This window comes from Cupressus sempervirens, chromosome 2, assembly GCF_028749045.1.
Source record: "Cupressus sempervirens isolate cs-2001-9-10 chromosome 2, ASM2874904v1, whole genome shotgun sequence".
Classification (NCBI taxonomy): domain Eukaryota; kingdom Viridiplantae; phylum Streptophyta; class Pinopsida; order Cupressales; family Cupressaceae; genus Cupressus; species Cupressus sempervirens.
This window is the reverse complement of record NC_143119.1, coordinates 708327837-708399925: the sequence shown is the minus strand read 5'-3', so window position 1 is coordinate 708399925 and position 72089 is coordinate 708327837. Positions and strand designations below refer to the sequence as shown.

The following is a 72089-nucleotide window of genomic DNA, read 5'->3' as shown; positions in this document are numbered from 1 at the left end:
AGGTAATGCTAGGAGTAGGAGATGTGGATGGGATTTGGAGAGATTCGATGGATGGGAGGTAGGAGATGGAAGGGGTTTGATAAGTGGGGTCGATGAAATAGGGATGATAGCAATAGGATGATGTAAGAGGAATGATGGGTGTGGGAGATGGATTTTCTTTGGGTTTTTTTGTAAAACTCCTTGGAGATGTGTGCATCAAACTGGGAAGAGTAAGTGGATTAGGGTGATGCATTGTATAACTAGGATTGGTTGGAGGATTTAGAAAGGGGTTTGGAGGATATTGAGATGGTGGGTTTGGACTAGGGATGTAGCAACTAGAATTGTTCTGGAAGGGTGGAGATTGGGATATAAAGGTGGGGGAAGATGGATACATGGTTGATGTATAAGAGGAATATGCATTCACAACATAGGAAGGAGGCATGGATGAGTTTAATAATGAATTTCCCTTGTAAAGGCATGGTAAGGAGTACTAGTGGGTATGCATGGAGGAATGATGGAGTGGTTTGGAGGAATGTTTGGATTTTGGAGGATGTTTGGAGGAATATCTCTAAGGCTTTCAATATACCCATCATAGTCGACTAGATCTTCATCATCATTGGAATAGGATGGAGTGGGAGAAAATGTGGGATGACCAAACTCATCATAATAGGATTGCAACATTATGTTTTGGGGATGAAGGATGAATATAGATGAATATGAAAATGTAGATTAGGATAAGTTGGTAAGCTTAGATTTGGATTTGGATTAAGCTCATGATAGGAGAAAAGACTAACTCCAAAGGATATGGAAATGGGGTGGGGAATGACTAAGAAGACTTAGCTAGCATAGGATAAGGAAGACTTGATGGAAGGCATAGAATGAGATAGGAGAGGATGTGATTAGGATGAAAATTTTGTGGAAGTTTGGATGAATTTCTAATGAGGCAATGACTATGCCAAGTATGCCCTAGTTTGACTTTGAGACAATTTCTTTGGATCAAGTGGACAAACAATCCTTCAAAGGACAAAACAATTTTGAGGTAGACAAGTAATGGATCTCTTTTTGGTAAAAGAATATTGATAATCGACTTTGAAATATATGTATGTTCAACAAATGTTTTCTTGCATGGCTAGCAACAATAAAGACACTTCAATCACGTCAAACACACCAACAATCTTATAAGGTTTTTACTAGGATGTACAAAGTTAGCTAGGGATGTCCTCAATATACACAAGGTATGTGAGGCCCAAATCCGTAGATGAAAGAGAATAATGTCACACAACTGGGAGGAGACATTAACCCAAATCTCCACCTTCACTTCCCAAAGGTATAAAGTTCTTTGGGGCTTAGCCAAGAGTGAAAGATTCTACTTCCAAGAGAGGTGTCTTTAGATTCACCACCCGCTATTTATACTCTGTCATAACATGAGAGTTGAGGTCATCCCCTGAGGTGATGAAATCCCCAAGCAAGCCTCCTAATAAGATAAAAGACAAGACCACTTATTTCTTATGCACTCAAGATCACCCAAAGGCACGAGAGGAGAGAATACATAAGTGACCTTGGGTTTAAAAGAGATTTTGTTCTTTCCCAATGGAGCTTTAAGTTTTGTAGTCTACTCTTGAAGACACTCATGTTTAGCATGCAAAGTTATTTTCCAATTTACAATGATGGTCAACACAATAAAATTGGGTCAACATAAGAAATCAATCGAGTGAAAAGCTTTGGAAAGGATAGGAATAAGAGCAATTTTACTTTAAGACACTCAGGATTGTATGAAGTTTATTTTAAGTTCCAAAACTTGAAGTGTTTGTCCACAATGTTCATTGATTTTTAAGCATTCAAGAATGATTAAAAGCATTTTATCCCCAAATTGAAATGTTAATCATAGCAATGGTTCATTGATCTTAGTCATTCAAGAGTTTGTTTGATTGATCAAATTAAGTGGAACATGCATTCAAAGACAAGTGCTTAATCATTCAAGTTCATTCAAGGAAAACTTGCAAGACACATGGTTAGTTTTTCTAGAATGTTCCAATCTACAACGTTGCAAACAAACTTGATTAGCATCACCAAAATCTCCAAAAAAATGAATGCTTGACTATGGAAAAAAGTATTTTAACTTTAAATTTAGTTGTTTTTTTATATACATAAATCAACTCAGAATAGCCCATATCTTATGGAACCACTAAAAGTCAAATTTTATTTATTTTTTTCTTCATTTTTTGACTTATACCACTGAAAGAAAACCTGCAAAAATAGTTAAAGGTTAGAATTTCAAAAATACACCTACAAGATACCACCCTATAAAAATTAGAAACATCAACTGGTTAATAAAAACTAGCAAACCCACGGGAGTTAACTTGTGATCTCGCAGCGCAGGAATGTAGTCAAAAAGCATGGGATCATGGTGCAAAGGCTGGTGAAAAATAAAGAGAAACTAGGTCGTGGAAAAAATACTTACATAGTGATCTTGCAATAGAGCGATCCCACAAGTTCATGGAAGGCATTCTTGATGACAGGTTTATCTGTAGTTTTGATGGTGAAAATTAAAATTGGATTTCTAGGCTCGGCTATTTTGGTCAAGTGTTCTAATTATTTTTTCCAGCGATCCCGCTAGTAAAAAATTGCATTCCTGTGGGAGGATTGGTCAACAAGAATGATGGGGAGGGTTTTTACTACCACATGATAGTGAGGGTTCATGATTAATGCATTCCCACCCATGCAAATTCACAATCTTGTTGTTTAATGTTCATGAATTTGCAGCAATGTGTTCGTGAATATTGTGTGTTTCAAAGGTGGTTTAACAAGAAATTGATTAGGTGGCCAGGAGTGCATCTCCTGGTTGAAGATTTTGGAACCTACAAAATATGTTACAAAAACATAATACATACAAAAGTGAGCACAATATGTCAATTTGATTAGTTAACAAAGCAAGTGCAAAATATGATTAGAATGACCCAAATGCGGGGTCCTACTAGGCATGGCAAAATGTAATGCTATAAAACCTAGTATGATATGAACATTAATAACTAGCTTAACATCCACAACTAAATAAAACAACAACACTTATGATAAGACAAAAGGTGGACACGATGGAGAAGGAAGATCAAAATAGTAAGCTCCTTGAGTGCAACTTGTGATGACATAGATATTTCCCGATATGGATTGATGTGTGATTGGCTATGATTAGGCTTCAAGTAGTGGGTTTGTTATCAAGCATAGAGATGAGTGGAGGATTCAACAATGGATTTGTAGGTGGATTTTAACAATACAATGGTCTAAATGGATATGTTGTAGTGGTTCATGAGACATTATAGGTTTGCATTGATAGATGATGGATTGTGAGAGGGGAAGGACTCAATTTATAGGCTAGGGGGTAGTGAGATGGAGGGATAGGATGTGAGGATGTAGAGAAGGTGAGAAAGGGATAGGATGCAATGATAGGAGAGCACATGGATTGTGCTTCTTCAAAGCTCTATCCTTGTGGCAAGTGTCACAAGGGGATTAGGTGGTCAAAATGGAAGGTCAAGGGGAGTAATGAGGGAGGAAGAATGTGTAAGAGGGATGCAAGAGGCATTAATGGTATGTAAGAGCCATTAATTCTCTTGGATAGGGATGGAAGAGGACAAGGCAAACCATTGACTTTGGCTTGGGTTAGCAAGTCTTAACCCTTGCTTAAAGTTGTGCACATGTTTAGGAGGGGGATTTAGCTTAGCTTAGAAAGTGGGTTAGGAAATAAGTGGCTTAGCTTTGATGGGATGGGTTAGTTAGGTGGCTAAGTGAGGTTAGTATGGGTGAATGGGTTGGATTAGGGGTAAAGATAGGGTTTAGGGATGTTTTAGGGGTTTAGGATGATTTATTTAATAAATGGGAGATGTGAGATTAAATTAAATAGATTTGGATATTTATTTAATTTAATAGAGGAAAGGGGATTTAATTGATAAATTGATTTTGGGTTATCATTCAATTTTACCAATTGGACTATAGTTAATTAAATTAATTAATTAGCTAGGGGATGACAATTAATTAATTAAATAATAAATATTTAATCAATAGTGTTTAGAAGATGACTAAATAAGATTACCTAATGTTGTAATCAGATTTAGGTGTCTACAGTTACCACTAAAAAAAATCCAATATCCCTTAAGATTTCAACACAACATCAAATCAAATCCTTTTATTTGAAACTCAATCAACACTAAATATGTTATTGTAACTTGGTGAACACTGAATAATCAGATCTTAAGATATTATATGTGATTAACCATAATTAACTTAGTTGTAGAAACATAAAGAAAATAACATGAACACAAGAGACACCAAGATTTAACGAGAAACCCAATTTGGGAAAAACCACCAATTGTAGCTAGTTATTGTTTTTCACTCTTATGAAGTGAGCCCTGTTAGGAGCCAACCCTGTTAAAGGTTGAAACATACACTGTTAGGTGTGACCCTGTTAGGAGTGGCCTTGTTAGAGGTCTTCTAACACTTCAATCTTGAAATGCCACCTTGTTAGAGGATTTATGAAATAGTTGTTAGGCTAACTCTGTTAGGAGATTTGATTCATTGCTACAATTATTAGAGAGTGACAATGACTTGACCTGATTGTTGATGCAACTGAATTTGTTGATTCTGATCTTAGTTCTGGCTTAATTACTTGATCCTTCTTGATCACAATGTTATTTGTAGCTTGGTCAACTCAAATACTTTGCCTTCTTCAGATATCCTTCCAAATTTGCTTCCTTAATTCATCTTGTTCAAATCACACTTCAATCCTCAACTTGACCTTTCATTTATATGATTCACCTTGTCAAGTCAGCTTGAATACATAATTATCAACTCTTAAGTCAACTTGTGTTAATCAATAAATTTACCAGACTTAATATGCTAACAGTTAACTAGAACAAAATTGAGTACTCGATCAACACAAAGGATTCCTTTTTTAATCAACCAACTTAGTTAGACTAGGAGTTCTAGTGTTAATCAAGCCAACTTGGTTAGAATGGACTTCAGGTTGACTTCCCTTTGATAACTGGCTGAACTCGATTAATACATACTTTGCTTCATTGATTGACTGAGCTTAGTCAATGATGACTCTAAACTTGGTTAAAACTAAATGCTCGACATACACAAAAAACTACCTTCGATGCTTGAGTGATCTTGGCTATCACTGATTGCTTATTCAATACTTGACATTTTGTGTGACATCAAAAACAACATACAATTGAATAATTTTTTTCAACACCAATAGCTATTATTTCAATCTCTCTCTTAAAATTCTTTAATTACTACCCTTGGTCATGTAAGCATTCAGTCAAACAAGTCACTGTCCATCTCTATATTTCAACACAATTGATTGGGAAAAATTATGATTCAAATTATCATTGTTGAGATGGGCTCTCAATGTCATGGGGTAGGGATAATAGAAAAATTCAAAGCTTTTACTCTGTAGCGATGACATATATATGGTGTTGCAGATCAAGAATATTTTCTCCCTTGATGCAATGCCACATAATGTACTCATGCATCCATTATTTGCATACATGAATCTTCAATTCCAATGTTGTGTATAGGTTTCATATTAGCTTTGGGCATTGAGGATTCTTGGGTTAATCCCATCACTACAATCTTTCACATGTCAGGTGATCACAAGGAACATTCACTAAGCCCTTGAATCCCCTCATTATCGATGTAAAGCTTTGTACTAACTGTCTGTAAATAAATCTCAAGCAGATGGCTTCAATTGTAACAACTTCTACTTGCTTTTAAAAATATCATTGAGACTAGATTGTCACGACACATCACCTTTGGATACCTCTAGCCAAAAGTGTTTCCTAATTTATGTTCTCTATCTCCTTGCTTTTGAACCTTCCTTCATTGATTTTAATCTTATTCATTGATGCTCTTCATTGTCACATAGATATTATGGACGTCACTATCTACACTCCATCAATATGTATGATTGATGATCATTGTTTGTTCCATATTGATGATCATTGTTTGTTCCATTGACCATATTATTCATCGCAAGTTCATCCTTGTCAATAGAGAATGACATTTTTATGTCTTTGCAACAAAGGTTCCTTCCAACAATCGATTGTCTTTCCATAAACCAAATAATGTAAATTGGGTAATTGATTGAAATCTTCCCTTTGAATTCATTATAAACCCCCTTTCTATCCACCATAAACTATGGCCACAATGAACTATAGTAATGGGTAAGCATGGAGTTGGGGCCTTTTAAGATGAAACCAAATATGGACACCTTCTTCATTGCCATAGTTGAATAGATCATGGCCTCCATATTTTTGTATAAGTTTGATTTTTTTGCACATTTGATAAACAGAAAATTTCTAACCAAATTTTCTTATTGACAAGATGTAACGGATTCCCATAACATAGGTATGATCTTTAATCCTTGGTCAATTTGGGAACCTTCCAATCATTTTCTTCTCATTCAAAAATTCAACAGAATCAATGGCCTTAGTCTAAAAACTTGGGAACTTGAAACTTGGCATTCTAGATTCAAACCTTCATGGACCATGGAACTGCACTTTTGAATTGGTGAGGTCTTGAACTTGAACTTTAAGTTTATGACTTTGAGGGATCTCAAATTAAATATGAACCTTGAAGCTTGACTTATGAGCTTTGAATGTGATCTTTAAACCTAAATATCAAAATCTTGAGCTTAAATCTTGAACCTTTATTCCTAGACTTGCACTTCTGAATCTTGGACTATGAGCCTCTAAAATATATATTTTGAACTTTTGGATCTGACTTTGAACCTAGTTCAAGTTCAACTAGCTCACCTAGTTATTTCTTCTTTGCAAACATATAAGCTTTTAAAAAGCATTGTTAGGCCAAAACCAATGTTATATGTATAAGAAATTTATGAGGTTTCTCTATAGGGGTTGATTTTAAAATTTGAAAAGTTGAGTGCCAAAGGCAAGCCAACAACTAGCTCTAACTAGGGACATAAGTCGTGAAGGACATATAGAATCTATCATATCTCTAGTACACGACCAATGTCTAGCCATTGGAGAAGAGATTCATGATAGAACAAAGAATGAGGAGTTTCACATAGATAGGGGAGCAAGACAACACAAAACACCAAAATTAAAATCAAAACAAACCACAACCTACAACTAAACACACCAAAAATCTATTTACAAAAGATAGCAAAAAGGCCCATACCTCCAAGGATGTATCCAACTTCTCATGTAAAATCATTAGCTAGTTGATAAAACTACCTTACAATATGGAACAATGGCTAATATGAAATTGTGACTATTCTTAATAAATATAGTGTGACCATTTGAGAGAAACACCCAACAACCATTTATTGAAAAAGTTTCTTTGACAACAAATTGGACCCAAAAATCTAGTCACCATTGTAGACCATTGATTACAGCATATCAGCATCTTCTTTTATAGGTTGGTTTTTATCAACACTCCCAATGTTTTCCACAAGATTCTCATAAAATAAAGTTGAGCTTTTGTTATGAAAAACTTTTCCAAGGTTGAAAGAATGGTTTTCTAGAAGGCTCTTTTTAAAATCCAAATCTTCCATTTTTAAACATTCACATTCAAAAAATTTGTTACCCCGTATTAGCTTCAAAAATCAACAAAATTGCATAATCAAACTTAAATATTTCTAACTTGGATTGTTCGCAAGACGTCAATATAGGAGTAAGAGCATCTTCTTTAGCTCTCATTTCAATCTTCTCAAGATCTCATAATGCTTTGGGTTGTAGAAATTCTTTATTAATTTTTATGTAATCAAATTTAAAATATTAATAATCAACCTGTAAGGAATTTTCTATTTTAGCATTAGCACCACTACACATCTCTTGGTCATGCTGGTTTTTCATACTCCCCTTATCAAAACCCATAGCTGAAAATGTATGAGAGATATTAAATATAAAAGATTCCAATTTGGACAAAGAAACCTTTGATAACGGGCTTTCATTTGATTTTTCAAGAACAAATTCATACTCATGGGAAGAGGTGCCTAGGCATGTTAATGGGGATTGTGATGTATGGTCATGCATACCTATTAAATAATGTTCATGTTCCTCCAATGTTCTAGGTTGTAGCCATTCTTCATGACATTCTTTGCAATCAAATAGGAAAGTTTCACATTCCACTTGTTCATGCTTCTCTACCATACTTTCATTCAACTTATTATCACCAAGCTCTTCCTTAATAGGAGAAGCCTCTAGGCAAGTCATTAGATCATCTGATTGAGAGATGTGCTCATCATTATTCTCAGCATGCAATCAATAACCTCCTACCATATCAAAAGAACTATTTTTAGCTAATGTGGGTTCTTGAAAATCTTCATCATCATACTCAACACGTAAATGATAAGCTCTAACTAAATTATGGGGATTTCTTTCAGTCACACGAGGCATTAGAAAATCTTCATTATTGAAAACTTACATATTTTGATAAATAGAGGTAGGGATGTTGGTTTTGTTGCTTTGAGAATAAGCATTTTTTGTGTAGGTTTTACCTTCAGATAATATTGTTGTTTAGAGAATAAACTTTATGTCTATGTAACTTCTTTACATTTCATTCCACTTAGGACTATGTCATCATCCAATCCAATGGCCTCCCTTTGTGCATCTTCAAACATTTTAAATTTCTGGTGCTTCAAAAAAAAAATTCACTTTGTAAAGCAGCAATGAAAATACACAACTAATTACTTTCACTAGGTCAGTTGGTTTGAGGGATTTTAACAACACATCTATTGAACCTATCTACAAAATCTCTCATAGTTTCTCTCTCCTCCATTTCGATTTGAAATAAATTTGATAAAAACTTGGCAACATCAATTGTAGGTGTAAACCTCTTTGAAAAATTTACCTCAAGATTATTCTAGCAAGTGATACAACCATCCTAAAAATTCTGGAACCAATTAACGATAATTTCAATGAAGCTTCTAGAAAAAAATTATGAAAAATATGTTCTCTTCTTGTACACCAAGAATCCCACATGCAACTATAACTACTCTAATGTGATACTCTAGTTCTTGAGTTGTATTACTAGTAAATAGTAGAAAATATTCTCTTGATCCTTTAGGTAGGGCTGAATATAGAGTTAAAGAAAATGGTCCAATTTGAGCCCCCCATGGTTGGGCTAGAACCAAAGTCATAGTACATTGTACTTCTCTTACCAAATCAAATCACAATCACTAACCTCTATCCTCGAGGAGGTTCCTTTGGATACACAAGGAAAGAAAGCATTGGAACTTTGCTTTCTTCCCCAATGGAGTCACCAAAAATATGTTGGTAGGTAGATTTGTCAATTAAAAAAAAAAGCAAAGAATGACTCAAAATGCCCGAGGAGAAGAACAAATGCCACTAACAGTTGGACAAGTTACTATTAGATTGATAACTCTCCTCTGAATTGAGAAGTACAACTCCCTCCAAGATAGATTTGCAATGAATTAAATGGTGGGTTATGTCTTTTACCAGAAGACATAGAGGCTTTTTAACATCCATCCATAACTATGGGATGAATGCGGTTATAAGATTTACAAAATGGACAAAGAGAAAGATGAATAAATAGACACAAGACTGCGTATTTGGTCCTTGACATTACATAGAAAATGAGAGAAACTCTACATTTTGTTCTAAAAGATGTGAATATGTGAACCACAAGTGTTTTGTATATGATTCTCTCTGTACATATATACTCTCTCTCTCTCTCTCTCTCTCTCTCTCTCTCTCTCTCTCTCTCTCTCTCTCTCTCTCACATGCACACACACACACACACACACACACACACACACACACACACACACACACACACACACACACACACACACACACATATATATATATTAGAGGAGTCAGTTATATCTATTATATCAAGTATATAACTGACTCCTCTAATATATATATATATATATATATATATATATATATATATATATATATATATATATATATATATAATGTGTAATGTAATATAATATATCAGATGTTCATTATCTATTAGTCAATACTCTTGCTAATATTTGTTTGGCAAGCTAATTAGTATTGAACCGTACTAATATTGCTCAAGTCTTGTTTACAAACTGTTGATACATGCTCACATAGGGACATGACCCTACATGGCCATTGGCCACATAGAGTCATGCCCACATAGGGGCATGTACTTCTCTCCATACTTATACTATTTCTATCAAGAGAAGAGGATATCAATCACATCGACAATGTCCTCTTTCCTCTTCAACAAATTAGTACTCTGAACAATACACAAGTCAAAGGAAACAATATTATAGTGTTATTAATAACAAATATTATTAGATTGTATTCAGTTTGAATATATACATTAGCAATTGTACAAGATATTCAACCTAAAATATATTTAGACATAATCAATGAGTTTGAAGCAACAAAAGTAAATAGAAGATCTATTTACAAAGATCCTTGAAACAGTTACAATCTCAAGTACCAACTTAACCAATACAACAATGTGCCCTAGAGGACTTGAATTTAGTATCTAAACCAAAGATTCTATAGACATATCGTTGTTTTAAATACCCATGCACCTATGTTTCACAACTATTGTTTGAATGTGATGAAACAAAAACCCTTTTGTTGGAGAAATTGTTAACCATTTTCTTCTTATTAGATTTTGTAGCTTGCGGTGTTATTTTTTACATGTTGGTGTTAATTCTAAAAATGAGCCTAAAAGAATACAAATATTGCTATTGTCTTAGGTAAGCGTATGATACATATATCATTGATGACAATTGTTTTAAGTTCTAATGTTGTAACCAGTTCATGTTTTCTTAGCATTGTAACCTTATTTTTTCAATTTATTTTAATATTTTCATTTTAATGCCATTTGTCTTTTGATCAATTTTGATAATGGTTGGATGACTGTTTATATTTTTATTCAACATTTTTACCATTCTGCTTGTATAGGGTACAGAGATGATCAACCTCATTTGACTTAGACCCAAGTGATATTCATATCATTTTGGGACAAAATGTCCTAGATAAACTTCTATTCCTATTGAATATATTGATCAAAAACTTGGAAGTGTAGAATCTGATCTTCCATGGACAAAATTAGATCGATTATTTTTTCTTTTGCAAGGAGAAAGAAAATAAATGTAGAAATAATAGTGTTTCAAAATGTCTTGTGATCAATTGTGTAAGTCTTTGCATTTTAATTTTTAATTCTTGTAACAAGCACTTGTACAATTTACAATTTACTATTTTTTGCTATTATATTGAAATATTCTAGTATTAGCCAACAAATTTACCTAGTTCTAGCTGGTGAGACCACAAATGGGGTGCCTCATCTCTATTGACATATAGCTTCAATAGAAGTGTATGTATATGATTCTCTCTATACATATATATTGTTAGAGTAATAAAATATTTTATTATTAATTAAATCATATTGATTTAATTATTAAGTCACTTATGATCTCTAGTTTACTTAAGCTAAACTTTGGGCATATAATAATTAGTTCTTTTATTAATTATTATCATGCAACCTAAGTTTTTCCTATTAGGGTTCTGATCCTTTTATAAGGATTGATCTCTTTGTAATTTATTATTCTCACTTTTGATAATAGCAATATGTCTTTTTGCTCATCAAGAATGTCTCAACTATTGATTTGGAAATTCCAGCCTCCATAACTCTTTCTTCTCTCTTTATGTGACAGGTGTTTGCATGCAGATGATTCTTGGGAGTTGCAGGGTTGATCTTTCATCAACTTCAACATATACTCTCTCTCTCTCTCTCTCTCTCTCTCTCTCATATATATATATATATATATATATATATATATATATATATATATATATATATATATATATATATATATATATATATATATAATGTGCAATATAATATTATATAATTAGATGTTCATTATCTATTACCCGATACTCTTGCTAATATGTGTTTGGCAAGTTAATTAGTGTCAGACCATACTAATACTACTCGGGTCTTGTTTACAAATTGTCGATACATGTCCAGATAGGAGCATAAACACATTTGGCAAAGGAGCAAGCTAGAAAGTTGTGTAATTGTAGATGATCATGATAAGTCATATGGATTGCATTGGTTAGAAAGTTGCATTTTGTTGAATGATTTATAGATATAAATAATTGAAGGGATCAAACTAGTACACCATGCTATAGTAGATGGTCAAAACAAAAGTAATATTTCATGAAAGTTGCTAGAAAAGGATTGATAGGCATGTCTCAAGGGGCATTGTATAACATAACACAACCACTTTAGGGGTGCATCAATGAACACAAAAAGAAACAAGGAGGCCTCATTGTCCCACCAAGGATAAAATAGCTTCAATGCCAAGGAAATATCCTTAAAATGTATTCTCCCAAAGCAGAACTAGATTTAGAATTCAACTAGACATGATAATTCTATGAATTTGAATCTTTAGTTCTACTATGTTGGTTTGATATCTAAATAACATGAGATGATGGTCATTGATAAACAAGGATAACTTGATTGGTTCAATGGTCATTAGCTTCACAACATCATTGAAATAGACTTCCTTAATCTATCTAGCCCTAATTGGTAAGTTTGCAATTTCCCTTTATAGTCTTGTCATATAGTAAATTGTATTGCTTTACAATTTCACACTCTATTTGAGCTCTTTTTTTTGTGTGATTTATCCACAATCATTTAAAGCCTATTTCATTCATATCCTAATAAATTATTTTTATACGCCAATCTCAATAAAGTATCATATGTCCTTGGTCTTACTACTCTACAGCCACCTTCTTTGACCCTTTCTTGAGATTATCAAGATGCTCAACCCTTTAGTCTAAGCATGTGACTGTATATGGCATCATCTCTAATTTTTAAATGAATGCAACTTTTCTTTTCTTTTCTAAATGCCTCTTTTTTGTTTGTATTATTTATGGCTTTGTTGCGTAATGAAGTAAACACTAATCTATGTTGGTGAAGGATAGATCACTCTTGATTTATAACACTCTCCATAGAAGTGTTAGCTATATGAATAAATTGAGAGTACTTTAGGATATGCATGTTGTTTACAATTCAATGTTAAAAACTACATAATTTATCTTGATAAGAAATAAAGGATAAATTTCTAGAGAATCATGTTCTCCATGTTTGTACTTTACTACTATGTATGAAACAATAATTTGAATAATCTAACATGATATAAAACTATCTATAGGCACATGCACAAGGTGATTAATCAACTCAATAAAGGTCTTATACAACTAGTTCTCCCAATGATAAATATTAGGGTCAAGTGTATAGTTTGGGACAAGTGTTGATTTGTTACAGCCACACTATATATTGATTGGTTCAAAAACCTATTAAGAACACCTTTGGGAAAGCTTTCTAGGTCGTTATTCAGTCTAAAGTGCAAGAGAGACCACCCACTCTCATTTATTGGCCTTTGACCCTCCATAGTTTATCGATGAACCGTTGTTTTATCTTCTTGGAAGAAATCCTTACCATCAAAGGAGATAAATGTTGTAGATTGTGTACCTTGTAATTTTTGGAACTAACACATCACTTTTTTCAACACCTATTACCACATGACCAAAAGTGACTTGCCAACTTACCTTTATGTGATAACATTTATGATGAGTAATCTCTCATTCTTATACAATTGTGACAAATAATATTTGATTGATCATAATATATGAACATTTCATCCACCCAAAAATGAATTAAAATACTTATCTATTGACTTGTCCTAATATTTGATAATCTTTTTAACTTTTTTTGGGATATATTAGGGGTATATCCTCATGACCAAACCCAATAGACCAACCTACCTTACGTTGAACTTATAATTGCCAAATTAAAGTCTAAGAAAGGATGATCATAAACAAGACTAAAACCCTAAGCAAAAGCACAACCTATAAGCAATGCTCCTCTTACCTAGAGGAGGGAGTTGAACCCTAGACCCAATAGAATATTATTTTCAGTTTTATCTAAAGAGTTATTTAGGATAGAAAATGATTATGAAGCACTTTAAGTGGTGCAGTTTTTTTTTTGTCTCCTAACTAAGAGCAATAAAGAAAAGAAATAAACTAGCAATTGCCCCTTAGTGTGCAATAGGTACACTGCAGAAGTATGGAAGATTATCTAAGTATTTCTCCCTTTGCATGTCTTCTCCTCGCATCTTCTCTATATCTCCTTCTCTCTTTATCAATATACCTTACCATCTATATATCTTTTCCTCTTCATCTCTACCTCTCTATGGTATCCTTTATATCACTTGACCTCTTTCTATCTTTATCTCTTAGTCTATCTCTATCTCTAAATCTTTTTTTCTCCCACCCTCATATTCTATATTCATATTTATATCTAGCTTCTTCTTCCCCTTTCATATCTAGACACATCTCCCTCTCTCTATCCATTCACACTTTTTATTATCTCCTCCCTATATTTTTAAATCTCGACATCTGCATATTACTTCGCCCATCTCCCCTTCTATCTCTATATTTATCTTGTTCTCTCTATCCATCTCCATCCCTATATATCTCCCCCTTTTCTATCTCTCTCATTCTACCTTCATTATATGTTTATATTTTACATCCACATGCTCTCCATCTCATTTTTTCTCCTCTTCATATCCCTATTCTTCTTAGTCTTTGTCTCCATACCTCTCTCTATCTCCTCACTTTCTCTTTCTCTTCCCTCTGCACCTCTCCCTCTTTTTGTCCCTATTTATCCCTATCTCTCATCCCCCCTCCATACACACACACACACACACATGATCTCTCTCTCTCTCTCTCTCTCTCTCTCTCTCTCTCTCTCTCTCTCTCTCTCTCATATCCATTCATATTCTTACCTTCCAAATATATGCATTCATTGTACATGTCACAACTACATCATAATATACAAAGACTAATAATAGGAATAAACAAATGTCAAATCATAAGAAACTTTCATTTCCTGTAGTGATGTATTACCATAATACCATTTGTGCAAGGTAAAAGGAAAGTAATTCAAAGATCATAATTGAATCAATATACAATCAGAGGTTCACCTCAACAAAAAAATTATATATAGAAATCATTTGTATTCTATAAAACAAATTAGCCTATCTATAGACCGTTCTAACATTTGAATTTTCATTGTGGATAATTTTTTTTTGTTTACCTCTAGTACAAAAGGCATCCATAAAACTATTTTTAATGGCCTAATTGGAGTAGACACTTGAACAAATATGTTTGACCTAACTTGCATGAGAACAAGTAGCCTCAATCAAGAACTTTAATTCATGTACAATGTGTGTATGTCATGACCTCCCTTTATATATACACTTATCTCCTTTCTAAAATAATATTGATTAATTTAGTTTTGTATCTATTTTTAATAATGTAATATAAAATATAAGATAATAATAACATTACTAAATGTTTTTATTTTATTTTATAAAATTATAAAATATGTATAATGCAATATTTATATTTAATGTAAAATATAAAATAGTATAGTACTTAAAAAAAAATTAATATAGAAATATAATCTTCATATTTCAAAATAAATCTCAATTGGTTAAATTGTAAGAAAGGAAAACTTTTGTTGATAGTATTATAAGACAAGTGGTGTTCTTATTAGTGGAGAGATAGTTAAAGGTCCATTAATATAAGGAATGAAGGGTTTTAGTAAACTCCCTTCTCATCAATGCTTTGGTGTATGGTGTTGTATCACATATTAAGCCCTTCACTTTCTCATTGGAACTATCATAATTGTTCCTCTTTTATTAGCCGATAGACTTTCCCTCTGGACTTGAGTCCAGCCAGAATTTGTCTCATGCCGGGAAGTCACGTCAAAAATTGTCTTGCGCTGGCCAAATGCTTTTCAGATTGAATGTTTTCTGTACACATGTAGTAGTTTTTTCTCTATTGTGTGTTTTCCATCGAGATTCTGACACTGGTTCCTGAAAATAGCTATCATAAACAAAAAATTATCAATGTTAGAAAACCAATTTCCAATGGAGCTCCATCATCATTCCTGGCATCCATCAAGCCATGATCACAGAGATGGATCAGAATCCTCCACCATGTTACCATATACTATGGAGCACAGAATGTTGAATGTATGCCAAATCGTGTTTTCAGCCACCACAAACTAGATTGTTTCGGCGACAACTTCCCCTGCTTGCAAAGTTGGAACACACACTATCAGAAAGATCAGTCGAAAGTTGTATTCAATGCAGAGATTGATGATTTTTAGTCAGAATATTTTAGTATGTGGCCACTATCTATTGTCCACTCAGCATACTCTGCAAAATCCTATAAATTGGATGTACTGGAGATATACTACAGATTGCAAACAATCAGCTACTATAATATTGGATATCCTCTGAAGGAGACTACATTTAGAATACAAACACACTTATAGGTAATGCCATTTTATAGAGCACACTTTGAGTAGTTTTCACAATTCTTCTATGATCATTCGACTACTGCAAAGTTAGTTATAATTCTATTATCTTAACTTACTTTTTTTTTCCCTAATATTGTTCAGAGAAATGAAGATGTTAACTAATTTATTTATTTTAATCAATTTTCAGTGAGATTTGTAGAGTACCAGAAGGTTTTTGCTCATCAAATTGTTGCCTTGCACAAGATTTTAAGGTATGAACAAGATATATCCCATATATATTTTATTTTTCTACTTCTTCAATTAAAAACTACATGTTTGCTTCTTGAGGTCCTTCATGATAATATCATTTATCAATAATTAATAAAATAAAAAAGTAGTTTTATTTTCAAAGAATGCAAATATTCTTAATAGCCAATCATTAAAACTGTTAAGAAAATTATGATTATTGACAGCTATTTTATTTTATACAGTTTTCACAATTGGTGAAATGATATAATTTAGAATTATTGACATTTAGTATTTTCCAAGTTGAAAGATGGTTTAGAAATCCTTTGGAGTTAGAAAATTGTTTGTTAAGTTAAACTATTCTGATCTTTGATGTCTCACACTACAAAAAAGGGTATAGAAAAATGGTTTCTGGCAGTAAATAAATGGTTTCCGATCAGATTTTCCCTCAATCCTAATAAGAACAACACTTCAATTAACTTCTGACTTCTCCTATTTACTCCTATTTACTCTTATAATGGAGAGAATCTTAAAGAAATCTTCTTTTTGGATACGTGATATGATGAGATTGTGACCATTAAGAACCCGTCTTTAAAGATATGATTTGGAGAGATTTAGTAGATTTTTGTGTAGTTGTCGGGCATTAAAATCTTTCCATTATTTTCTACTAGAAGGTGCGATCATATAATTCTCTAACTCCCTTCTATGAACTGGTTTGCAGTCTGTACATTTATACAGGGAAATTGCAAATTCAGAGGAAACTATAGAGACACAACGAGACTTTAAAATGCCACAAGGTCATCCAACACCATAACTCTAAAGAACTTGCGAAAGCCTCCTAGTAAGTAGGTCCCTTCTATTCACATATCTCTATATAATCTTCTAATTTTTCAATCTTTTCCTAAATTTCTATGGAAGATGTCAAGTTTTGAGAACTTTGTGGAATATTTTGTTTTTCCAACTCACAGTATTTTGAGTCCTTTTATTTTATCTTGTTTGCTATTTAGGTTTCACCTCGTAGGGGGCGATGACATGAAGTCATGGGGTATTTCGATAAAAGGTGTTGTTTGCCTCCATCTCAATGAAATAGAGGAGTCTTTGCACTATACAGGTTCACAACGATGAAGATATGAGCCTTTGAAATAGACGAGTGTAAAGTGAAAAATTGTGATGGCTGTTGAGCGAGAACTTTGCACTATTATTTCACCATGTCTAATTCTCTAGGGTCGTGTTATCTTCCACCTCATGGCATTGAGAAGACAAAGCGATGGAGGAATTTTTTTGTCATAGTTACAGAGCTCCAAATCCACAACTTCCTTGCCCTTCTTGCACCCCTCTTCTTTAAGCATTGGACTTGTGCTACTCCTAAATGGACAACATTCTAACTTTCCTATATTGGTAGCAGATGCTTTCGACTCGATCGAGACTTAAGGGGTGCGGAAGTTCCATGTCTGATGGCTTTCAATAGGTAAAACGAGATCTTTTGTAGGCATCATGATTTGACCATCACATCTCATTTGTATTACTAATTTTGTGTTGTAATGCTTCCAAAATTGTCAATTGGAAGATGACATCTGTCCATGGTGTAAATAACCATTTGACATTTATACAATGATCATTTCTTGGTCTAAATAGAGGAAGGATACCATTGTATTAGCCATTCAATATTTGTCTCAAGCATCCTATGGAATAAGGACAAGTTTAAAGATCATTTGTACGTGGAGTTACAATTTTCAAATATGTCTTATTTAATTTAAGGTTATTTCAAATTTGGTTTAAATCTAATTTTATTTATACCTTTTATTTAATTTAGGATTATTTCAAATTTGATTTAAATCTAATTTTATTGATAGAATACTTTTAGAGCTATTAGATTTCCACAATCCATCAGTGTTGTGATTTGATTTCTAGATTTGATTGTGCGATTTTATTTTTACATCAATGTTTCGGATAACACTCTATGATCCATCATCAGGATGCATGCAAGAGAAGAGATAGAATACTTGTTCCAATGCAAAATTGTTTATCGAGAAATTACCTTTTTATATCATTTCTTCATGCCTTAACCTTTTTCTTCATCCTACTTTGGCCTTTCAACTTTTAATTCTTTAGTTTTAGTTTTTCTTTTTAACACAATTAAATTGGTTCTAAATTTTTATTTAAAATAATCTAAATAATAATTTAAATATTTATGACAAAATATTAATTTATCATTTATAACGTATGATCTGTAATTCAAATTTGTGTTGTAACTTTAAATGATATTATATTTTGATGTTTAATGAAATTGAAAGTTGTTTTAGATTACGGTAAAAGCAAGTTTTGAAGGGACCCCAAAACCCTTTAACAACTAGAGAAAAGATATAGCAATAAAACCACCAGGAAAGAAGTCCTAAAACCAACAACAAAATCAAGTTTTATAGGGACCTAAAACCACTAGCATAGTCTAATAAAAGAGAACCCAGGTTTTATAGGGACCTGGAACCACTAAAATAGTTTAGACCAAAAACTAGTTAACAAGACCAAAAGCCAGTACCAAGTACCACATCCAGAAAATAGGACCAGAACAGGACAAAACCAAAGAACAAAAACCCAAGGCAACTATTGCAGCTCCATAATCATCTTGACAGCCTCTTTACCAATCACAACAGTATCTTGGATGGAATTAGTGACCGAAGCAGCAGCATCTTTCAGGGCTTTCTTCCTCGAGCTCTACCTTGTTCTTTTGCTTGGACCCTTAGGAGATATAATTTCTTCATTTACTCTTTTGCTAAGGCTCGCAACAGTAGCACAGATACTAGATGTGACCTATTTCATCCTTGTTCCACTTTCCTTGATAAGCATTCTGAGATTTTGCTCATAGTTTTTGAGTTTATTAGGAATATCTCCCATTTGCTCTTCCAACTGGCTGTTTTTGGCATGGTTGGTATCCTGGATGTGTTGCAGAGTTTCCACTTTCTTCTTCAGCCCCATCAATTCATTATAAATCCAAGAATCAACACGGAGAATGGAGTCAACTTTGAGCTTAGCAGAATGCAAGAAGGAGAGCTTGGTTTCCCTCTGTAGAGAATCAGTGATATCATCTACAAACTCATGAGGAGGGGAGCCAACCATATCTACATGTTCCTTCCTATCCCTCTGTTCCTCCTCCTTATTCTCAATAGGAATCTCATTCTGAACAAGGTCCTCCTTGTCATGACCTCTAGTCTCTATAGTAGGTAAGGTAGGATTAACCATTTGATCCTCCTCTCTCACCTCAACAGGATTCACAATAAGAATATCTTTATCTTTAACCCCTCCACCAGAAACAGTCTGAATGTCCTCCTTCTTAGGGTTGCTCTATTATGAATTTCCTTCACTAATGTTTGTCTCATTCGCTTTCTCCATTTTTCATGTGGTCTCTGGATATCCTTCCAAATTTGAGCTAAAATCCCCAACATCCATACCATCCTCTTCCTCACAGATATCATTCTTTGAGCTAACAATATTCTCAGACTCAAACACCTCTTTCACAACTTGTTTTTGAGTATTGGAGGGTTTACATTTGGGGTTCTTTTCTTTTCCTTTTACACTGCTCTCCTTCTTAATGTTTTTTGAGTGAGAACCCTTATGTTTTTCAGAAGGGGTAGAGGATATAGAATTATTTTTACAATAACCCTCTATGAGAAGAATGAGACCTTCGTGCAAAATAGGATGCGACTCCTTCTTCCTATGAGCATGCAAACTTTGAAGCAAAGAAAACTGCAGATAGAAAGGGAAAGAAAGTCTATCCTTATGCCTGAAATGATTGAGAAAAAAAAAATGAAATTTATGAACCCTTTTATTTCTACCATCGAGGATGAAATACTCACGAATATAGCATAGTACATCTCGCCAAATTTCTTTTATCTGCTCCACATCAAATAAATCTCCATTTTTTTCCAGTTGTTTCTCCTCAGCATTCGACTTCAAAATTTTTTTGTAGGCAGCATTGGAGATACTGGTCTATTTGGTGAACTTAATGCCATCCATGGGGAGCCCCGTGATCTTAGCAATAAAGTCCTCCATTAAATTCATAGTGACTCCATGAAGAAGGACCTTGTCAGCCGACTAGTTATTAAAAAAGGTAGTCGTGATATGGGGTTTAAAACCATGCAGTCTCTCTAGGTAACTGGTCACCTTCCCTTTCTGTAAAATGTTCCAAACTTCCTTTTGAGCCTTCCATTCATCACACTTTTTAAGGTTCTTTCTTTCATTGTTTGCCCCCCATATTCAATAAATAGATAGAGCCAAGAACTAGAAACAAACAAACACAGAGAGCCAAGTTAAAATAAAACCAGATTTTTGTCACCTGAAAAGGAGCTGCAAAGGCCACATTACATTCATATGAGTGTACTTCCTCGAGGGAGGTGATCTGACAGCCGTAAGGTCACTCCATAAAATCATTAACTTTCTAATCCGAGCAGATCTTTCCCACTTTGGACTGAATGGCATCATAATTAATGATAGCTTTTAGATCAACGTGCTTGTTTAACTCATCAAGCCACCTCATCTTATATCCTGACTATACCGCATGATTGGCTATCTAGTCAGCAGCCCCATTGGCCTCATGATAAGTATGGGAAATGACAACTTTTTCAAATTTATGTATTAGGGATTTGATCTCCATGACCAAACCACAGCACTTGAAAGCTGGGAATACCCAAACGAACCCAATAATAACTGTTACAAAAATAAAAGCAACCCAGTACCTTAGCTACAGTCAACACTAGATATGGATAGGCGGCCAACTACAGGTCTATAGTAGATCTGTTCTTATTCCAACGCCCAGGTGTGCAGAAGAGGTGGCCCAATGCTGAAGATCGGATCTGAGATTAAGTATGGGAAATGACAACTTTTTCAAGTTTATGTATTAGGGAAATTGAAAGTTATTATGATTAATTTTAAACTTCAAATTATTCTATTGGAAACAAATGTGAATATAATTGATTGTCTTTAAGTAAGCAATGTATCAAAATGAATAAAAATGAAATAATAGAAGAGGACGTCAATTTGAAGTTCTGAATTAACTTATATTTCTTTAAAAACATATATCTATTAGTCAATTCATCTTATCATTTTATCCTTATAACTCTCCTACCAACAAAGAAATTATTGACTCGAGCTTAATTCTTTGCAATAGGAATAACTTGTCTAACAAGATTAAAAAATGTACTAGTGACAAATATTAGTATTGGCATGAAATCATTTGTATTTGATAACCTACCTATATGATCTTTTGCATCTTTTAGTGTTTCTCTTTGATATGCTAAGCTTGAGATGATCTTTATGAATGTTAGAAGTTTTTGGCATTTGATTCAACATCAAATACTAACTTGTAAAATGTACATGCTTTCACCCCTATGATGATTAAGGTTAGGTATTATGACTTATGGTTAATGCATTTCCAAGAAGGGCTTTTAATCCAATTGGATGAATGAAAAATGTATTTAACCAAGAAACATTCAAGAGATTGTATATTTAGGGTGTTGGAGATGTTTTAAATTTTTTTAATAACATTGGGTGGTTCAAATTAATATGATTCTCTTACTTTGGTTTTTAAGTTTTTTAGGGACAAAGATATGTAAGGAGCCTGTATATATATAGAGTGTAAAGATGTATGAAAAGTTTCAAATATTTGATTTCATTGAAAACAAATTGGAACATATTTTCGTGTTTAGCTATTTTTACCATGTTTTTAATTTCTATTTTTGTTGAGTTGGTGGGATGTCACTTAATTTTTATTTCTAAATTTTTTGATTGAGGGTTAAGACTTGTGAGGCAACCCAGTGAGGCACAAAGCCTGCGAGTTACCAACTAGCGAAGGTCACTTAATTTTCACATAAGTTATTCACACTTTTTTCCAACTCATATTTTGGCAACAATATTTTTATTTTATAGATATTTTATCTATGAATCTTCTCTTGTTAGTATCACACCTTTTTTGTGGCACTACACTTGTTCCCATATTCCCTTTCAAAGTTTTTTCTCCCATATTTCTCTTTCAACACTTTACTTACCTTCAACCTTCCACTCTAATTGTGCACATACATGCATGGTTACAAAAGTTTTCATAGAGGCCATCTAATTCTTAATTTAGCATTCATTTTGTGATTTCTCATCTTAGCAATTGAACTAGAAAATAACAAGCTAGACTTTATCAAGGATAACTTTAGTGGCTAATATTTTCCAATTGGCTAATCTTAGTCATCGGGGACCCTAGATTTGGCTTTTTTTTTTGCAATTTTGAGGTGTCCATGTCACTTGCACTTTACCAAAATTGGGTCCCATGCTTAGGCCAATCACCAATAATAATATATAAGTATTTATATTTTAGTGATAACTTCGCCAATGGAATCTAAGTTTTCTACGTAGTAAATTAAATATTATTGCCTACAATTTTCAATATTTGTCTTAATTTATTATCATATTCACCAATATTTGGTAAGAAAATAAGTTACACTGCAGATTAAGTATGTATAATTGACATGCGTTTCTATTCTGAAGACTTTTTGTGAAACTTTTTATCTTTTCTCACTTTGCCATGAAATAGATTTGTTTGGGGACACGTGTCTTTGCTTTGAGAATTTTCCTAAAAACTTGACATCATTTTAAAAGTTTGGCTTGAAATAGGATTTAGGCCATTGATTTAGGATCATGCAACGGTTAAAAATAATAGGGGTGCTTCCCCCAAACCACCAATCAATAATTTGGATAGAAATTATAATGATAAAAGTGGGCTAAATTTAACCTTAATGTTTGATAATAAATTAGGCTTCATATAATAATACTAATAATAATGATGATGATAATAATAATATTATTGTTTTTAGATATGTGTACTTTTTTCCACGATTTTCATCAATAATGAAAGATTTGGGAGGGTTTTATAGAATTTTCATATGATTAAAAAATAGTCGCCAATAAAATTAAAAATTTTCCTACTTAAAAATAAAAATTTGCCAATAGATTTTTTTTCTTTTTCTACTGAACTAATATTCGATTCGCCAAAAAAATATACTTTTTTTCTAAAGGAGTGTTTCTTGAAGTTATCCTTGGACTTTATAGGATTTGTAGTGTCATATTACAAAGTTGAATGGTTTTCTCTTTTAAAGCTTTTGCATATTATTTTTATGATTTTTTATTATACAAAATTTAGACAACTTTCAATGTTGTTAATATGAAAAATTGCACTTTCTAGCCTTAGTCATGCTTAGCAAATTGAGTTATTGTCAAATTTAAAGAATTTAATGAAAACTATTTCTACTTTCTAACATTTTATGATTAAAGCATTTTCCATTGAGTATGCACATGGGTTCGATGCGCATGCCATTTTTTCCACAATTGTTGTTAGGATATGATTCAAACATCTTGTAAAGTTCATTACACTATTTTTAGGTTTTGAATTTTTCTGTTGGTTTTCCCTTTTCAACATATTTATTACTATTAAGTTTTTGTTAGGTGTTTTTTGTAAGGTTGAAATTTTACATCATATATTTTTAAATTTTTAAATCATTATTTTCTATGTTATTTTTAACTTAATATTTTCCTTGGCTCCTCCTATTTTCAAATAGAGACCACTTGAAACACAAATTTGACTCTTTTTTCCTTTGTTTATTTCTTTCAATATTTTTTGGCTTAATAAGCAATCCATCACTCCATTCTATAGGTTGATATTGTTGAGAATAAATAGGACTCTTATTACTTTTCTATTTATAGTTCCAATTTTTTTTTTAAACTGTACAATTTAAATAAACTGTTGAATATATTATCTACACTATCAATTTGAAATCTTTTTTTTAAATTTACATCTTTTTAATTTGTCTTTTCTAAAAAAACTATCGGCATACTCCTTGCACCTCTTTCTAGAACAAGTGCTAGTCTATTCATTCCCTCGAAGACTACTTCAAATATTATTGAAGCTAGAATCTTCAAATCCAAATTAGCACTACTACATTTCTTGGTTAACTTAAACTAGGAAGCACAGAAGTGAACACTCAAAAGCATACTAACTAGGAGCAATAAAGAAAAAAAATTAAAAAATAGTTCACCGAGCGACCCCAAGAGAGCAAACGACAGAAGAAGAGTTCTGGGTTTCGATCAAAAGCGGAAGAGATCATAGGGTTTCTGTACAGGAGAGTTGGAACAAAATGCTGGGTCGTCAGGCATTGAGATCCCTGCTGAGATCAGGAAGTGCAGGAGGAAAAATATGGCGAAGATCCTTCGCAGATGCGCCAGTCAAAGATTCGCCTGTCGCACACGATGAATTTATCGCGGCATGGAAGAAAGTGGCGCCCTTTGTTGATCCTCCGAAGACCCCGCTCACATTCATGCCCCCCCGCCCCGGCGTCGGCACATCGATTCCCACCAAGGTCACCCTTAACTTCGTTTTGCCCTATCAAACGGAGTTGTCTGCCAAAGAGGTCTGTGCTTTGTAATTCTGTTTACAGTGTACAACATTTTCATTACATTGCTTCCTACTGTTGTAACCACTTCATGTTTGGTTAGCATTGTAACCTTGGTTTTTCAATTTATTTTAATATTTTCATTTCAATGTCATTTCTCTTTCGATCAATTATTGATAGTGGTTGGATGATTGTTTATATTTTTATTCTACATTTTTACTATCCTGCTCGTATAGGGTGCACGGATGATCGGCCTCATTCGGCTTAGAGCCAAGTGATATTCATATCATTCTGGGATAAAATGTTCTAGATAAACTCCTTTTCCTATTGAATATATTAGTCGCAAACTTGAAAGTGTAGGACCTGACCTTCCGTGGACAAAATTAGATTGATTGCTTTTCCTTTTGCAAGGAGAAAGAGAATAAATGTAGAAATAGAAGCGTTTCAAAATGTCTCGTGATCAATCGTGTAAGTCTTTGCATTTTAATTTTTAATTCTTGTAACATGCACTTGTGCAATTTACAATTTTTAAATATTTGCTACCATATTGAAAAATTCTGGTAATTAGCCAGCAAATTTATCTAGTTCTAGCTGGTGAGACCACAAATGGGGGGTCTTATCTCTGTTAAAATATAGCTTCAGTAGAAGTGTTTTGTATATGATTCTCTCAATACATATATACTCTCTCTCGCATATGTATGTATGATTATTTATATATTAGAGAAGTCAGTTATATCATATATATATACACACACACACTGTTTCTGCCGAGAGAAAAGGATATCAATCACATCAGCAATGTCCTATTTCCTCTTCGGCATATCAATACTTTGAACAATACACAAGTCAAAGGAAACAGTATTCTACTGTTATTAATAACAAATATTATTAGATTATATTCAGTCTGAATATATACATTAGCAATTGTATCAGATATTCATTCTGAAAAATATTCAGACTTAATCAATTAGATTGAAACAACAAAATTAAATAGAAGATCCATTTACAAAGATCCTTGAAACATTTACAATCTCAAGTACCAACTTAACCGATACTCCATAGATTAAGTATCAACACTCCTTGAGCAATGGCAACCAAACAAGAATGTTTAGCAATGCAGAAGAGAAGTTTTCTTTCATTCACAAGTGCACAAATGACATATAAAACATCATTTTTGGCCTTTCTAGCGGTCTAGTTTAAGGATTGAAGGGTCTAATAGACTAAATAAGACAATAAAGAAATCTTAAAAAGTCACAAAATGAGATTTAAACTTTTATGCCAAAGTCTAGCCTGATCCTGCTGCAGCTTTTGAAATTTATTGCAAATTCGCCTAAATTTGTCCCAGTTCCGTCTAACAAAATTTGGGCCAAATTTGATGACCTGTGGCAGACTTCATAGAGAATTTGATCTGGGCCAGACTTTGGTCAGAACTGAACTTGACTTTGCTGCCACCAGAAATGGATCTGGTAACTGACTTACCATGATAGGGTTCATGAGGTGTATCCACAACAGGATGCCCAGAAAGTCCATCCTTCCTAAGCCCAAAGGGAGTCTCCTTGCCCCCCTTTGGCCACATGGGACTACCCGGTCATATAATATGAGGTGGTGTGCTTAGAAGGCAACCACATCAATGGTCCCCTTCCTGTAATCTTGCTTTCCCCTACTATGGCTGGTTACAGCAGTCAGAGACTATAACATTTCATTCAATCTTCTATATTAGAGAATTCCCAAATCAGAAGTATATCAATGATACTATAGCAGGTAAACATGAAATGCATATTAAATCAGAGGTATGCATATGTACACAGAATTACCTATTATGTATGGAAAACCATACCACAATATGTAATTTAACACTGCAAGTTCACAATACACACACACATACATAGTTAGTGTACACATGACTACCTTTCTTATGGCTTTACTCTCTTCTCGTTCAATTTTCTTCTTATCTTCACTGATTATAACATTTAAACAGAACACATAAAGAATCCTATATCATGGCATGCATTCTCTATGCATGTGCACACACACACACACACACACTCATAAGCAATCATATATGAATATAATATTCGTAGACTGTATACATAATTCAGTAGTGAGCAGTCATAAACAAGATTCATTATGCGATATCTATATCACCAGAAACTTATATTGAGAATCATATATTATATGATTATGCCTTATCCATTTTCCCCCTTCCCATCCCCATTCTTCCTATATTGGACCATGCTTTTATATTTTTGAGGGATGTGGAGGAGTCATTTCCTTTGGGACTTGTCCCTTGGGAATGTCATGTCTCTTAGATTGCCCTTCTCGTGAAGTGATGGCTCAATACTCATGTTTATTCAACAGTTGTTATTAGGTTGTTCAATGCTTATCTTAATGATAATTGGTTTTTTCCTTTATGAAAGGTCGCATCTCCTTGGTGTCCCATCATACCTAATTCAGAATTCCTTGCAATTGCACCTCTTGCCTATCATTGACTAAACATTTAGTATCCTTCCTAAGTCAGAACTGCTGCATTGTTATATTGTAACTGCTCTTAATCTCAATCCCGTTGTTATATTTGAATCACTATCAGTATTGTTGCTGTTTGAAATATTCTAATGCTTTTATTTAGGATTTTCTAGTATTTCTTTGGAACCAATTCAAAATTTACTAGGTTATCATTTGAGGCGTACAATCTTAATTATAATGCTGTGATCTGTCTGGTGGGGGATGATAGTGACTATTGATCGAGGGAAATTGTGAAATCTTTTTTATTGTAAGACACTTTCCTCATTGCTAATAAGATGTGTCGATGTTGGCTCTATTGTAATTGCAGGTGCATGACACTTGTTTTGATGCCAATTGTAACAACCGGTTTTCCTGGGTCTAATTTTAACATCTATCATAAGCATAGAAAACAGTTTTAACTTCGACTTCATAAGAAGGCAGTTACATCATTCATGTTCATGTGAAGAAGATTACCGTTAAAGTCAGTTAAACAAAATTTCTTAACTAAATACTTGAAATACCTTTTAATGAAATTCTTTAAAAATTGAAATCACATACCTCGGAAAAACTGAGACTGAAATTCATCTAAGTATGCTTCTGCAACCACCTGGGTTAGTCCACAAATATACTATAACAATTTCTCAAATCGACTGCTATCTCAAAATCATTTGATGAATACCACTAAATACCAATATAACTTAAATTAGGGCATCACATATCCTCTTACCAATTAGGGCATCAATTACCATCGGTTTATTTAGGGCTTTTGGTACTGCTTTACCACTTAGGGCTTCTGTGACCACGGATTCAATTTAGGGCTTCCGCGACAACGGATTTTATTTAGGGTTTCCGCGACGACGAATTCAATTTAGGGCTTTCGCAACCATTGATTCAAGTAGGGTTTTCGATACCACGGATTCAGTTAGGGCTTCCAATACCACCATATCAATTAAGGTTCCAACTATCACGCAATCAATTATTACAATAATAGATAAGACGTCTATTATTAGTTAATGGTTATCTTGTAAATATCTTTAGCTTTAGTTTGCTTTCGTTTTTTGCTTTCTCTAGAATAGAATGTTTCTATTCTTTACGATTGTTTCCTAAGGAAACATCGTCTCTTCCTTTTGTATAAATTGACCTTTCGGTCTCTGTTATTAATAAGCAAGTATTTACCAATTACCTTGTAATATGGTATCAGAGCCAAATACTTAAATTTTTTCGGAAAAATTTATAATTTCTTCTTGAAATTATTTGTTTAAATTTTTCCAAAATTATTTCAGCTAATTTCTCCAAAACCCACCTAGGGTTTTTCTGCTTGGAGAAATTCCCGAATTACGGGTCTGCAAATCGCGTGGAAATCGTGGCCATTTTTTGAAGACTCGCGTTTTTGGGGTGAAAATCTGCATGTTTCTGTATCAAATCTTCATGCTCTTAGCCATCTCAGTCTGTCATCGTGCTCTGGGAAGCAGATTCGACCATTTTTCATCAAGAAATCTGAAGTTTTTTCAAGCTTTTTTCAGCTAGGGTCGTTTTTTTTCGAAACCCTAATTTTTGGGGTCGAAATTTTTTTTTGTTTGCAGATTCTTGGTGGGTTTTTCAAGAGCTCAATTGGGTTTTCGTCCGTTTTTTTTGGGTGCCTCGATTTTTGTGCCTCGATTTTCGAGCCAGCGGATTCAGAAAACGACAGCAGATTCCTTTTGGGTTTTTCGAGCTCTCTTTTGGGTCATTCTCTGATTCTTTTGGGTCTTTCGTATTTTTGCCTCGAAGAACGTGCCTTCACAGATTTTCATTGAAAAACGTGCAATGGCATCTCTGACAAATATTCTGCTCGAGCATAATTCCAAATTCAATGGTCGCAATTATGGAACCTGGAAGCAACACATCATCGCAATCTTCGAATATCGAAACACCGATCAACTTGTTCTGGGTGTTAAGCAGCGTCCGACTTCTCCGGGTCCTGATCAAGATACATGGGATCTGAACAATCGAGAGGCAGTAATGCTTCTCAAACTCTCCGTAGCTGATGACCAGCTTTCTCAAATTCCATCCGGCAAGACAGCGGCCGAAATCTAGACACATCTAAACAGTCTTCATGAGACTTCCGACAAGAGCAGAGCCTTCTTTCTGAAAAACACTCTGTTTTCTATTGTCATGGATGAGCGCACCTCGCTCCAGGCACACCTGAATCGGATTCAGGAAATCCGTGATCAGTTACTTGCCATCGGTCGCAAGATGGAGGAAGAGGATATTGTGGTAATCACTCTTCGGAGTTTACCAAATTCCTATGAGCATTTTATCGAGACTCTCAACATCACATCTACTGGTGTTGATCTAAAGTTCACTGATCTCTGCACCCTGCTACTTCAGCAAGATCGGTGGAAACAACAGTTTGGTAGCAGCTCCAGGTCCACCTCCACTGAGCAAGCCTTTGCTGCGAAATCCTTTCAGAAGGATAAGGGCAAGTTTCAGCAACCATCTCAGCAGAAGTCTTCTGCTCCAGCATCCGATGGTACCAAAAAGAACATTCAATGCAATTATTGCCACAAGTATGGTCACATGAAGGTTGCATGTCGGAAACGCTTAGCTGCCCAGTCTAAGCAATCAGGTTCGCAACCCAAAGCGAACAGTGCAGAGCACACTGAGCAGGCGGAATTTGCCTTTTATGCCTTCATGGCTAAAAGACCCGTAGATCATGTACAGTCATCTGCCTGGTACATTGATTCAGGTGCCTCTCGACATTTCACTCACCGCAGAGACTGGTTTACTGACTACCAGCGTTATTCAGATTCTGTTATCTTTGGTGGTGGAGAAGAGTACACGGTTGTTGGTAAAAGCAACATTCAAATTCAGTCTGTTGGGAGGAAGCTCATATTCCTTGATGTGTACTACGTTCCAGGGATGGAACTAAATCTACTCTCGGTCAGTCAGTTGCTGCGACATTCTCCACACTTGGCAGTCACCTTCAGTTCACATCAGTGCACCATCACTGATTGGGCGACTAAGTCTACTATTGCAGTTGGTCTTGAGGATCATGGTCTTTTCAGACTTACTGATTCTGGTGATTCTCAGGACTTAGCTATGGCTGCTCGGCGATCTTCCATCAGCTCACTTTGGCATCAGCGATATGGGCACTTAAATGTGCGTTATCTCTCACAACTTGCTCGGGATGAGCTTGTTCTTGGTTTGCCAGAGATTCAAACCCAACACCTTGGAGTTTGTGACGCATGTCAGGCTGGGAAGCAACATCGCACACCTTTCCCCAGTGGCGATTCTTGGCGAGCTTCTCAAGTACTTCAGCTTGTTCATGCTGATATCTGCGGCCCTATGGCCACTCCTTCTGTTCTTGGGTACAGGTATTTTCTGTTGTTTGTAGATGATTTCAGTAGAAAAATGTGGGTGTATTTCCTTAAAAAGAAATCCGATGCATTTATTGTATTTCAGAAGTTTAAACCCTTAGTTGAAAAAGAGTCTGGGAAATCTATTATTACTCTTAGATCAGACAATGGGGGGGAATTTTGTTCTAATGTTTTCTCCAGCTTCTTGGATACACATGGCATCCAACGCCAGTTCACCACACCCCACACGCCACAACAGAACAGTGTAGTTGAACGTCGGAACAGGACAATCACCGAGATGGCTCGTTCCATGCTCGAACACAGATATGTTCCGAAGCGTTTTTGGGCAGAAGCAGTTAACACTGCAATTTATCTGTTGAACCGGTCACCCACAGTGGCGGTCAAAGGTAAAACTCCGGAAGAGGCCTAGTCAGGTCGCAAGCCCAGAATCAGTCACCTGAAGGTTTTTGGCTCTCTTGCTTTTGTTTGGATCCCTGATGCTTCACGCACCAAGTTGGATGCCAAGAGTCAGAAACTGATGCTTGCTGGATATAGTAGTCTTCACAAAGCCTACCGCCTTATTGATGTTGAGACATCTCGTCTCATATACAGCCGCGATGTAGTCTTTGATGAGCAGCGAGGACCATTCATGCCTGTTTCTCCTGTTCCTGATCCAGCAGACCAGCCTATGCAGGTTCATGATTTGGGAGTTCGGCTTCCATTAGGTTCACCTGATGGGAGGGCTCCAGTAGCTCCTACAGCTCCAGTCCTGCCAGTGATACCTGTACAGCCACCTCCTTCTTCTCGTGCAGGATCACCTCGTTTTGAAGATGCTTCACCTGAATTTGATCCAGATTCTTCTGATCAGGATCCTGCTGATCAAGCATCTCCTAGTACTACTGTTGGTCATTCTCCTCTCCGGCCTAAGTGGTGGGCTAAGACACTTGCTGATCTTCATGATGATGTGCTCATTGATGGGAGAACTACTCGGAAAAAGAGCAAAACTATAGATTTTGTTAACTTTGCTCTTATGGCCAACATTCACAGTGTGTTTGAACCTCAAACATATTCCGAGGCTAAAGGAATTCCAGAGTGGGAACAGGCCATGCAATCTGAACACCAGAGCCTGCTGAAGAACAACACTTGGGTCCTTTCTGATCTTCCCCCAGGGAAGAAACCCATTAGCTGCAAATGGGTCTACAAAATCAAATACAAATCAGATGGTACTTTGGATAAGTACAAAGCTGGTTTAGTGGCAAAGGGCTTTTCTCAGCGTCAGGGCATTGATTATGAGGAGACCTTTGCTCCTACTGCAAAGATGAGCACCATCAGATTAGTCTTAGCCATGGCAGTACAGTTTGGCTGGAAGGTCCATCAGATGGACGTAAAGAGTGCTTTCCTGAATGGTGATCTCCATGAAGAGGTCTACATGACGCAGCCTCCTGGTTTCAAGGTTGCTGGTAAAGACCATCAGGTTCTCAGATTGGTAAAAGCTCTCAATGGTTTGAAGCAGGCCCCTCGGGCATGGTACATCAAGATTGATACGTACCTCAGTGATCAAGGCTTCAAGAGGAGTTCTTCAGACTCAAATCTGTACATCAAGACTACTGACAATGACATCATCCTTCTGGTTATCTATGTGGATGATCTGATCATCATTGGCAGTTCGGCATCTTTGATTCAGGGAATCAAACAACACTTATGCCAGTTTTTTGATATGACTGACCTTGGGCTCATGCATTATTGCTTAGGTGTTGAAGTTTGGCAACAGTCTTCTGGTATATTCATCTCTTAGTCCAAATATGCTAGAGCCTTCTTAGACAAATTTCGAATGCAGGAGTGCAAACTTGCATCTACACCTATGGAGAAAGGTCTCAAGTTATCAGCCAAGTCTGATTCTCCTTCCGTTGATGATACTACGTATAGGCAACTAGTAGGCAGCCTCATCTACCTATCTGCTACTAGGCCTGATATCAGCTTCGCAGTCAGCTATATTTCACGCTTTATGACAGCTCCTAAGGCTGATCATTGGATGGCAGCAAAGCGTGTGCTTCGTTATGTGAAGGGCACTTTTGATTATGGACTTTTGTATTCTCGGAGTTCTAATCCTAAACTCAGTGGGTTCACAGATTCAGATTGAGCAGGCTCTGTTGATGATAAAAAGTCAACATCTGGATATGTGTTCAGTTTGGGATCCGATGCAGTCACATGGACCAGCAAGAAGCAGCAGGCAGTTTCTCTCTCTTCTACAGAGGCTGAATATAGAGGGACTGTTAAGGCAGGATGTGAAGCTGTCTGGCTTTGTCGAATGCTTGGGGATATGCAGATGTCACCAGCAGGACCGACTACTCTGTTTGTTGATAACGAAGGCGTTATCAAGTTAGCACGGAATCCAGTCTTCCATGAACGAACCAAGCATGTGGATGTTCATTGTCATTACATACGACAGCTGGTTGAAGACGGGACTATAGATCTGCAGTATGTTCCTACCTCAGATCAGACTGCAGACATTCTCACCAAGCCTCTTGGTCTTGATAAGTTTGTCAAATTCAGAGGACAGCTTGGTGTGTTAGATATATTAACCATTAAGGGAGGGTATTACAATAATAGATAAGACGTCTATTATTAGTTAATGGTTATCTTGTAAATATCTTTAGCTTTAGTTTGCTTTCATTTTTTGCTTTCTCTAGAATAGAATGTTTCTATTCTTTACGATCGTTTCCTAAGGAAACATCGTCTCTTCCTTTTGTATAAATTGACCTTTCGGTCTCTGTTATTAATAAGCAAGTATTTACCAATTACCTTGTAATATCAATTAGGGCTTCAGATTTCTTTTCCTTCCGATTGCTTATCTGTGACAATTTCTCAAGATTAGATAATTACTTATATTCAATATTCATTTATATGAAGAATATTCATTTATATGAAGTAAAATGATGATAACAATGAAATACCTCAATTTAATCTTACCTTTTCATAAACAAAAATGATAATACCTATTTCCGATAAACAATTGATTTCATGGCTTATCTTTGTTTGACACATATTTGACACTTGAGAGAGGTGAAACATTGCCAGGGGCTTTACCACCCAACCTCGGACCTCAATATATATATCCCCACATGATCTCTAACGAGAAAGGCCCTCCCTACCCGGAATTGACAGGGAACATCTTACCATTCACTGGGCATCATGATATATAACACGCCATACGACTTGGCAGCAGGAGATCATCATAACAGGAATATGCATGAGCTATTATTAATTCATATTAAATGATATATATTAAAATGTCATAACTGATATTACTGGTTCTTATTGTTGATCAATCTTTCCTCACACCCCCTCAACCTCATCAGGCCTCCAAGCCCGTGATTTCCAGGCGTTTGTTTAATATTAATAAATTCACTCTTGCAGGGTATGAATGTTTGTAATACATTCTGAACTGAATTAGTTAATCACAGTTTTTCATTGCATATCCATATCTTTTATACATGTTTAATACTTTCTTATGAATAAAGAAACATTTATGGTTTAAGGTAGTTTTCCAAGAACTAGAATTCTTTTACTGACCACCCCGATTCAGTTTGCAATTATATTAATGAAAAAGAGACACATTGAACATTCTTGATTCAACAGTTGCATTAGAAAGAAAAACACAATTGACCATTCTAAATTCGGCAACATTCTTACTTGTCTCCTACACTTATATCTTCAACCAATTTCCAATATCTATATCCTTGAAAAAGCAAATTCTCAATACACACAAATACAACAGATGAACTCATATTATATCCAACATTGTACTCAATACCTATTCATAAAATTACGACTCTACACTCTCAAAATTTCCTTGGTATTCAGAGTTGATCATTATTACTGTTTGTTTGTTTGAGAACATAGCTTTTCATGACAAAATCTACAGATTTAAGACATACGTGGTTTGATAAAGATATAGTCTGTATTCAAAAGTATTTTTTTAAATTTAAGTGATGGCAATCGGTAATATCAGACAATGAATAAGATGAGAACATAAAGTTTTATTACTTCCTTTATCGGCTTCTATCATAAGCATCAACTACTTTATTAGTAATCATGTAAACAAGCTCTGTTGGCATTTTCTAATATTCTGAGCTCAAGGTAAACATCAGGACTCTATTATGTGCACACAACTCTTACATTTTGTATCAACCCGACCCAGAAAAGACAAGAAAACGTGAGTGAAAGAAGTTAAAAATGATTTAGCACATCCTTACTTGGCTACGGATTGCTGTGTGCCCTGCTTTGTGAACTCTTCAAATACTCGCTGAATCCGCTGTTCAGTGATGCGCAAGAATGATCTCATGTAAGCTCAGAGGTATGATATCGCGCTAGGCAGGAATGATGTTGCAGGTAACATTTTTCAGAATGGACGACGGATCTTAGTAGGGTGTTAAACGTATTTGCAAAAGAAGAATTTGAGACGGATATAACAAGATGCAAGGCAAATAGACAAACTCGAGTTGCAGAATATTGAGGTTCTGAGACTATGGCGGAAACAAGAACAGATGGGTATCTTGTTGGTGTTCTTTGAAAATGACAAGGCAACCATATAAAAAGATAATGAATGGCTTTTCAGCTTCTGCCGTTACAAGACTCAAATGCGCTTTGAATTCCATCAAATGGAAAAAAAGAATCGTTGGAACAAAGGTGAAAAAGTTTTATTAATATTATTATAATTCAAAAATTTATTAAAATCTTATAAGTACTTTTTAAAACATCATTCTATTAATTTATTAACATATAAAGATGACGAAATATTTTTATATTCAAAAGCACATGTATAAACTATTATTAAAAATAATATGACAAAAGATAATTTAAAATCTTTTAAGAATACGTTTATATTTAAACTTAATTAATTATTAACAACTCATGCAGTTCCAGAGATGAGTCTTTTTACAAATCGCTTGGTCCTCTACCTGTCTGTCCAATGATGGTGATGCCCTACCTAATTCTTTTCTGACAATGCTTCCACCCCTTCGACAAGCTCCCTGCAAGGAATTTCTCTGTAATTAAATTATAAATTATAAATAATCATATTAGTTAGCCTTTCGTCTTAATTCCATGAATTCACGATTAACGAATAACTAGCATGTCATCTTCACTTGAAATCATAACGACTAACTATCTTACCATTTTGCCAGATTATATCAAATTAAACTACCAACTGACTTCATGTGAACTTCAACGTCTATATTTCAAGCTAGGTCAAAAATTGGGATGTAACACCAATGGTCTGTTATGGGATGATCTGTTTGTTAGGATTGGGAGTACCATTCACTTGAGAAGACCTCTTATCTATTATAACTTAATTGTTTGTAGATGTTAAGAACTATATGTGGCTCCAAGAATCATTGGATGAGCAAAATGTGATGCTCATGTGAGGTTGAGTTCATATTTATTGAATATTTATTCTCTGGTTACTTGGGATTTTTTTTGTGTAGACATTGAATAAGAGGGTTATTTTGGGGGTTATAAAGCATCTTCCGTTATTGTTTTTGTATACCAGTGTAATTAGTGCCCCCCTCCCCCTCAGCCCTTGAATACCCTACCATGGAGCACTTGGAATGTACACTAGTCAATTTTGTATAGTAGAGGTCAGAAAATGCTTGGTTGAGGTTTCTTGTTCCATTTAAGTATGCTTGCAATTGAATGTGGGGTATTGGATTGTTCCATGAGAAGTTGGATGTCTAGTTTCAACCCATTGTGTTTGCCCTTTATTTTGGGAGACAATTTATAGTTTCTAATTTTTGATTTCCTAATATAGCAGAGGGACGGGGTAGAGGTATTATGTTGTATTTGTAGGTTGAAGCAAGGTTATTCCTTTAGAATGCTGTCAAGTTAAAAGAAGAAATTTGGTGAATCAATTTAGAGATACTGTATTCGCTGAGACTGATATGGTCTTATGCTCTCTTTGGTGGTTATGATCTTTTTTTTCTAAGATTAATTTTTTTTTGTCGTGTATATCTGGTGTTATTGTCATGTTACATTATTTTATCACCACTCTTTATGATTTCCATTTTTAACTACTAGTGTGGCTTGATTGGAAGAGAGGGATGCCATCATTTGGACTTTGAGGGTATTTTTTATGTAGTAGAAGTATTTGGTGATTTAGTGCAAGACAGAACTGTATGATTAAGATCACATCCCAATTGGAGATTGATAAGTTAATGGTTCTAATTCTGAAATCTGGAAGTTGAAGATGGAAGACTTTAAAGACGTGAGATACTATTGCATATCTTTGACACTGAAAGAAAAGCTTGCAGATGTATTCACAGATTGGAGAAAGATTGACAAGAAAGCTTGTGTAAGCTCTAGGTTCCACGTCTTCGATTTGTTCCTTTGAATGTTTCTAATCTAATCATCACATATATTTTGGAAAAAATGTGACATCTACCAAACGAAGAGTTTTTGATAAGTTGTATTTGAAAAGGGAATTTGATCCTTTAAAATGAAGGAGACTTGTTTGCTTAGCATTTAAATGCTTTAATTTGATTTTGAGTCAGCTAAGTTCTATTGATGTCAGGTCTGGATGAAGACAATAATCTAACAAATGCATTATTCTATTTTTCTCTTTGCCAAATCATGGTTTAGTCTAATTATTGCAGTTAGTGGTGGTGTTGTGGAGCCTAAGTTGGATATTTCGGTCATCACTTTGTTAAGGGGAAGATCTAAGGAGGAAATTCATGGACCAAGGCTCCAAGGTTGCATTGCATGTTTGAGGTAGACCCAAGGGAAATGGTGGTCAGGAAAAGGGGGCTAGGAGGAGATCAAAATTCTGAGGGTAGATCTAGAGCCCTTGGCAAGAGTAGACTAAAATGATGGAGCTGTGGGAAAAAGGGTCATTTGGAGGAGTGTAGTAATACGATTTTCTTTTTGAATTATTTTTCTAGTAAATAAACTGTTTGATGAGGATCGTAGTGATGTATTGTTTATTTTTGTTAACATGGGTGAGTGACTTATGCGCTTAATATCACACGATTCCTCATGTGGAGAGGTTCTTTTAGTGGAGAGCATATAATGGCGGTGAGGTGTTGCTCGGCAATAACAATTACATTGGATTGTTGATTGAGATAAGTTAAAATTGGTAATTGATGATGGGAGAGTGAAAACTCGTTTTGATGTGTTACACATCCTAGAGCATAATAGAAATATGGTTTCTGTATCTAAGATGAATGCTGTTGGCGTACCTGTCATTTTTAGTAAGAGAAAACTTGGTTTCGTTTAAAGGCTGTTGGTGTGGAACCTTGTCTAAATCAGAAACATCTAAATTTGATTCATATATGTTGTTGCACTACAAGTAAAAAGACTACATTAATGATTTGTGGAGTTATTCTGTGATTTTTATTTTTGCAAGTCTTAAGACATGATAGCTTCGGTCAGAATTCAAGGATATACCAACATTGGCAACTGTATGCACATGTGTGTGCATGAATGCATGCCAGTTCACCATGTGAATTGATATGAATTGATATACATGCATACACACACATATGCATAGACATTAAAATTAACTTGCCATAAATTCTGTGAGATCATCCTTGTATTGAACTGATATTATCATCAAACTAAGTATGAAAATCTAAGCAATCAGATTATATCTATCTCTTGGATCGGGCAGTAAATCCCTGATCAGATTGATTGAATGTCAATCATATGGGATCGAGTTATGATTCTCTATATTTGGATCGGAGGCTTTAATGTTGAAATTGGCTTAGCAAATAATCATACGTGATAACCATAGGATCGCTTGATGATTTGTTTGATGGCTAATCATAACCTATAACCTTCGAGTCTGTGGGCTAATTAAGTTTATGCCTTCGTATCTCTTCAAAGAGACATGTAGTTGAACAGTTACAACCACCCCTTATATGCCTCTTGATTGCAATATATAAGATGACCCATCACAAGAAATAAATCATTGAAATCAATAAATGATTATATCTCTTCAGATCGGGACTGCAGTACAGTGATTCAGACTTTGCATTCAGTTTTCAGAATTGAATTAATTCATATCCATTCTATCTTGATTATCACCTGCAAGCAAAGTATATAGGTTAGTATCCATCAAATCTGCAAATAAGCCATAACCATAACAGTTTGATCATAAGCTTAATTAACCCATAACCATAACAGTCTGATTGAAAGTTTGATTAACCTTACAGCTAGCACTGTGTTTGTGAAAGAATATAATGTTTGATTTAAGGAGTTTTAGGAATGGGTAAAATTGACGTCGATGTGAGGGTGGGGTCATTTAATAAATAATTTATTCTCCAATTACTTGTATATATTGTTGCTTGAAGATATTGATGTGTGAGGGCAACTTGTGAAATATGCTAGATTAGGAGTTGTAAAGCATCTTCTACTTTTATGTTCACATGTGGGTATAATTAGTGCTCCTATAGAGTGCTTGAGGGTTACATTTGCCAACTTTGCATCGTGGAAGTCAAAGATGCTTTGTGGAGGTTACTTCGTCTATTCTTGGATGCTTGTATGTGTATGTGGATTTTTTTTCTTCACATGGGGAATTGGAAACAAGTTTTGGCCTATGGTATATGCCTCTTATTTTGGGAAACCATTTCTGATTTCTAGTTTTTGTTTTTCTATACATTGGAGACATGGGATAGAGGTGTCTTATCGTTTTGTATCTTGAAGCAATGTTGCTTTGCTAGAATGTTATCAGATTGAAATTTGTTATATTGGTGTACTTTATTCTTTGACATTAAGATGGACTTGTTCCCTTTTTGATGGGTTGGATTTTTCTTTGGAAGGGTTCTATCACATGTATTAATGTTATTTTGGTATCACATCATTTTATTACAGCTCTTATCATTTCCATTCCATGTTTTATCATTGTATGTTTATCGGATTTGATCACTGTGGTCAATCTTCTCATTTTGTTGTTTGCTTGGTTTCTCAATTATTGGCATCATGCAAATGGTTTACAATCTTGGAAGTCACATCTGTTTTTGATTGTCCTTGAGGTGTATTCAAAGTTGAGTGAGAGGATGATGCATGGGAGCTAAAATGTGGAGAGGCTGATGCATGTGAGCTAAAATGTGGTTATACCTCTTCTACCCTTGTTTGATCTCTCACAACTCTTTAAGAAGTCATGTACATTTCCTTGACCAGGTTCACCACCTTACCCCAAGGCTTTGGTTAATTGGTTATATCCTCTTGTATGTGATATGGGAATGCTTCCCACACTTTCCATTTTGGAGTTACAATTTCGCATGGTTGCTATATTTACTTGGGAGTTCTTTGCTTCCTCTAAAATAAATTTCATAGATGTGATTTGAATTGAAGACATAAGAGGCCACCCTTGCATTACTTAGCTTGAGTGCTTCTTGTTTAAATCTTGAATTCTCATAAATTTGTTTTTGGTAGGGACGATATTTGTTGCTAGAGGCTTTTCTATTTTGTGATGTAGGAGCATCCTGGATGTAATAGCAATCTTCCATCACCCAAAAATATTTCCATTATGTTTCTTGAATAAGGGTTGTCTAAATGCAGAGTTGTTGTTTGTGGAGGCTTGCTACTTAGTAAGTCTGGTTAGACGAGCTCAGAATCTCCTAATTTCAAAGGTGGAGGTTCATCTTGGATATATCAGCCTGCTAGTTGAGGCTCAGTGCCATATCATGAGTATTTGTGAAGTTATTGTGGATTTTTGGTGTGTAATTTTGGTAGAAAAACTTTAGGCTCAATTTTGAAGGCCATAGAGGCCCCAGATGGGCTCCAAAATGGAGTCTTGTGGAGTTTGCACAAGTAAAGCCTTGAAGATTAGAAGCCAAGGATTTTGGAATGGGGTTATAATAGCTAATTAGAACGATGGTTGCAAGTTATGGTCTTCCGAAGTTGGGCCGACCGAAATTTTCCAAAATAAATGTCATAATTGTATTGGGCCAACTCTATACGTATTATTAGGGTTGGTCAGCTTGAAAGGTTAGGGTTTGATGTCTAGAAACTTCTCGGGCAACATAAAATTGCATATATAAACAATGCCCATAGATTGTCTAGGGGAGCTTTGGGTGATGGTTCACAACTTTGTCTTGCAGATTATTGTAAGGAAGGCGCCCATGTGGGTTTGCATATTGTAATTTTGAATTCTGTAATTGTGCATTTGTTGCGATAATAAGAAGCCCATATTTTGTTCTCGCAAAATTGTGTTGTTTTTCTATTTCTAGTATGTGTTTGTGGTATTACGGGGAGCACCCTCATCATTTTGACATTACTTTGAAAGAACTTATATAGATCAATTTCACAACAAAAACTAGTCAAAGGTCCAAGTATTCAAATTTATGTAGGATTAAATTGTTTGTAGTTTGGGAGCTCTGCTATAGTCGACATAAGATCGTGCTTATGTGATTGCTGAATTATTCAAGCTTTTTTTGGAGGACCATTTTGATCACTTATTTGTGACCACCTTCATCCTTTTTTAATGCGCTTCTTTCTTTTGTGGTCTACATTTGAGAATCCAAGAGCAAACTTGCACACCAATGTTTTTAGTCACAAATCCTGAGGGAAAAGCTCCTACTAAAACACCAAGCTGTTTATAACCTAAAATTTTCACAATGTTACAAAGGTGTTGATCCAAAACTTCCATCTGCTTGATGTTTTCCTAAAATGATGTTTTTGTTAATGTCAATTCACATATAATTGTATTTGCCAGCCACTTCCCATTGTCTCTTATCACCAAACATAAGCTTCCTTAAAGCCCATTCTGCTAGATCCTTAAATTTAAACATTTTTAGAAAGAATGGATATACATGTTGAGCTCTTCAAAAGGAATTGAAAGAACAGACAAATTGCAAGAGCATTTTAAGAATGGGAGAAGGAAGCTAGAATGGCTACCTTGTATCATAGGATTCAAGGACCAATCACTAGCTTTCTTACCATTTATTGAAGGGACTCACACCATAATTGTAAAAACTTGGAGAGAAGGTTATAAAATCAAGGCTTTGCTTAAAATACTACGATTAAGTTGTTTAGGGCAGTGACGGATGCAAATAATGTCAAGTAGCTAAAAGGACGTTTAGCCTTATGAAGATTAGGGCTTTAAGGATGTTACTATTTAACGTGACAATTCCAGGCAATGTCCACAAATTAACTTGTTAACATCATCTATCATCCTCACTGTTACTGATAGTATTTGTTGTTTGGATATTATACTGCATTGGACATCTAGAATTCGTGTTTTTCTCATCATACTGTGTTGAAAAAAACTATTGTTTATGTCCAAGTCTGAAGAGAATTACTTTGCGTAGTCATTGCTGCTTCACCACCCCTTTATGAAAGCACCTCCTATGCCACTTAATTTTACTCACTTTATTGCACTTCTGAAAACCAGGAAAACCTTGTTCAATGACTTCCCACTTGATTAACTTGCCTCAATAGAGACAATTTAGAATCTGTAATGAACTTGCAAATAAAGCAAAGACAATACACTGATATACACAAAAAAATACGAGCAAGAGAATAGCTGTATAGTAATTAAAACTTAATCTCCAATTGTAGTATTCAAGATGTCCCACTCATTCCTAAACTCAACTATATATAGCTAACAAGTAACAATCACTACTACCATCCCATGAATGAGAGAAAATACATCATATTAACAAACTAATAAGGTGACTTGAAATGCAGATACAACCAAGCCTCTATATAAATGAGAGAAACAAGGGGCTTGACATCACTTTTAGCTTCAAAAAAGATTTTTCATTGCATTCTGCTTCCAAGAAGATTTGTCCTCAAAGCTTGAGATTCAAAACATTGTGACAAAATGGTTGTTTTCTCCCATTTTGCATCCTAAAGTTACATTTCTTACCACTACACCTAGAACTACTTGATTATGCAACTGGGAAATTTGCTTTGATGAATATTTTAATTTCCCAGTGTTCCAAAAATAGTGACCCCTCATTCAATATTGGAAGGGATGTTCTCACTTGCATGGTCCAGCAAAAAACTTTCTTGAGACAAGACATGAAATATTGGATGGATCTTGTAGTAGTGGAAGGGCTATTCAATAGGCCACCTCCTTGTCATGTGTTTGATTTTGAACATTTGATAAGGGCTGTGTATTTTGGTACCCAAACTATGAGCCATCCTATCTTGCAAAGAGGATTGTAGGGCTATAGACACTAAAGGACAAAGTAACACATTTAATTTCTATGATTTCACTCATGTTGATTTTTCTATTGCTTTATATGGTTTTGTTCTTGTTATAAATTCTCCTTTAGGTTTTTGAGAACTTGTGCTATGTCAGATTCCTTAAAATTATGGATCTTTCTTTACTAGGATCAAGCATGAATAATGAAGCTAGACTTTGGTGCTTTTAGAGGGAATCAAACTGTTCTCCTCAATGGCATACAATTTTTTGGAAGTAAGGGTGTGATAAAAGGGTTGTTGAAGTAAATCTCTTAAAAATTGGAAGCTTCACAGTATCGTTGAAGAACTGATTATAATGTTATTCGATGAGATTCTCATCAATGGTTGCACCTAGGCTAATAATGTCAGACTTTAAGAGATTTTTCAAAACTATTTTTACTGAGCACTCTAAATGCATATTTGGTGTAAAACGAGTGGAGTATTTCAGTAATATTGATTCCCCAGAATGCATACACATTGATATGAGAAGACAATATTGGTCCCAACTCCCAACCCTAGTCTATCAGCAGTCTCTATGGGTTCTTAGGTTTGAGAACACACAACCATAAATTTGTCAAAGTTTTCAGTAACATTGCAGGACCCCTCACAACCATACTCAAAATGAACTCATTTCCCTACTTAAAAAGAACTCATACATTTTGAGTGAGGATGCAGCTGCTGTGTGTTTCACCCCAAATCTAGCAATCCCTAGCCTTAACGGAAATGTATATCCTAGAATGTGATACCTTACAGACAAGAATAGGAGCAGTCTTAAAGCACGAGGTTCAACCTCTAGCTTTCACCAACAAACAATTGATTGCAAATAATTTATCTAGACAAGAATATGAGCAGTCTTGAAGCATGAGGTTCAACCTCTAGATTTCACCAAGAAACAATTGATAGGAAATAATTTATCTAGAACAACCTATGAAAAGGAGAGTATGGCTATCTTACATGTTCAACAAAGGCATCCATATTCTGAGGCCATTGATTCCAAATAAAATCCAATTATAAGTTTCCTAACAACCTCAAATATTTCACACAACAAATGATGTTTTCATGTTGCACGGTGATTGATTTGGCATTTCTCAGGAGTACTGAATCTTAATTTTAAGATTCCAGTTGTGTGAAATTCAACATGTCTGGGAGGTACAGATTGGAGACAAGTATGGAGATGTCTCTCATAAACAGTTACTCGTGTCCACATCTCCTGACATCTCTGTAGGCGTGTCTATACTGGTGTCTAGATGTTGCCCTAGAAGATGACCTGTTCAAAATCCCTGCCAAATGCTAGAAATGTTGAAGAACATGATTTTGAGTTTTGACAGGGTTTTTAATAGTTAAGAACTTTTGTAACATCTTTTCATGAGATGCTCAAGCAAGAATGGAAATAACCCCATAGATTTTGGTGGGGGTCTCTGGTGGTCAATGATTCTATACCTCCTTCTGCTTGTTGCAGGAGACAGCAGTTGTGTTTCTCTGCTGCTTCCTCCTAACAATTGCATTCCTTTGGAAACACATCTCCATGGGGCCCAGGACACCTCTCTGCATTTTAGTGGTTTTGGGAGATGTCTGGATCCAGGGAGCCTTGTTAATGTTAGACAACCAAAAAAAAAAATCTATTAAATCTTTATATAATTCTAGCATTATAACAACCCTGAAATCCTTGTCTTATTTTTTTGCTTTGCCTTTAATGGATGGTTTTTTTAGTCTTATTTTGTGCCGTGATCTTTTTCTAAAAACTTTTTAAAATAGTCAAAAATTTCTTTTATTTGTAATCTGAATTTTTGATGAAAGTTTATTTGAGGAAATAGATTTTTAATTTTGGATTTGAATTGTATACAACTTTTTAGTATGTTATATATGCAGATTTTTAACAAGAACAAGATCAGTCGTGTGCTAGAAATCAGACAGAATTTAATACTAGAAATAGTATTTGCATCAATATGGGACTTGTGATTGCTAAACTTGAATACTTATAAAATCAGTAATTAATTTTAATGATTGACCATCTTTTAAAGTTACATAAATCACTTTTTAAATCCATATACATTCATAGCCAATATTGTGAGAGATTTTTTTGTGTAAAAAACATCTATATGTTGTTTGTTCTCCATCTATTCCACCTCACTGAAATTTGGGGGTTCTTTTTGGATGATCCCCAATTATGCCCATGTTTTTATGTCCTGCAAGTTCTGTTAAATATTGTTTAGTTCTTAATCAATATTTGTATTTACTTGGGGAATATGATTACTGAGATGTCAGAAATAAGAAACATAGAATTTAATGTACTACTAGTTGTTTTAGTTGCGTACCTTCCGAAGGTGCTTCATTTTGCATTATGTTTGAAGACTTGGCCTTTGTGCTTTAAAGTTACCGGAAATCCATTTACTGTTTGTTTATTGTGTTCTTGATCAATTTGAACGATTTATATTAAGAAAATGATATCCATTTAAAATGCACTGTCCTTTTGCCACAGACTGTGTATATAGCTTTGACAAAAATCAGAGATGCACTTGTGCCACAGAGAATATTGTCAACCGCTAATTCATGTTATTTTTACTTAAAGACGGCATGTAATGCACAATATATTTAACTTGAAAAGAAGACTCACATTGTTTTAGATTAAAACCTTCACAAGAACACTAACGTGGTTTTTGTTCTTTGATTTGTCTGATTTTTAATAAATATTATTATCATTTACTCTCTAAGACAATATGTTGTACCATCACTATATCTTTATAAAGTTAGAAAAGACATAATAAAAATAGAAAACAAAATAAAGGCCGAGTCTTGTTTAAAAGATTTAAGGTGGAAGTAAAGCTAAAACTAGATGGCCTAAATGAAGGCTAAGATAATATATAGCAGACTAAAACCTAGAGTTAGAGAAGGCTAAAATCATCCATCCTGGTACTTTTTTTTATGAACTGTTGCATGTTAGGTGACATTCATGCTGTTGTGCATTAATTACACCAGTTTAGTTTCAGAGAATGCATATATCCTCTGGTTGAAACCCTGATCTTGCCAAAATTTGTTGCCAACTATTTTTAAGGAAGTCAAATAAAAATGCTTTCTTGTACTATACTGAATACAGAAGTTGGAACATTTATTTCTGTAGTGAACGATATTGAAATGACTGCTATGTTTCATAATGAAGTAGGAAATGGATATCAAAGATAGAAATTCTGTAAGTTTAGTGTTTTCTTCAAGGCAATATGTTTTGTGCTCTGTATCTGATTACTTCTGTCTTGATTTGATATTAGAAATTTAAAGTTACTGGGGCAAAAAGACAAGTCTTTAGTTACCTATCACTATCTAGTCAGAATGCTATTGCAAATATGTAATAACATCATATCAATGGTACACACAAGTTAGAAACGACATAAAGGTCAAGAGGCTCAAGTTTTCATAGGATTTGCTACTTTAGAGTTTCCTATCTGCAGGTTTCAGTTTGATTTTGCTAATCTGTCAGTGCTGGTGCTCAAAGCTGTTGGTATCTGAAATCAGTAATTTGTTGTTTGACTTAAGAATGTAGGTCTACGACTCTACAGCTTTTTTTCATATCTGCCGAGTACAAAAATATATCTGACTTTGAAGTTTACTCCAACACTGACAACCTTGCTGCACTTTGATCTGGATAATTTCAGGTTGATATGGTAATAGTCCCTGCAACTACCGGTCAGATGGGTGTATTGCCTGGACATGTTGCAACTATTGCTGAACTCAAGCCTGGTGTGATGTCTGTTCATGTGGGAGATGATGTTAAGAAATATTTTATTAGCAGTGGATTTGCATTTATTCATGCAAACTCCTACACTGATATTATTGCAGTTGAAGCTGTGCCACTTGACAGGATTGATCCTCAGCATGTCCAGAAAGGATTGACTGATTATACACAGAAATTGGCTTCAGCCTCAACTGATCTTGAGAAAGCAGAGGCTCAAATTGGAGTCGAAGTGCATAGTGCATTGAATTCAGCTCTTACAGGATAAGTTATGGGCTCGCAGTATTTCTGTTCATTGTGTTGAATACCTGGATTTTCTATCATAAATTGAGCTTTAGTAACATTGAAGCGTCAACAAGCCATTTTAAAAAAGGTTCAAAGGGTGCAATGCTTGTTTTGTTACAAAATTTTAGAGAAATAGGCGTGGCATAATGGAAACCTAATTTTATTTTTGTTGGAATCGAGGTATTTTTATTAGATTCATTGTTCAAATAAATGCCCTTAATTATGATTCACATTCAAGTAAAGATATTTTTTGTTAAATTTCAGAGTTGTCTTCTGATTGGGACATGAACTCCATTGATTTTCTTTGCTTGTGGCTAAATAATGGAGCTCCATATTTGGTGGCTGTTGTTTTTCCTAGCTGAATTTTTTAGCAAATTACCTTTAACCCCAGGTATATTTGTCTGGCCTGCTTGTTTGTATAAATTTTTAAAGGTTATGTTACCTGGTCATTGTTCTCTGAAATAATAATAAGTTGAACAAAAGTATTTGCGTATGATTGTGTACTGATTGGTGATGCCAGGCTGTGCACTAGATCAATGAGTTTGGGACATAGTTCTCAGACTCTTTGACTCCTGACAATTTCCGAATCAAGTCACCCTGGCTGAGTCACAGTGATCCGTGACCCTAGAAACACAGCACAGGCAAACTCCTCGAAACCTAGTTTTTGCGGAGACCTGCCTAGTTTTTGCCAAATCCTTAGTTGAGTCAGCATTACCGATTCCGCGCTGAGTCTGAGTTTGAGTCTGGAGCTGTGCTTTGGACTGATTTCATTTGCAGTATTGTAAAGACCATTGCAGTGATATAAATCTGTTAGCAGATAGAAGTGAGAATGTTAAAACACACTCATTTTCGCTAAAATTCCAGAGGAGCAACACATCAAATTTGGTGACTTAAATGCTCAGAAACATAAAAATTTGTTGATTTTAGTCCATTTCTTTACTAATTGTCCATTCCTCCTTGGATTGAAGTTGAACTATATGCACTGGTTGCTCTCAGGGAATCCTATTTCATTATTTTTACAAGCTCTACGGCAACTGTGTGGAAGGATTTTGAAATTTTTTGACTGCCTATTGAAACAAGATACGATCTCTAAACTGAATATAATTAAAACAGAAGTGCCTAAAGTTGCCTAAATTAAATGTTGTATGGGAATATGTACCTGCACTCCAAGCTCTCTAGAATGAATCTGCACCTTTCACGTTTATAAATTTCATTCATTTTAGTGAAACCCAAATTCCAAATTGTTCAACATTTACGTGGGTGCCATAACCCATTTTGCTACACATTGTGAGTCAACTTGGTATGTGATTGCATGTTATGCTATTAACTTATAATGTTCAAAGGCACTTCATGTGACACTAATGTTGGATTTTGGGAATTGCGATGTTTTTTTAAGATATATAGGCTGTTTGCATGTTAGTGAACCCCATCGTCATTATTTCTTGTTCCTGTTAATTTGGTCTGCTAACGATGTTTGACCAAGATAATCTATCAACCTATCAAGTGGGCACATTTTATATTGTATCTCTATGTACCGCTTTGACATATTCAACCATTAAGGAGGTGAAGATGAGTAGGTTTTGCAGACACTTTCTATCAGATTTCTTTTGTATGGACAGTTCAATTCTGTTCGTTAAATCAGGTTCAGGGGATTGGGATTGAACTTGAAAGGCTTGGAATGAAAACACATGAATTTTTGAGATTTAAAGACATGGACATTAAGTTTAGGCCCCGTTTGTTTATTGGATTTGAACTGGAATTGGTAGGAATAATTTTTTTAATTTTTTAATCTTCAGTTTGGATGTGTCAAACCCAAATTGGAATATGAGGTCAAATTTCCATTTTGGTTTAAAACGAGGATTTGTTAACGCCACTTGAAGAGGTGGAATTGGAAATAGAATTAAATCAATTTTGAATATCCATTTTTCTTGCTCAACAAATTCTAATTCAGAATTAACATATCCAACATCTAACAAATCACGGATATAAGACAAGTGCAGCTAATGCTATCAGAATGAATTATTGGTTTTAAATTAAGTACTGAAATTATATATATATATATATATATATATATATATATATATATATATATATATATATATATATATTCAAAACTGAAGTTTTATAGGTTCTAAATTCTAGAAATTTGTTTGGTTGAATTACATATACAAGTGATATTTATTATGTATTTTTATTGAAATTGGATCTAAGTTTTTGGAGTTCTAGTAGTGTCTGTGGACCCTTGGTTGAAATGAAATAATGAGAGGGGATAGGAAGGAGTTTAAGTGGACTACAACAACGTAAAAGAGTTTTAAATAATTAAAGCATAAAGTTTCAAAGCAACCTATTTTAGTGCTTAAAGATTTTAATAAGGCAATTCAAGTAGTATGTAATGCTAGTGGTAATGCAATAGGAGTTATATTTAGTTGAGAAGGTAGACTTATTGCTTACTTCAATGAGAATTTAAATGATAGCAAGAGAAAACGTTCTATTTATGATTAAGAATTTTATGCTATAGTTAAGGCATTGCAAAAGTGGAGACATTATTTTCTTTCTAAGGAGTTTGTTTTATATATTGATCATCAATCTTTGCAATATTTGAACAATTAAGGAAGAAAGTTAAATCTGAGGCATTTGAAATATGTTGAGTTTTTGAAGATATACATTTGTGTTCAAACATAAGAGTTAGAAGTCTAATAGGGTTGCAAATGCTCTTTGCAAAAAACAAGTTTTGCTGATAAAGATGTAGATTGAGGTTGTTGGGTTAAAGAAAAACTTAAGAATTTATACCCATAAAATCCTACAATAATTCTATCAATAGGAGCACTGGTAAATCATCATTCCAGATAGTATATGAAATTAGTTCTAGAAATGCTTTTGGATTAAGGTAGTTGAACAGAGGGGAGACAAATAGTGCTTAAGATAAAGATTTTGTAGAGCACTTGAAGACCATTCATGAGGAAGTGAGGAAACCCATTACTAAAATGAATATTCAATACAAGGCTAAGGAGAAAGTGAGGCATAGAGAATTTCAGGTTGGAGATGAGTCATGGTTTGTTTGAGAAAAGAGCAATTTTTAGTTGGAACATATAATAACTTGAAAATAAAGAAGTTTGGATCATGCAAGATAGTGAAGAAGCATGTGTCAAGAAATGTGTATGAAGTAGAGTTGCCCAATGAGCTAAATATTTTACCAGTATTTAATATTTCAAATCTAACAAAATATCATGAAGTGTTGAAGATGAGGTCACAAAAGCATAGTGGAGTATTTTAGTAACTACTTAAGCTACAAAGGAGATTGAAGATATACTAGACAATTGTGTTGAAAAAAGCAAAAGGAACATGATATATAAAGAATATCTAGTCAAATGGAAAGGAAGATATGTAGAAGATTCCTCATGGATGACAAAGAAGGAGTTTAACTATCTCAATTTCTCTTTGAACACCTGAGATGTGACAATATCACGTCTCAAATTATCCTGAATGTTTGACCCAAGAGCATCCTATGTGTAAGGGAAATCTTGCATCATCTAAAAATATTTTTGATTTGTCTTTACAGTAAGGGTCACTTAAGTGCATATTTGTCATTTCTAGGAGCTTACTATTTTTAGTAGGTTGGTCATTAAAGCTAAGAATTTTATGATTTCATCCATGGACGTTCATTTTAGATATATCACCCTACCAATAAAATTTCATTGCAATACCAAACATGTTTGTGAAGTTATGAGAATTTTTGATACTAAAACTTTGATCTCAGTTTTAAAGGTCTTAGAGGCTCCAAAAAAGGGTCAGATCTTGATTAAGTGGAGCTTGCGCAAGACAAGTTTTATAGATCAAATGATGCCATTTTCGAAAAGGGGTAATCATAGTCAATCAAAGCAAAAAGTGATGAGTTATGGTCCCCAAAAGTTGTGCTATTTGAAGTTATGAAAAATAAAATTAATTGGGCTGATTCTAATGAAATAAAATATGAAAAATAATAATAATTCTAGGTTGGTCGACCTCAAGGTCTAGGGCTAAAATTCTAGAACCTTGTTGGACGATAGAAAACTGTTTATATAAAAAAGGCTTGTAGGGTTGTCTAAGACAATGCCAGGGTGTTGGTGGTGACTCTGGCTTACAAAATATTGTAAGGAAAAAGCCTATGTGACTTTGCATGTATTTCTGAAATTTTGGAGATAATAGGAAACCCATTTTTTGTTCTTGCAAATTGTTGTTATTCCTCTATTTGTTGTGTGTATTTGTGTTGATAAGGGGAGTATCCTTCATCATAACCAAGGGTATCAACTACAAGAACATAAAGAAATTGAGATAAAGGGCAACCTTATCTAATAGCTTTGCATAGAAATTAGATCAAACAATAGATTATCAATTCTCAATTGTGCACTTGCATCATTAAAAAGCATTTGCACATGCCTACATATTTTTGGACCAAAACCTAACCATTGCAACATCTTGATTATAAAGCTCCACCCCATCCTATCATAAGTTTTGTCAAAATCCAAATTGACTAATAAAACATTTTGTCTTGTTTGTTGGGCCTACTCACTAGTTTCTCATGCCAAAATAAAATTATCAAGAATAAATCTCCAACGAAAGAATAACTATAATTTTTATCACCAGTTTTAAAGATAAAATGTTTGAAACCAAATACAATGTCATTATCATTACAAACACTTTGAATAAATTATATCATAATCATATTGAAGAGATGCACTTTGTAGTGTGACATTCACATGGGGTCTACTCACTAGCAAAGTTAATAATTTTCACCCCTTCAATCTCTATATCTTCTTCTATTGAAGTATCTATAAAAATTGCACGCACAATATTTACTAAATTTGGAAACTCCAACTCAAGTTATTATCTTCTAAGACACCATCAAATTATTAAAAATTATTTTAACTCCAATTATGTGGATTGTGATGTTTTAACAAACTGCCCATTTAGAAGTAAGAAAAAATGAGATTATAATATGCATTGATAGGGGAGAGGACCTAGTACTTGAGCATGAGTTGTTAACTTAACACCCACACGTGTTGATTTAATATCCGACATTTTTGACAAGATTGTACCAATAGTTGTGACTCTAAATTTGTTCTCGCTAATGATGACTGCCCATAATTGAATGAAAAGTGTCCCTTTTCCCAAAAAATGACCAACAATGTGATGCCACATCTGCATAAATATGGGGGTCTCCAATGCACTATGATTGGTCTCACTTTTTTTTGGGGCTATTTTGGACACCTTGGCAAAAAGCATGCTGATGTGGCATCATATTTGATGATGTGGCTCTGAAACCTTAGTTATAAGCATGGGACTTGCCAAGTAAGCTACTATAAAAAAAAATGAGAGTGATTTAAATTTTCCACAGGATTTTGAGAAGCGCGAAGTTAGGGTGCTCAACTACTGGGTCCTCTCCCCTAGTAAAGCTTTATAATGAATGGCTGGTTGTAGTGCAAAGAGAAAACAATTCATCATTATAGAGGCTTACTTTGAATACTCTCCCCATGTGTACATTTACCATTTAGTCTCTCTCATTATAACTCGCGGGCTCCACCTTATAGTGTTTCAAAGAGAGATTTTGCTTGTAATTATGGGTAAAATGTGTATGTATAGTCTTTGCATTTCACATTGTTTATGGTTTTCTCTTCAATATGTTCTCCAAGCATTTAGTTTGTCCTTACTTTGTATATAAAGTAATAATATTTATAATTTAGTATTATAAGTATGATTAGTTTTTAGTTCTTATAATTTGATATTTTTAAAAAATAAATTTTATAATTTTAAAGAAATTTTAAGTTTATTGTTGATTTTTTTTGGATAAAATTATAAATGCACTTTCACTAAGTTTTTCACATTTCAATATTTAATTTACATGGAACTAACATTTTAAGAAATTTATTGATGCATGTTAATTCAAATATCAAAATATTTAAATCAAATTTCTACTATTTTATATTTTAGAAAGGGGTTCTACACTATTAGTAATAACTAGAAAATAGTTTGGATCATATTATATAAGTGCTATGTAGTAGCATTACTTTCCATTACTTGCTCTTAACTTTATATGTTATTTCATTTTTAAAGATGAGAGATGTCTATTTTGAAAAATGAATAGTTTTTTTAACAATGTACTATATGTAGTAAAATATTAAAGAAAATTAGGCAATAGCCTACAACACAACAGTAAATTGTAAGCCTCTTAATTGGGAGTTCTTGGGTTCAAATCTACACAAGTTGTCAATGGGCCCTTGGTCTATTGGTGATGTTGAATGGCTCACAAAGAGCCCATCAGGGATCAAGGCTTACTGAGTGCAAGGCTCCAACATCATAAGGGATGAGGCCGAGATCGTGCCCTGGGTGATTTTGATGGCATGGATGCCCCTCAATCCTTGCCTCTAAGCCGAAGAGGTTTCATGCATGTGTGGACCTATATGAAGTTCCTAAATCGTTTCAGTGATGCCCTTTGCTGGTTGGTAGCTCGTAGGCCTTGTGCCTTGTTGGGTTCCCTCGCAGGTCTGAACCCTCTATCAAAATAAAATAAAATCTACACAAGCTTAACTAATAATTGAAATAATTAATCAATTTTTTTCCACAAAAATATAATATATAACATATTAATTATTATTATTTGATCAACAAATAAAATTTAGGATATATTGAAAGTTAATTAAAAAATTAAGTTTAAATGATAATATATTTTATGATTTTGAATAAGAAATTAACGAATTCCATTCTTTCAATATTATAAATAAAAAATAGACAAATAATAATATATTTGAATGGTTGGTTAAAACATAAAATTATGTAGATTATAGTCATGATTATGTGATGAAGATGAAAAATTTAATGCTAGTTTACCTAAAGTAATTAATCCAATTACATTGATAATTATATAAGGCTTTTTACAAAAAGATAACTTACATTGTATTTACGTCTTCTAATTTTTATTCGCTATAAGTAAGTCAATAGTAGTTTTGATAAATATAAATAGAAAAATCAAGTATGGTGACCCATACAAAGAAGCCAAAAGGCTTATAGATTAAACTAGGAGCATGTTAACAATAGATTAACAACATACTGAGAGTATTAAAAACAAAAAGTATCACAATAATAGTTCAAAAACTAGTTGAATCCACCATCATAGGAACCATATTACTAGTAATATAATTACCAAAGTAAACAAAAAAATTAGCCAACAAAAAGTCTTAACCCATAAACTAAAACCACCAAAGTCTTAAACAACATAGTAAAGATACTAAAGGCACCATACACCTTTGTTAGATTTAGATAAAAGACTATAAAGGAAATCATAACCAAAACTAAATAAGATTAACACCCAATTGGCTAAGAACCCAATTCCAGTAATCACTTCAGAACTTCAACAATTTCTTCTTTGTCAAAATTCAGTCCCAACATCATCTTTTGTAGCTAACACATGGAGGTGGCAGAGCTGTGCAAAAGCCTAATGTTGAAGTAGGATATGCCAAACACTTTCCTTTCTAGGTCCAATATCCTAGTCTTCATCTTGTTCATGATGCGCTTTAGCTCCATGCAACACTTAGAGGCGCTAGTTATTGATTGAAGAATCATTATGAGGTCATTGATGATGATTTTGGATGATAAGGTTGTCATCATTGGAAAACTACTACATAGGTGAGAGGTTAAACCAACTTGTGTAAGACCAAATTCAATAGGTAAATAATTACATCAATTGTTGAAGGGAAGTTGTGAATGCAACAGGTAAATATGACAATCAATGAACGAACCGATTGGTGTAGGCTCGACAGGTAAAGACAATAGGTGAATCACATTATTAGTAAAGCTAAGAATGGTATAAACTTATTGGCAAATATCACAAGTCAACACATGAGGACCAAGTGGTAAAAGGAAGGTATTTTTTTTATCGATGGACTAAGAGATATCGGTAAACATGAAGATGAGTGGTGAATATGAAGTATCAATGAATAGGTGAATAAGAAAATGGGTAAACATGTGAACTACTAACTGATCAGTCAATAAGCAGGTAAAGATAAACATTTTTGTATAATCAATAAAACCAATCATGTTGGAGAGTGATTAAGAGAAACTAGACAAAAAGGAAAACATTCTTCATAGATTAAAGAGCCTACTAAAATGGCTTATAGGGATTTTCAAGCTGATCTTATGGTAAATTCAAGAAAATCTATTAGAAAATATAAATAGAGGTATGTTCTACCTAGGGAATAACATAATGAGTTAGATCTAGTGACATGGTCAAAGTTTCAAGATTGTTTGAGATAGAGATAGATTCCAAAGGAAGTTTTGGAAGGAATACAAACCTTTATTAGGTTTTCTACTAAGAGGTAATGCCACATTGAAAGGATTGAAGTGTCATGATGAACAAGTGATGAGAGTAAGATGTTGTTATGAGCAATAGTTGCTAAATAAACTAGCAATAATAGAGTTGATCTCAGAGAGGTTACAAAAGCACAATATGATCAAGAACAATGCATAAAGGATCTAATCAACTTATAAGAAGATCCATTGTAGGTTTCTTTTCTTGTTTAATTCCTAATAGTTTCAACAAGTATTGTTTAAAATCATTTAAGCAAGGTAGTTCCTGACAAGACTTTCATGTGAATCTCTTAACAGGGTGAACACTGTAATAGTGGGATAAAATCCCTTAGTAGGGTGGTCTAGAATAGGACTTTCAAATACATCTAACATTGTATTTGTCACTCCTAATAGGGTGAGTCACTTAGAAGGTGACATTTGTAGCTCCTAACATGGCACAAATTTTCTACTATAGTGAAGAGTTTTGAATGGCATCCCCACCATAGTTTTCCCCTCTAACCAAGGGTTTCTTCAAGACTAAAAATCAAGGTGTTATGTGTGCACGAAATTGTTTGTTGTTAATTACATTTACTTTGCATTTTAGTATATGGTTGATAGGCATAAAGGTTTACTTTTCTACAAATTAAAGAAAATTCATTAATGCTTATGGTTAATAGTTTGAATAGGTGAATAATTTTCATAATAATGATTCACCTCCCTAGTACCTATTGTTTCCAATAATTTTTATAAGAGAGAAGTCATCTAAAGGGAAAGTTTAACAACTTGAGAGTCTAGGAAGATGAAGAGGTATAGGTATGCAAAACAAATGGAAGAAGCATTAGAGGCAGCTAATGCACAAATCAAAGAATTGAAAGACAAGTTGAAGGTTTTATTTGCAAAAAGGAAGGAATTATCAGAGTAGATATAAGAAAGTCTAATTAGCATTAATAAATTGTCAGAAGGTAGTGTCATTTTTGAGGAAATTGATACAATTATAGAAAATATGATGAATGAGAATAATGCATTGAATGAAGGGGTAACCAAGATGAAAAGGGAACAAGAAAGTCAAGTCCTAAGAATGAATGAATTATTTGAAAGAATGAGATCATCTGAAGTTCCAAACACATCATAGAAATAGAAAAGATAAATACTACAAGGACTATCAGAAATAAGGATGCAAATCTACAAAGGCTAAAACAAAAGAATCACACATTGAATGAGAATTTGAGAGAAATCAATGATGAAAACTTTCAAATCTTGATTGAGAATAAAAAAGATGAGACAAGAGAATGGGTAGTTAAATAATATATTGAAGATTGATAAAGAAGTCAATGAAAGAGTCAAGAGGTATGAGCAAAGTATGCATAAAATGATGAGAAACTGAATACTCAAAGAAGATCTTTAGATAAAACTAGCCTAAGATATATTGGTGATGACCAATTTGAAGTTAGAGTCATCCAAACCTGGTACTGAGAAACAACCACAAATGCTTAAAGATTCTATCAACATACAAGGTAAGAAGCCCAATATCAAATGTTTGTAGAAGAAGATTAGTGAATGATCCTAGAGGTATACCATTTAATGGTCATTGTTACAATTGGAAGAAGTATGGACATCAAGCTTATGAGTGCAGATCAAGACCTAGTAGCAGATCATTTGGTGATTTTTTTTTGGATACTCTTATAGTTGCAATCATTATGGACATAAGGCTAAATAATTCAGGACAAGGGTACCTTCATAAAGGATACCAAATATTCCAGTAAGTATTCTAAAGAGATAAGGTAACATTCCTTATGAATATGGATTAATGTTCTCTTTGCTCTGTTAGTTTTTGTTTTGTTGTTTCTGGCTGTCCTTCTGTTGATGATCTTTTTTGATGGACTTTTTGTTCCCTGCCTTTCTGTTGATCTGGGCTTTTATTGAATATCTTTCTTGCTATGTATAGGGTTTTAGGGCCCCTTCAAAACCTATTTTACTTATAAAAAAATTCCTACTATGTGCACTCTATGTGGAAATTTTGGACACATGGAAATGAGTTATAGACTGAGAAACTCTAGAGGTAACTTTGGACCTTGGAGAGCAACATGTATGTTATATTTCCCATGTTACAAGTTTGGACATCTTGCAAAGGATTGTAGCTACTAGTTCTCTACCAATGGAGATATGAAAGGAAAAATAATTATGGATCAAGAACATGTTAGGAATGAAATGAAGAAAGTTTATGTGAAGAAAGATGAAAGAAATACATCTATAGGTTACCCACCATCCTCTAGTTTAGGTGATTCATCCTCTAACTAAGAAAGTAATTTTTTCTTAGGAACTTAAAAGATCATTGTTAAAGATATTGGTCCCTTATAGTAAAGAGCTATGATATCTATTAAAATTATTAGGTTTAGTGATGATAATGTTGATTGTAACACATGGAGTTGAATGAATTTGGTTATCATTGTTTCATCATTTAAAGATATGTATTTGTTGGTTAACACATAGTTGAGATTAGTATCTGTAAATACATATGATATCGGTAAAAGGAGGTTATCAGTAAAGGTTTTCATATTAGTAAATTGTATTTAATGATTTCTACTACTAGCCATTAGACAACTTATTAGCAAATAAATAGGCAAATAAACCTATTCATTTTCACCTTGCAATTTTGAAGAGTGTTTTCTTGAGAAAAGTTTGAGTGCCTATTTGAGTGTTTGAGTAGTGTGGTAGAATTTTGAAGACACTTTGGAGTCTGAGCAGTAGAATCATCATGGAGGCAAATTGACACCCCCTCTCAAAAAAAGTTTCCTATCCTAAATTCCTCCTCATGTGATGCTTATGGAAGACATACAAATCTTTATCCGCTACAAATTGGTTGAATTGGGAGACAAGTAGAACATGATGAATATTTGAGAATGTGTAAGAATGGAGAGCTGAATGAAGATTTTAAGTATTTGATAACAAAGAATTTAACCTATTGTTGGTAAACAAAATTGTCTTTTCAATAAAATAAATAATTAAAACTCTTTATGCCCAATCTCTCGAGAAAAACATAGTTTTCTAATAGTTGAAGAATTGTTATTCTATAATACTTCTCTGAATTTCACTAAGGTTCAACTCCCTTATCAGATTTTCAACATAAACACTTTTAGATGTGAATTACTTTTAACCAGAAAGCAATAACACATCTCGTCTATTCTTAGATAAGGGGAGAAATCAGATGAATACAAATGAAATAATACAATCCACACATATAATAATGGAAATACAATTTTTTTCTATTAGCAAATGCAATTCAAGAGGGACAATAATAGATCAAATTAAATATTTAGAACCTGCATCATATATGTATCCAGTAAGAGAAAATAACTCCACAATTCAAAATTGATTAAAGAATGAACCAACAACAAATAACTCAAAGCACAAAGTCTTCAAATAGTTTATGGGACCTTTCATTCATTCAAAAATTATTTCATTTTTGTATGCTACCGATAATTCAAAATAGTTGTAGAGAAATCAAAGGAAATACTAAACTAAAGTCTTTAGTTTTAATCTCAATTAAAAATTGCCCACCTTGACTGCTACAAAGTTTCATGCATTTATAGAGATATATCCAAGAATCTCCATTAAATCTCAATTCTCAGACAATTTAAGAAAGTAGTTGAAATAACCAATCCATGGGTACGCAGACCCAAAAACTAATCATTAAAATTCTATCTAAAAAACATTAAGCAATAAACTTTCTAAAGCTAATTATCTTCTTGCTTCTTAAGTGACTCCTCTTCATTCTCGTCATCTTCTACCTTGATTGGTCCTTGTGCTAGTTTCCATCCCTTATGCTCATGAACTCAAACATCGCAGTTGTATTTGGAGTCTTTATACTTTGAAGTCAGATCTTCCATGTGTCTATCGTATTTCATCTTAGTGACAATATTGAGGTACTCAGGAAGTTTTCAATTACACATGTCTATCATTACCTCAACTTTGGCTACCTTGGTAAGATCAGATGTGGTAAGATCAACTTGTTTTTTAATTAGGTTCAGGTATTCTCCATATTGCTTGACTAATGTCTCAACATCAGGACCTCCTTCTTTGAAAGGTGTAGAATGGATTGAATACTTAATAGAATGGATGGAATGGTGTAAAATACTTTGCTCCACTCAAAAAATCCATTATGTTATCCATCCTCAACATAAGAAACCTATATTTCACTCTATATGAAAGTAAGAGGTATTTGAACCAACTTTCTTCCTTTCAAAAGAGGACAAAGATCCCATGTGTGGTTCTTCATCAAAGAAGAGTAATCCTAATCCATAGCCTTATCCAACTCTAAGTGTCCTATCACCTATGGAAAACTTTGTGGATCATCTAAAATGACACGAATTAATAGTCTAGTACTAGAAGTTTGAGCACGAGTATGAAAAGAATCTAAAGGATCACCTACCATAGGTCTTGCTGCATCAATAATATCACAAGGCCACTTGGGCACTCGCTAAACAACTAATGGAGGCAGTGAAGGGGGGTCAATATCAAGATCTTCCTTAGAGGATGAATAATCCTATGGAGGAGTAGAGGAAGTACTGGGTAATGAGGGAGAAGCTGATGATAGAGGCTCCATATGAGGATAATGCTCATCAAACTGGACATCTTGCTGAAACAAGACTTTTCTAGAATCAGGATCAAATAACTTATATGCCTTCCCATCCTCACAGTAGCCAACAAAGATGAGTGGTCAGCTCTTCCTCTCCATGGCTTATGTTGGGCATCTAGAATAAATGCCCAAGCCCCACTACCATAAATGTGGATTGTAGAGACATTAGGCTTGACATGAGTCCAAGCCTCCTAAAGATTCAAATATTAGAATTCCTTGTGAGCCACCCAATTCTAAATGTAGTTGTCATAATTGATAGCCTAAGCCCAAAATGAAGAACTCATAGTTCGAGAGTATATCATACAATTGGCCATCTCTTGTAATTTCCTATTATTTCTCTCTACAACCCCATTCTACTAAGGGGTATGGGGAACTATGAACTGATGTTGTAAACCATGCTTAGTGCAAAAGTCTTTGCAAGACTAATTCACACATTCCATGCCATTGTTAGTGCATATATGCTTGACAAAAAGATCAAACTGCTTCTCCAAAAATGTCTTAAAGATTCAAAATGAATCAAAGACATCAGACTTGTACTTCAAAAAGTACATCCACGCATGTCTAGAGAATTCATCTATGAAGGTAAGCACATATTGAGCACCTAAAAAAGATGGAGTGGGGAATGAAATAAGATCACTATGTATTAACTCCAATGGTGCCTTAGTATGTGTGGATCTACCTGCCAAAAATGGATCTCTATGATGTTTTCCAAGTGGACAACCTTGACAAATACCATCAATACAAGAGATCTAAGGTAGCACAGTCACCAATTCGTGTGTACTCATCTGCTATAGATATTTATAGTTGATATGGCCAAAACGCTCATGTCAAAGCCTGCTCATTGTGTTTGCATGAGAAATAAGAGAAAAACCTATAGAATTAGAGCTCTCAAAGCCATCAAACTGATATAAGTGAGACAGAAAATCAATAATCCTAGTAGCAACAACCAAGTTAGGATCATGGAGGTCTTGAATAACCACATCATGTGGTGAGAACTCAACTATCTTACCAGAGCTAGAATGAAAAAGCTTCAAGACATATAAGAGGTTTATAGAAATGGATAGAACCAAGAAAACATCCTATAGTGATCCACTCTCTAAAGAGATAGTTCTTGAACCTAAAACTGAAATTTGTATAGGTAGAGTCACCAATTACAATTTGTGTAGTAACACTTTGAGCAAGTGAAGTAACCAAATTAGGTGAGTGTGTCATATGGTGGGAAGCACCTGAATCAAGTATCCAAGTATTTGTAGAAGACAATGCTTGTGCAAAAAGAGAACTTCCTTTCCCTAAAGGAGGAGATGGTGCCTTTGGAGAAGCAATACTATGCTACTATATTACCTCCTCTAAATCCTCAAGCCATTTCCAACACCTAGAAATTGGATGTCCTTCCTTGCAGAAAACACTATAAGGATCACCTATAAACTTCTTATTCTTGGGCTTCAATTTTTGCTTCGACATCCCTGTAGATGTCTGAGCAACCAATGCTTATATCTTTGAACCTATGATAGTATCCAATTGTGTAACCTTGGACTTCTCTTTAGTCAATCAATTAGAAAAAATGTCAAAAGTAGGCATGGTAAATCTGGGACCCAAAGCATCCATAATGGAATGGAAGGTAGAAGGGAAAATTTAAAAGTTTCCTTGAAGCTTTGATAGAATCAAATATATGCACTCCTTACCTATTTTCTCTTTCTCGTTTCCCTGTAACAAATTTCTCTATTGTTTGAACCTCATGAGAAAGTCCTCAATAGAGGGAAAAATATTTGGTACAAGTGAAGTGTTTCCCAAGTTTTAGTTCATATCTTTTTGCTCTAGGGTTTTGAGTCAAGTCAAGTGTCAATGTCTTGAGTTTGAGTCTAGATCACCTATAGGATGGCCTTTCTTCTCATCATTCCTTTGAGCTAACCTGATGTGGGAAATCATATGAGCTATCCACTAATCCAATGGTTAGGTGATTAGGTTTTGAAGGGTTTATTATGCATTTCCCTGATGAGAAGAAATGTCTGGATATTTTGTTGATTCATCTCTCTTTGTTCCTAATCATGTTGGAGACAAAGATTCATGCTATGTTGCAATTTTTGTGAAAGGCATTGCAAATGATCAAGATAAAATGCAAAAGTAAATAAATCATTAGAAATGGTGAAATAACCCAGTCAAAGGTTTTATGACCCTTGTTACAATGAAATCACCTACTTATATTTAATCTACACATCTATGTTGCAAAGTTGATAATTCAAATGGATCAGAGAATAAATCTAGATTGTTGAATGAAGACCAGATCGATGAATGATGTTTTAAAGATGGAATTATAAGTATTCAAGGATGAATCTCCTCAACGATTAGATCTTAAAAAATCCACTCTTGTCGTTATGTTACTATAAAGAGTTGCACAAAGAATAATCAAAGTGACATAATGATAGTGTGACTAGTGGAATAGGTGGGACCTCCTTTCAATCATGCACAATAATAAAGAAACACAATGAGGATCGTTGATCTCAAGAAAATCTATGCCTATCACTTTTTTGTTATGGAAGGATGGGGATGTTTTAATCTTTGCGACATAACGATAGAAAAACATGTGTCTTGCTGGGCCCATCACATTCCATGAGATATAGTCAAAACCTAGTCACAAAGTGCCACAAAGAAAAGTAGTCCAATGTCAGATTCTTCAAGCAATGAAATAGTGCCACCTGTTTAATTTGCATAGCTTGAAAATGGACCCGTATCACAAAGTAAACAAAGGGTTAAGATCTTTTATCACCACCATCAGATCAAAAATAAATCAACGCTCATTGTTATGTTTCTACAAAGAGTTGTACAAAGTATAATCATAGTGACATAAGGAAAATTCAATGCGTGTACATGAAGCGGCCCATAGAGGAAAATGAAAAAGAAGAAAAAAAAGAGGTTATAACAATTTAATCTTGACTGTTGATTTGAGATCAATGATGGAAATTCAAAGCTCTAGTGACCGTTATAATATGAATTATATAGACTTGGAACAAAATAATAGAATATGAAGGAAACACATAGTTTAACATGGTTTTCTAAAGCTGCATGAAGATAAACAATTTCTAGGTGTTCTTAGAGGTGCCATGGGATTAGGACATCACTAGGAATGATGTCATATTTCTATACCATGTTGAAGATTAGACATTTTTCATGTATTGTTCATATTTTCTTTCTATTTTGTGACTATTGCTCTACCAAAATTAAGGGGTGACATAAAACTATAAATGCAGTTTCTTTTGATAATACAAGGGTTGATAAATTGGATGGTGGATTGGTCTATAATTTCATTTACCCTATTTTCTTGTCATGTTTTGTGGCCAATGCATTAAGAGTTGAAAGACAATTATGTGTGATTATGTGAATAATCAGATGATTTTCATTTCACTTTGATGTTTGTAGTCTAGTGATTCCATTTACTTTCTTCATATATGGTTTTGTTTCTTCTCTTGTTAGTTTCATAACATGTTAGATAGTTTCATTGGAAAATGAAAGAAAAATGTGTATGAATTTATTAGTTATTGGTTGAATTCCATTTCATTCAAGGTTGATAGTGAAAGTAATTCCATTTTCCCTCATGTGCATATCTTCTTCATTCCTCTTCTACATTTAGATGGTTCATCTAGATTTAAAATAGAAGAAAGGGTTAGAAATATCAAGATAATCTACTACAATAATTCCATTGAGTGTGGTAGGTTAGTCAAATCCATCTTGCCTAAATTGTTTGTTCCTACAAACAATTTGGTTATCCTTTACTGCTCTTAGGTTAAGAGCTTATAATGTCAAAACTTCTAATCTCATAAAAACATATTCATTTTATATCATTGCCAATCATAAGGAAGTTGTACCTAGTAATTCAAAGGGCAGTGATAGAATAGATACACTAACCTATTTGTTGGTAAACATCCTTTTGTCTCTCCAAAACATTGGGTATCAAAGAATCAGGTTATAAAATCTAAAAGGAGGAAGAACTGTTAACCAACAATTTTTGGTGACTCCATTGGGGATTTCAAGTGAAATATTTGAACAATTTCACTTCATATCAATTTGTATTCTAATTCCATATATTTGAGTTGCAAATAAGTTCTTGTGGAAGTTATGTGTTTTCCATAAGAATTTGATACTAGTTTTACAACCTCAACTCGCTGAAGAGAAGAAGCAAATTTAAATTTGAAGACTAGTAAAGTTTCCTTAATCACTAAGATTAAGGGAAACTTGAAAAATACTATTTTCCAAAATATTTGATATATCCTAGATCCCAAATATACCAGGAATGCTAAAGAAAGAGGAATGATTGACCCAATATACAAAGAGCTCAAGAAGGCTAACTTTCCTATCATAGAAGATCTTTGTAGAAGAGGAAGAGCATGGGAAAGGGAATTTGTGACTAAACAACTCCAAGATACTCACTTGTCTATAGTTGTTCTTCCTAATAGAACATAGAGAAGTCAATCTTCTTCTCCTCTTATTGTTAGGACCTCTATTTCTCCTACTGTTGATGCTTTGTTATTGATTGATGCAACACTTCTAGTTTTTGTTACTTTTCAAACAAACCAAGATATTACGCTAGTAGCTATGACTCTTCCTGGGGAAATACTATTGGTCCTCTTTCCCTTGGAGAAAATAATGATCATCTAAGAGCATCAAGAAAGAACTTTCCAAAATTTAATGGTGATGGTACCATCTCTACAGAACAACACCTAAGTGCTTTCCATAAAGCCTGTGGTGTAGTAAATCCTCAACATGATGATGTGGTTGTCAAAATGCTTGCAGTTAGAATAATTGGGGGGAGGGGGTGTGAATTAGTCATTCAAGGTCTAGATGTATAAATAAAACTTTTTCACAATTCAATGAACCCATAAAATATTTATATGCATGCATGCATCCATTATGTATTTATTGAAACTTGTATGTTAATGTCAAATCAATTTGTAGAAATGTAAAGCATGAAACACAACACATTCATCAACACACTTGACACAATGATTTATGTGTAAAATCAATTTGGGAAAAACCGCCAGTAACATGGTACTCCTTTTCACTCTTCTGAAATGATGCCCTGTGAAAGGCCAACCCTATTAAAGGTTACAATACACAATGTTAAATGTGACCCGATTAAGGGACTTCAATCGCCCTGTTAAAAGTGAGCCTTGTTAGAGGACTTTAGGCCATTCACTTGGAATGCCACCCTATTTAAGGATTTTACAATGACTATTAGGTCAACCTTAATCCAAAGGATTTACCCTAGACAGATACAATAGTTAGAGAGTAATAATAGAGCTTTGATCTGATACAACTTACAACTTCACTTGCAAATTATAGATCTTTGTTTAGTCCTCAATTCTGTTTGGCTTTCATACTTTGTAGCTCTGATAGCTTGTTCACCCTTCAAGCATTCATATCCTTAAGCCTTCTTGCTTAACATGCCATTACAGACTCTTCTCTTGGGTCACTTGATGAAGCAAAAACCTTAATTCCTTCTCCTTATTAGGTTCTCACACATGACACCAACCTCTCTAACCTCTTGCTTCATGACTAGTGTTAGAATTGGTAATCTTTCCTTGGTTGTATTTATTAAATGGGATAGGTCAAGGTATCCCTTATGTTGTTTGTCCTCTAGTCTACATGTGAGGACAAGTCTTTTTTGTAATTCCTTTATTAAGGAAAATAGTTTATTCCTCCTTAAGAGGATTATGACACTTGTTATGTACACACTTATGAATGTGGCAATCATTCACATGGGAGCTACAAATAAATCCTCTTCTCATCGCTTTATACGAGATGCTTCTCTCTCATTCTCTATAACACACAATCACGATGTAGTTCATGTAATAAGCCCTATGGCTCCACATTGTCTCCTTCTCTCTCTTTCTTCATTCTTAGGCATTTGCCTCATTCATATAATTCACAAGGGGTTTTCTTTTTTTTCCCCTTTCAAAATCTTTGTCTCCTCCTTTGTGTTGATCTTGGAAAGCTCTTATAAAGTATGGTAATTATGTTCATCACAAACTCTCTTGGATTAAATTATAATTCTTTATTTTTAGTTCATTTCAATTTTATTATTTCTAACATGGTATCAGAGCTACCTAATCCTTGTTTTTGAGTTTGTGTAAAGGTTATCACATTGGTGACTACTTGTTGAGAGAAAAGAAGCATTAGCTTCATTACTTTTTTGTTGTAGGTTTTTTGTAAGTTTATTTTCTTTGTACTAACCCTCTTTGGAAGGTTCACTGCCAAAGAGTTCTTTATTATTTTTATCCAACTTTGTTTTCTCTATTGTTTTGGAAGGCTAGCTGCCAAAACAAAGAGAAAACTTGATCTTATTTCTCTTTATCTTTTAAATGTGGATGTTTTCATTAAATAAAATTAATCTTTTTTTGCAAATCTCTAAAATAATTTCATTTTTTTAATACTCATATATACTCATCTATTCCAATGTTTAGAAACCATTTTGTACCCAACTTCCAATCTTGGCATTCTAATGGATACAACTTTAGAAGCGATTTGTCATTATTAAATCCTCCACAATTTAATCCTGAGCTTCTTCACAAAGTACCATTTAACCTTCGCTTGCTGTTTAATTTGGAGAATAACTAATTTTTTTTTCAACTCCATTTTATCTTTATTTCCATTCCCAACCTTTGCAATAAGAATGCATCGAAAGGCATTTGCAAAGAAGTGTCAATGCTATCATTTTTTTTTACCTTAGACCTGAAGTGTTTACATCATAATGTCATAACTGTAATAGAGAAAGTCTTGCTTTCGCCATGAATTTTCATTCTTAGAATGAGGAGCAAGGAGTTCAAGTGGAAGTTCTCTTCGTCGACACTCTATCTCTGAGTCTGAATGCTTAGTGCAATCTTTACTCAACTCACCATCAATAGCATTGAGAAAAACCTTGCATCTTCGTCAAACTTTTGTTCTTCATCATTCATATTCTCCGCAATGCATATCTACTAGTTTCTCTTATTTCTATGACTATTTGACTTCATCTTCTCAGTAATATTCTAGTAAGAACTGGATGCAAGTGCTTTCCAAAGATCCTTTCTAACATTTTTAACTATCCATTGTCAGGCACTTTTGTAAATATTCTTATCTTCCTTAGTGGGTTTCTTTGATCTGCCGATGATAGCATCTTTTCAACGTTATTTGTCCTTTCATCTAGATTTTATTTTATGATTCATGTATGCTAGTGCTCATTATGGACTTCAACATATTCAAGGGACTTGGGAACATTGTTAGGTAACGACTTTTTTCCAATCATCAAGGATATCTTGGGCAACAGAACGAATATTCTTTTGAGGATGCCTAGTGAGGTTTTGAAGTCGCTTACCAACTTGAGAAGAGTTATTCTTAGAGACTATGTATGACCTACAAGAATAGAAGGGCTTACCAGGGCGGCCTTGAGCCTGAAGGAAGAAGCATGCAAACAACATTGTGATTAAAAAAATCTTCATGGCTGACATGACTGAAGAAGCCATCGGTCCAACACCCAAAAGCCTAATACGCCAAATCTGCTCCTACTTTGAATTTTGCAGAACAAAACAAACAAGAGGCACAATAAGAGCTATTTGGGTTTTATGTGGTTTCAGGTCCCCAAGTCAATGAGCCTCTCCCTTGCGAGTTAGCTTGGAAAATAAAATTGGTCAAAAGTCTAATTAGCAAGGATTAAATCACCCAAAAGATGATTTGATTAACATGCCAATTTCTCCATAGGAGCAACATTCGGTGACCTCCTCACAGGATCGAACTATAGACCTTCATTTATGGCCGCCTTGTCCGTCGCCCTCTTGGCCTTTTCAAACAGATCCACTAACTCATTCTCCTTGGCCTTAGAACCCATTGCAACAGGTACAACCATTGGCAATATCAATCGAAGAACACTACATCAGAATGCGTTCCTATTTTTATTGTGTTTCGAGATCCCCCAATTTTTAAAAATTTCTCTTCCCTACTTGATTGTTTCCTATTTTCTAGCAATCGAGCAATTTCAATACATCCATAATCAGCATCAAAGCTTCTATATTCAAACTATATCAATGTTAAATTAGTCATATTTAAAATGAAATCATTGTTATGTCAGAGACATTACCTATCTGAGTAGCATAGTTATTATTTTTATCTCTGAGACGTTACTCTTATTGTAGGTTATTATTCGTTGCTGATTGTTTCTTTTTTTAAAGCACAACTTTGTCCTTTTTTGCATTTGGAATCTTTCAGTAAGTCATTGTGGGTAGAGGTAACTGATCCTTGTATCATTGTCCTCTATCAAGCATTTTAATCTCTGTCACATTTTTTCTTTAATCTGCCACATATTCTTATATTTTTTCTCTAACGTTCTCTTTTGTAGGCTTTCATCTCTATTTCCATCCACCTTTTTATTGTCTGTTGAATATTCCTGTACATCTTTGTGCAATTATTCTTTTGTATTAACTTTTGTCTTATACTTCATGTTAAAATAGAAAGTTTCAATTTCCTTAATTTATTCTCTCATGTTTTGAAGTTTTACATAATTTATATCCTTGTCAAGGGAGGCCGCGTATGAATATGAACTAAAAAATAGGTTTGTTTTCCTTATAAAATCTTTAAGTTGTTTCATCAAAACTTTTAACTCTTTAAAATTTTATTAAAGTTCTACAACTTTTTTTCAAAACTTTTGTAACTTTATTTGTTTTAAAGTGTATTTTTAATATAAAAAAAGACAAAATGGTATTTTCATAAATCTTATAATTTGTTTCAAAATAATATTAATAGTAGTAATTTTTTTTCAGTTTTATTTTTTTTTAACAGAAGGATTTATGTATATAATTTTTTTTTCTTCAATCCATTTAATTAAGGAGTATTATTACAACTTAACTATGTCTACTTTAATATCAAAAATCAAAGGTTTACAGTTCAAATTACCACTCATGGCAAAATAGTCTATATTTTTTTTTAGTAACGTCTCTGTTCAAATCAATTTTTCATAATATTCTCTACTATCTATTATAATTATCATGTCCATAACCTTAATTATTCTTATAAATGTTGGCTATTTTTTTAATCAATTAGTCATTTTCAAACTTCTTTCTTAATTGCAACTTCTTTTTCTTCATTTCAAACAATCATTTTTAAAGAAAATTATTATTACTTCTTACCTCAAATTTATTTGAAATTTTCAGCATACTTATCATTTAAAATCATAAGGAGTTTTTTAGGTGTCATTTATTCTTTGTGTACCCTCAGTTACATTTGCCTATGTTTTATTCTATTATTTTGTTATTTGTTGTGGTAGCCATCCATTGATTATCTTAGTTGCAATGTTCCCTACTACTGCAATATCTCTTTATAAAAACCTTCAACCTTTCTTCATATTCTGCATTGATATTAGATTCATCACCATTTCCTCTTAAATAAATGATTGATTAACTGAATATCTTGAGGTTGGTGATTTTCCAAATTCATTTAAAAATAAAACTTTAAAAATTCATTTAACATTTAGGTTTTTTCTAAAGCCCCTTTTTTTTTTTTTTTTTTCAAATTCTCATCTTTTATAATTAAGCTTTTTACATGAGATTAATCCTTCTTCCATGTAAATCATATCTTTTTTTAAGTACTCTTACCTTATCTAAATCTTAGGATGCTTATTTTAAAGCAAATTTTTACTTGGCTTATTAAAAAGCTTAAATTTCTCAAATAAGTTTTTTTTTTCTTCCTAAATTTAGAAATATAATTTATTGAATATTTCTCTCTTTTCTCAGTGTTTGAAAAAAAATATTATAATAATTTTGCCAAATCATTTATATTCTTGATATATTTTTAAATTGTTTTTTAGACTTTTATAATCTTAGAAGCCAAATGATATGGAAACTTAATGAGATGATTTATGAGTCATCATTATTTATTTCCTTGATAATGACTATATTTTAATGGTCTTGTTTTATATAATTATAATTGTGTGATTTCACACTGTGATATTTTCAGTATATTTATTTAAGTATATATGGGTGCACACATATATACTCAGATAAATATATAATTTTTTATATGGCTATAGTGATTCAAAAAAATTGATATATACCTTTAGAAAATGAATTAAGCACTCATGTTTACCCTCAATGGAGTTTCCTACCTGATATCCATACATTGTTTATTTCTCATTGATCTTCCTTGGATCATTGTATTTACCTCAATTCTTTTTGGATTATGAGAAACCTTACACATTTGCCTTCAACTTTATTGTGGTATTTTGATGTGCACATAGTTGCACTTTTATGCTTTCATAGCACCGTTCTATGCCCATGTTGGCACTTTATGGTTTTATACCATTGATTTACATGAAGTTATTTGGATATTTTTTAAGTTGCATAGGGAGCCGATTTTTCAAGGTTAACTATGTAGGTCCCCTCAGTATAACTGATACATAGTTTTGTTATCTGGCCCATGGAGTATCCCTCCATCCTATATTGGTGTGCACTCATTTTATATGGAGGTTCCCTCCATTTGATCCTATTTTTTCCACTTTGATAGGATAATATCTTTATGGAGTTTCCCTCCATTTGGTTCTATTGGTTCCACTTTGAAAGATCGATATTTATATGGAATTTCCCTCCATTTGATTCTATATGCTCTGCTTTGAAAGGTTGATATTTATGGAGTTTTCCCTCCATGTTGTTCCGTTTTGTTCCTCAATGAAGAGGATGTTATTATTGGAGTTTTTCCCTCCAAATTCAGATGATTTGATCCAATTTGAAGGCAATATGTTGTTAAATCCTCATAATCCATTCCTTTGAGTATCCTAACAAAATCATGATAATACTAATTTGATCAACATTTCTTTCCTTTTACTTTATTTTCATATATTAATGTGATAATGATCTGCATACTTTATTGCTTAGATCATGAGTCATGCATGTTATGGATTGATCACCCATTAACTTGTAGTGGGATGATTCATTAAGTGGACTATCTATATCCACATGATTGATGCAATTTTAATGCAAAGGAAATTAGAATAATTTTCCTACTCATTATCCATCATTTAGATTAGGTTTTTGGATGGATTAGGTAGGATACAATGTATCTACCCCATATCTTGTCTTTTCTAGAAACTTCTCCTAGAATCCATTTGAATTCACATAAAAATGGTTTACATCAAATTCTGTGCCACCAACTCATCAATCTTATCTTCCTCTTGGTTCACAAGTTCCAAGAAAACAAACTTGTCAGCTTAGATTTGGTGAATCGTCGATCTTTATCATAATGCAACAACTTGACATTATCAACCTTCTAATGCTCGACAAAAATTGCATTACTTGGCATAAACTGTAAAATCACTTGGCATCAACTAAAGTTTACTGGTGCTTGACATCAACTAAACTTTACTCGACATTGACTGTGTTGCTCGACATCCACTAGAATTTTCTTTTACTCGGCTCCACCTGACTTTCTACTTGGCTTGCACTAACTTTTCTTGGGTACCTACTGTCCACTTAGTCAAGCTTGGCAGAAAACCTTTGTTTAACTTATTCTTCTAAACTGTCTAAGTGTAGCTAGCCATTTTGTAACCTTAAGTAGATCATCAATACGTCATGTCATCACTGTCTTAACTGATCCTTGCACTTCATTACATAATCATAACTCAACCTTTCTTCTAGGTGCTTTTGTTACATCTTGTTGATAAAATCCTCCTCATCAATAAACTAAGTGATAGTACTTGAATCTTATAAGAAATTGTCTTACCAAAAAAAATAGGTTTGACATCAGTGACAAAACAATGATTGAAACACATAATCTACTTCAACAATCTCCCTCTTTTTCAATTAGATTTCAACATAGCTTTGAAAATGGAGGATGACATGAAAAAATTTGGTAAATGGAAAAGAGAATTCCAATCTAGAACCATGAATAATACAACTGGTACTTCAAACAATACAGAAGCCATAATTCAAAAATTATCTAATGAGCTCATTTAATTGAAGAAACAAATCAATAGGCCTACTCATTTTTTCCATCAACCTCATCAAAAAGGTTCTAGAAACCCAAATGGAGGTAAAACATTGCAAATACCACCTATTCAATAGATATTAGCAATTAAGCCT

The 72089-nt window shown here is 34.0% G+C and overlaps 1 protein-coding gene across 1 annotated transcript; it reads left to right on the top strand.

Moving 5' to 3' along the window:
• Positions 1-24655: 24655 nt before the first annotated feature.
• On the top strand, positions 24656-47300 carry LOC149575339 (ATPase, F1 complex, delta/epsilon subunit). Its single transcript, XM_089815109.1, has 2 exons — positions 24656-25025; positions 46681-47300. The coding sequence occupies exons 1-2, from the start codon at positions 24753-24755 to the stop codon at positions 47023-47025; spliced, it is 618 nt and encodes a 205-aa protein (XP_089671235.1). The 5' UTR covers positions 24656-24752; the 3' UTR covers positions 47026-47300.
• Positions 47301-72089: the final 24789 nt, after the last annotated feature.

What these genes read in the sequence shown, in the direction of transcription:
- LOC149575339 (XM_089815109.1), top strand. Translation starts at nt 24,753, where the DNA reads ATGCTGGGTCGTCAGGCATTGAGATCCCTGCTGAGATCAGGAAGTGCA. An exon ending in CGGAGTTGTCTGCCAAAGAG is followed by an intron (nt 25,026 to 46,680) that starts GTCTGTGCTTTG and finishes GGATAATTTCAG; the next exon opens with GTTGATATGGTAATAGTCCC.